The sequence below is a fragment of the Pinus tabuliformis genome, chromosome 7 (genome assembly GCF_031772625.1).
Source record: "Pinus tabuliformis cultivar Carrire ecotype Pingquan chromosome 7, CPIR1, whole genome shotgun sequence".
In the NCBI taxonomy this organism is placed as follows: Eukaryota; Viridiplantae; Streptophyta; class Pinopsida; order Pinales; family Pinaceae; genus Pinus; species Pinus tabuliformis.
The window spans coordinates 1,116,604,367-1,116,676,455 of NC_142293.1; the positions used below are offsets into that span (position 1 = coordinate 1,116,604,367).

Below are 72,089 nucleotides of genomic sequence, written 5' to 3' on the forward strand. Positions count from 1 at the left end.
TCTTGTAGTTTGCTCTCTTGTTTGTGCAGGATCTGTGTGTAGCTGGACCGGCAAAGAGAGCAAGGAGCTGGGAACAAGAGACAAAGAGAGAGGATAAGGATCGACTAAGCGAAAGACACCAGGTTGGTTAATCTTTCTTCATTCTCTCTGTACTTTCATAAAGGAAATCATCAAAACTTTACTTTCAGTTGTTGCTAAAGACTGTCACCTTTAGAGTAGGGATAGGGTCATCCGCATTGGATACTTTTCCCCACAACACCAAGGCATCTGATGCCTCATATCCATTTACTTCACCTTTCTTGTTACCTATCTCATGATTGTATTGCCATTGTCCATTTACAACAATGGACCCAACCAACTTAGACGACTGTCATACTCTTACCTTTATCTACCCTTACACATGCACTAGCTTGATCTGAGTCCTTCATTACCTGTGGGGTTCCACACATCTCTCCTAGAGCTCCACTAACTTTCTTCTTTCCCAACCAATTCCCAAGGTTCTCAAACATAAAAGGAAAGAATCAAAAGCAACCAAGAAGAAAACAATGAAAACCAATAACAATGCGACACCGCAAACAAAGTTGTATGGCGGCCATACACTATACATAAACAAATTTTCAAATCAAGAACAAATAAAGAACAAATAATTGAAATCACAAGACTCTCAATAGACACCATGACTCAATCCCCATGGTTCCCAGCACTTCCAAAGGAAAGATCAACCTGACCCTTCTTCATAATTTCATGGCAGTCTCTTTTCCATGCAATCCTCTAGATCATATTGCCATAAACACATAACTATCATTGCATAAATAAACATAACAATACACCAATTACCTTATCTTGTTGTGTCAAGCACATTTCTTGCAACTCAATACATCCACGTCATTGCTCATGGGACTCCAATCCCTTGATGAATCTAGCCATAACTAGAACTAGTTGTTATACCTATCAAATACATATTTATGAATATAACACATATCCTCATAATGTTAGACAAATTCAAGGTTAATAAGACTTCATGCATTCAAAGTGCTCATTCATTTGGAATTGCGGTTTCTAAACATATCCAAAGGAATTTTCACCCAATTTCTTTCTTTTACCTTTTCCTTGTTGCAATTGAGTCTTGCTATGCACTGTCACATCACCCAACTCGTAGTTATAGAAACGCATCAACTATTACCTTGTCAAGATAATACTAAGCTTGTTTCCCTACAACTCCTCACACATGTCAATCTCATGTTCCAAAGATTGAGACATCATGTATATTAATTTGAAATCAACCTTTACCAAGTCTAACAACGATGGCATACTCAACAATCAACTCACATTCATCAATCATAATACATAATGCTACAACTATCACCTAAATACACTCAAGTACATATCAATTGTTGCAACACATACGTATTAGTACAACCATCTTAAAGCAAGATCATTTCGGCAAGAAATCTTATAGACACATATTCATATCATTCAAGTAATCAAACATTCAGACAATAAATAGATGACATGATATACACCAAACACTCAAACAACAAATAAACAACATAGTCAATAATTCAAACAACAAATAGATGAAATAAGAAAACTCATACCTTAATGTATCTCATGGGAGGCTACCTTCTCTACACAATCAATCTAGATTAGCAAGATATAACTTCACAACATATCAACTCAAACATAAATAAGGTCATGATATCCATAAGTCACTAACTAACATGTTCACGTCGTAAAATCATAATCAAGTATCATTCATACATAATAATCACATCTACACATTAAGTCTAGATTAGTATGACATAATATCACAACATATTAACTCATATTTGGATGTCATAACCCTAACCATCAAGTTACTGGCATATAAAAAAACAACATATAACCTAATCATCAAGCTAACTATCATATACCAAAAACAAAATAACTTATAACATACTCATCAACACCATATAACATAATCATCAAGTTATCTAACATAAAACAACAATAACAATGCATACAACCATAAGCTACTATCATTCATGACTATTTGACACATGTGCATATGACTACACTAATCAACTGGCATCTATCATGTATGTAGCCATAACATCAATAGAATGAAAGGAATACACATAACCATAATGCATATAATAATCCTTAACCTACATATGGCATGCCAAACATACAAACCTGTATGATGACATGCTCTTGCCTTGAGGTCCAATGTTGCAAATTCACTTTGATGGTTTGCATATCCTACTTTATCTCAACCAACTCATTAGCATCACAACATACCAATAACATAATGATGAGCTAATTACATACAATTACCTCACAATGCATTCCTGACCCACCATACATGAATAACCATAATCGTGAAAATGCATGCATAACAACATATAGACATTGACATGCATAAAAATTGCATATACAACCATACAATCCTAAAGACACATCCCACAAAAACACCATCAACCTTCACAATGTGACATCACTACTACCATGATCAACACCATGCAAATGCAACAAGCACATGGACACATATGCAATTGACATCAACACATGGCCAAAACACTACCCATATAGTCTAAGGGGTGAACCATGCTCTGATATCACTCTATAACACCCTCTTCCCACATATACCTAAGTAATCAGCCAACTGTGGTAACATTCTGATGAGAGGCTATTATGATGGGATTCAAACTCCTAGGTGACCTTAAGGAACTGGAATCAAAGGAAACCCACCATATAGACCTTCCACATCAGCAACAGAACTCCCAAGAGCCGTCCCAACCACTCAGGTAACCAACCCTTGGGTCCCACTGAGATTTTAGACCATTTAACCCCCGCAGGCTCCCTTAAAAAGGGCATGCATGCATCTAAGAGGCTCTGGATGCTCCCATGGAATGGGTATGCTAGCATCCAGGGACTTTTCTATCGAGTGTTGTGCTTGTGGCCTCGGGACTTGAGCCACTTTTTCAGGTCCAGAGCTAAGGTCACTGCCCAGAAATAAAAGACACCTTCACAACAGAAATATAAGAATGGAATGATGATACAAATGTAATTACTTGAAAACAAGCTTGACTAGACCCCTACTAACCATGACCTGAATTTCGTCAAGCATGTCATAAGTATGTAATCTATAGCTTCAAACAATAGATCTGAGCATAGGAGTCTCATACTTACCTGAGAATCACTAAAGAGCATTTTTCCCTTACATAATTAGTTAATTATCATCTATTAGGTCATAGATACATTGTTCATTCATTTAAAAATCAAAACATGAGGAGAGCCATACATGATCACTGTCATAATACATGCTTATAACCAACATAATAATGACAGAAATATCAAGGATACATTAGCCATAGAATCCACATATAAACCAATACATTTACACATAAGGTGAAAATGAAAGAAACTCTTATTAATGAATGCTAAAGGCAACCTGGTATGGGACTACCACGTTCCACCCAACCATAGATTGGCTAAGCCAAATCTCTCTTCATCCAATCACCCTCGTGCCATATTCCAAGCATTAATGTGGGGCTCAAAACAAAACCACCTCACCCTCATTAATAGAAACCAATATTTATCGTAATCGAACCCAGATCACTAGGCCAAATAATAAACATGTAATAATAGGTTTTACCATGATCTCCCCCATATCACTAGTCAAAACAAGCATGGATGCTAGTGGATTTCTCTACCTATACTGTGAGGAATTTTCCTGTCACCTAGTCTGTTAGGCTTTACCACAATCCACACCAGATCACTAGGCCCTAAACCGAGACCTACTTTCCAGGATTTATCACATAACCCATCCCGAGATTACTAGGCCTGATGGAGAGCACCCACCTCTATGCTTTACGGTATATCCTTCCATTCAGTGGTTGAGGATTCCTAGGCCCACCGAGGCCTACAATACCTGGCTTTACATCAACCCATAGTCCAGTTCAGAGGTCACTAGGCTAGTGGCTTTGCCGCAATCCATAGTCTAGTTCAAGGATCACTAATCCATGTGTTCTTTTTTTTGGAGATTTGCCTCACTTAGCTTCAAATCCATCTAGGAATTTAGCTCAACGAAAACATGAGAACCCCATCACACCATGGCTATCCATAAAGGGAAAGGCTAGGCTAAAAACTCTATCACAACTAGAAAAAACCATGCCATAACAGCAAAGAACCACATGAAATACCATCCATGCCAAATCTAACGAGGAGATAACACATGCAAATTGATACCTTCAAAGAATCTTGTTGCAACTGCTTGATCATTCTCTTCCTTTCTTGCTCTTTCTTTCCTCTTGCCTTATTTTCCTTTCTTGATCCAATGCCAAAGTGCTCGAAGAAACTCTAAGTGTCCAAGAGTGAGTGAGAGAGAGAGAATGATGCAGGAGCATCTAACTCCTCATAAATGGAAGAGGAACCTGAAGCTGAGCGAGGAGGACGTGGACAGTGAAACTGAACAAAGGGAATATCTGCTCTTAAATTGATTTAAAATGAGAGATTTAAGTAAGTTGTTGAGTGATTTCAGAAGCGATTTTGTGGATCTTAACTGATTAACGCCTTGTAAATACTTTATAAGCAAGTATGTATGCGTGAGATGGGAGGAGGAAAATACAATGTAATCGGTGTGGATTTATTGGCTAAGGCTGCAACGCCTTATATCAGTGATCTTTTGTATATAATGAACACTATAAATTATGTCGATTTGCTGTCTATTGAATTATGACTTTTTACAGTTTGAATGTATGGTTGAAATCATGTGTTGTGAGCTTGATCGGTCATCGATCACTTAGAAGATTGATGGCGATCAAAATATTCGTTTAGACGTTATATGTGATTGTCTGTTGATGCCGGAATTTATATGAACTGTGTGATAAATCTGTTACAGAGTGTGGCACAAAGAACCATTCCACATCATAACACCTTTAAATGGGAGCAGCAAAGGCTTGCATTGCATCGGCATTGTGGCAAATGGATCCAGCGATGGATTGGGTTAATTGCCACAGTAGAAAGTTCTAAAGAGCGAGATTTCAGATGGAGCTTGTGCCAAGAATGGTATGGACGAAAACTGTGATCGAACTGAAGATCAGGTTTATTGTACATGATGACAGTGACAGCAGAGAAGCGGAGTAAGCGACATCGCATTGGAACCGGAGAGACTCCTATATATTCAACAGAAACGGATGCGATCAATTATAAATCAGATCGGAGGGTTTTCATATTGGCATAAGATCGGAGCAATGGGGTTTTGCCTTGAATTGAAGTTGTGTGGAGTGTGATCGCCGAGGTTTATAAGGGCAGTAGCATTATTTTAAAAACCATATATTGATGTGTATGGGTGGGTTTTCAAACCTTAATGCCTATATTAATGATTGCAATGGTGATTCAGAATCCCATTAAAGAATGGGCAATTTTATAAAGATCCACGTTACATAGTGACAAGTTTAAAACGCTTTCATCGAGACTTGTGGGCCCATAACCCACAGGTCAAGGATTGAAACCTTTACGTGAATTGGGATTTTGGGCTTGCCCCAAGATTTCTTTTCATCAAGTGGTATCAGAGCAGGGAAAGTTTCCTGCGAGGAGAAGGATTCCAGAGAGAGAAGAAGAAGCAGGAGGTACAGTTGTGCTAAAGCTGGCGAGTTTGTGGTCTTACCGTCATGCAGATGGCGGCAGCGGAAGGTGAGAATATTTGCAGCAACATAGAGCAAGGTGTGCTCAGTTGGTTCCAGAGAAGAGAACCAAAAGGATGCCAAAAGACCGAGTGCGGAGGGCTTGGTGAGGTATCGTGTAACAGAGGAGACTGTTACTGCAGAGGTTGGTTGCAGCTCACAGAAGATCATGAAGGCAGTTCCACTGAAGAAATACAGTGGGTAGAATTGCTAAGGACCAGGAGAAGTATATGACCAGGAAGTCATAAATTTTTCTACCTCGGAAGTCTGATGCAGGAGCATCTAACTCCTCGTAAATTGAAGAGGAATCCGAAGCTGAGCGAGGAGGACGTGGACAGCGAAACTGAACAAAGGGAAGATCTGCTCTTAAATTGATTTAAAATGAGAGATTTAAGTAAGTTGTTGAGTGATTTCAGGAGCGATTTTGTGGATCTTAACTGATTCACGCCTTGTAAATACTTTATAAGCAAGTATGTATGCATGAGATGGGAGGAGGAAAATATAATGTAATCGGTGTGGATTTATTGGCTAAGGCTGCAACACCTTAGATCAGTGGTCTTTTGTATATAATCAACACTATAAATTATGTCGATTTGCTATCTATTGAATTATGAGTTTTTACAGTTTGAATGTATGGTTGAAATCCTGTGTTGTGAGCTTGAGTGGTCATCGATCACTTAGAAGATTGATGGCGATCAAAATATTCATTTAAACGTTATATGTGATTGTCTGTTGATGACGGAATTTATATGAATTGTGTGATAAATCTGTTACAGAGTGTGGCGCAGAGAACCATTCCACATCGTAACACCTTTAAATGGGAGCAGCAAAGGCTTGCATTGCATCGGCGTTGTGGCAAATGGATCTAGCGATGGATTGGGTTAATTGCCACAGTAGAAAGTTCTAAAGAGCGAGATTTCAGATGGAGCTTGTGCCGAGAATGGTATGGACGAAAACTGTGATCGAACTGAAGATCAGGTTTGTTGTACGTGACGACAGTGACTGCAGAGAAGCGGAGTAAGCGACATCGCATCGGAACCGGAGAGAATCCTATATATTCAACAGAAATGGATGCGATCAGTTATAAATCAGATCGGAGGGTTTTCATATTGGCATAAGATCGGAGCAATGGGGTTTTGCCTTGAATTGAAGTTGTGTGGAGTGTGATCGCCGAGGTTTATAAGGGTAGTAGCATTATTTTAAAAACCATATATTGATGTGTATGGGTGGGTTTTCAAACCTTAACGCCTATATTAATGATTGCAATGGTGATTTAGAATCCCATTAAAGAATGGGCAATTTTATAAAGATCCACGTTACATAGTGAGAATTTTAAAACGCTTCCGTCGAGACTTGTGGGCCCATAACCCACAGGTCAAGGATCGAAACCTTTACGTGAATTGGGATTTTGGGCTTGCCCCAAGATTTCTTTTCATCAGAGAGTAATTAGGGCTCCAAAACTGAACTGAAAAAGCTCTATGAAATCATCCTCAAAAGCGTTTTTATAAATTAGGCCTCTATTTTCTTCATCTTCCATTAATTTCCTTCATTTTCCTCCTCACGTGCAACATGTGACCTTTCACCTTCCCTTTCTCCTCATTTCCATTATTTTCATAAATAAATTCTAATTAATGCCAGTTTGCCTTTCCAAAGCCTTAGCCGTTTTCTTTTCTAATTTCCTTAACCATAATAACCAAAATGAACACCCACACTAGAATTCCTTGCCCAACATTCATCATGGAATACATGTCCCATGACCGTTGTCTTATATATTTTTACATGGATTTTTAACCAAGGTTGTTACAAAATCAAAAATGTGTCAAACTGGAGTTGTTTTACTAGGAAGAGATAGGTTATAAAAGGACAACATAATCACTTCCCCACAAACGTTGGGTGATATGTAACTAGCCTATGGTTGTAATGAATAAGTTTATCTATTTTACCTTGCAATCAAACTTTGGGTAACCTAGAAAAGAAAAAGAAAAAAAAAAAAAAAATCAGTAAGGTAAACATGCTCTCTACTCGTTAGATTAAATTATACAACTTTGATACACCAACCATTCCACAACAAAGTAGGAAGCCCTGATTCATGAGTATGTTCTCAAACCTTCTAAATTTTGAAATAATATATATATTTTTTAGAGCTAAGCTTATCTCGTCAAATTCTAGATTTCTCAAATAAACATAGATTACAATTATACATATAGCATTACCCTGGAAATGAGCATTATATCATTTGATTCATTGAGGTATTTACACAAAGGTATGGTTAAACAATTATGTGGGAATCTAAAAACTTAAAATTACATTCATGTTACAGAGATTCGAGGCGTTGGCTTCTCCTCAAGGAATAAAAGGAAATTAAAAAAACTTGACTGAAAGAAAAAATATATAAATATCAACTTGAAACTAGAGGATGCACAACAACCCATTTAGTACAAAACAAAAATTACTGGTATCTTTAGCTCATTGAACTTGGCTACATATGTTACACTAGAAGTCTTAAAAAATAAACATAAGTAATATCCTGATAGTTCTAGTAAGGGACTGGAAGTCCCATTTTGAGTGTTCTCATTAACAACTATACACATCAATTTCCATAATAAATGAAACATAGGCCAAGGGATGAATACAAAGTGTCAAACAATAGCACAGAAATTTCCCAAAAGCACTAACTCAATCTAAAAAGAGAACTGGGATGCCATGTCTGACTGTAACTCAAATCAACTAAGGGAATGGTGATTACCACTAACCTGGAAGATAATGATGGTCATCAGGGTCATTGAAAAAAAAATATTTCTCCAAAAATCTTTGTGGGAATTTGATCCAAAGAGAGAGATAGGCGTACTTGTCACAATATAACCAAGGGAGAAGAAAACTTTAGTATAGAGTAAAATTCTTGGATACCAGGAGCAATTATTAAAGTAGCACCATGGCATAGTTACCTATTATAAAGGAAGACAAGAACCAATTCCTACAAAATATATGAAGGAAACTTATTAGTATGAGATGAAATAAATCAATAACTAGAGAATCATAATGATGTACCAGTGAAATAGAAGTGTAGAGGAAATATGAATAATACATTATTACCCTCGTGTGGGGGAGTTTAAACCTTTCGGTATCATTCTATGTACCTATACCACAACCAAGAAACCAAGCTAAACGCAAAGGGTTTTCTTATCTCGCTTTATACTAAGCTATTCCCTAGACTCAACAAACATTTCTAAAAGGGAAAGAAAAAAAATAACTACTAATAGTAATTCATGGGGCCATACATACATGTGATGGTAATTTCCTAAGGAAAACATTGGATGCAGGGGAGTCCTTACCTATAGCCTAGAGTTCATATCCACAAACTCGAGAAGCTGGAAATAAAAAAAAAAAAAAAAAACCATAACAAATAGAAAAAAAAAGGATCCATTAAACATGTAGTGAATAGAGTAGAGGTACAAATGAGTAGAGAATACCTTTAGCATCTGGATGGAGGATAATATCCCCATAGTGTCCAATGCATGATAAACCATGATATAACGTGGTGTCTAGTCCAAAAAAGCAGAAAAAGGATGTAGTTTGAGTACTACCTATAACAAATCAACCTGAGAAAAGTTCTTAGGTGGGTGAAGAAGTGTAAATACATAGTTCATAACCTCGAATTAATTTTCTAGGCCAGATAATCTCAACATTATACCTAGAATGAGTGATAAAATTTCTGGTGGATGATCCGTGCCAAATCAAGGTTGGCAAAGGTGGAAGGGAGACAATTTTCTTATGTTACATGCGTAAGGAACGCAAAGGCCTCACAAGTTCCATGGTGTCACCCCACATAACTATTCAGCCAAAAATAACACTAGAACAAAAACTAAATGGATAAAAACTCTCGAGAGGTTAGGGTTTGGGTTACCCAAAACAATCATAGCCATGGGATCATTTCCGATCACTATCCACCGTTCGATAGAACCACAAGGCTATTCACATGGCCATCTTGTGAAGAGGGGATGAGTAGCAAGTCTATGGACTCTAGTTGTAACTTAATTAAAGAATAGAGCAACCGAATTAACACGAGGTTGTGTCATAAGTTATAATCATTGATTTCAAATTAAATTTCTCGTAAGGAGACATCCCATCAGGTACGGATAGGTGCTATAACTTAGTGAAATATAATGACCACCCTAACTATTTCAGTGACCCCAACCATGGGATATAGTTAACTAGAGCATTCAGTAAATGACTATGTGAACCCTTATCTGGAGCATAGTGAATGGAGATCCATAACATAATATGAGTTGATGATGAGCATTATTATCATATACTTGACCTTGTAATATTAAACGATTATAACATAAATTACCACAGGAAATGTTGTTTCCATTTACTTGCATGGGTCAATTTCCATAAGAAACATGGGAGAGTAATCCAACAAGTGAGTAAATGTTCGAGCTTTGGAAAGTGGGTACCAGATGTAGTTAAAGTTGAGCTAGAGCCTTTAGGATTCGGAAACACTATAGGAAGTGAATGGGACATATTTGTCTATATATATATATATATATATATATATATATATATATATATATATATATATATATATATATATATATATATATATATATATATATATATATATTACATATGATTCATAGTGCCTATGAAGAATCTGTGGCCTAATTAAAATGTGCAAGTGAATAAATATAACACCCATACTAGTCATTTATAAAGGGAAAAAAATATGTAACAGAAGAGAGCGGGGTTTACAACAGAATCATTTTTCCAAATAAACATATGAGAAGTATTGGGATCTTGTTGCCACTTTTGAATGAGTGTCCACACCTCTTCTTCATTCTTACATTCATTCCTTACTTTGGTTATCTAATCAGGTCAGATAATAGAAATGCCACAGACCATTGCTTTCACATCCTCATCACTCTATGAGAGTGAATGTGTGACAACATTTTTCTCCCATTTTCTATAGGTGATTTCAAAGTCATAACCCAACATCTTTGTGACCCATATTTTCCACTCTTTTGAAGATAATTTTTTCTCCAAAATTTATTTAAGACTATCATGATATGTTTTTACCTTGAAGTGTCTTCCCATTAGGTAAGGATGCCATTGCTTTATTGCATGTAATATTGCCAACATTTCCTTCTCATAAATAAGTTTTTGTAAATTATTTCCCTTGTTTGGATGACTATCAAAAGAAATTTCTCTTCCTTCTTGTATCAAAACAACACCAATTCCATTTCTTGAGGCATCACATTCCACAATAAAGGTTTTTGTAAAGTATGGTGTACCTAAAACCGGAGTGGTGCACATTGCCTCTTTAAGATGTTCGAAGGCCTTAGTTGCTTATAGAGTCCAATAAAATGCATTTTTCTTAAGTAATGTTTTTAGAGGTGCTGCTATTCTCCCATAATTATTAACAAACTTGGGATAATACCATGTCAACGTGATAAATCCTCAAAGATGATTTATGTTTGTGGGGATTTTCCATTCCTTGATGGCTTTAATTTTTTTAATGTCTACCTTAACACCCTTTTTTTCGTACAATTTTTTCTCCTCCAATAGTTTGAGCACCTTGTCAACATGTTGAACATGATCCTTTCAAGACTTGTTGTAGATTAGTATATCATCAAAAAATACTAACACAAATTTTCTAAGGAATGGTTTGAAAATGGAATTCATCAAACCTTGAAATGTGTAAGGTGCATTAGTAAGTCCAAAAAGAATGACCAAAAATTCATAATGACCTTCATGAGTTTTGAATTTTTTTTTCGGAATGCCTTCATTCTTCATTCTAATTTTATGATATCCTGAACAAAGATCCAACTTGGTGAAGTAAATTGCTCCTTGTAACTAATCCAACAATTCATCAATGATTGGAATGGGAAATTTATCTTTAACAGTAATCTTCTTGATCTCCCTATATTCTCAACATATATGCCATGATCCATGCTTATTGTTTACCAATAAACTGGAGCAGAGAAAAAACTTTCTCTAGGTTGAATTATATTAACCTCTATCACTTCTGCAACCATACTTTCAATCACTCTTTTGGGCATAGGGATATATGTAATGCATGATGTTTGGAGGAACACTTCTTAGAATCAAGTGAATAGCATGATCATGATCAGGGATAGGTGGGAGGCCTCTGGGAGTCTCAAATACCTTAGAATGATTGTCCAACGCTCTTTGGAGATATGGAAAAATGGATGGGTTCGATGTCTGAACATCTAGTGAGAATAATTGTGAAATTACGCCTCATTGTTCTTTCTTCAAAATACTTGTCATGTCTTTCCTTCTGATACCCCTCAATTCAATTTATTTTCCTTCCCAGAAAAGTTTCAAGAAAAATTCTTTAAAATTAAAAGTTATCATCCCCAAAGATTGTAACCATTGGACTCCTAATACAACATCAACAACACCCATTGGAATGGAAAGCATTGGACTATTCAATACATATTCCCCCATGGTTAGATTGATATTATGGCACGTTCCTGAGCAATTTATAGTTCCTTCAATTGCAACCATCACTTGATACTCTTGTGCTAGATATAGAAAGAAATTCAATTCCTTGACTATCTTACAATGAATAAAATTATGGGTATTACCTAAATCAATCAACACTATTACCCTTTTCTTGTTGACATACCCTTCTATCTTGAGCGTTTGAGGAGTGGTAATTTCTACCAATGCATTGCAAGATATGGTTGAATTCATTTCTTCTTTATTTGGGGTTGGTTCCTGGTGTATATCCTCTTCTTTTGATGTTTGTTGTTCGTTTTATTCCTCCTCTTCACAATCTATGTAAAAGAATTTCTTCTCAGTACACTTTGACCTTTAGTTTATTTTCTATCACAATACAACATAGCACATTTTCTAATTTTTCCTCCAATTGCTGTGGTTTTAACCTTGTATATTGCGGTAGTCTAGGAGCAACGACACTTCCATCTTATATTTGTGAGTGGTAGACTTTCTTATTGCCATGATTTTTCTTTCAAATTTTCTTTCCACCCTAAATACCTTCTCCATTGAATTAGGTTCCCAAAGGTGAACCTCATGTTCGATGTTATCCTTTAAAGTCCCTATGAACACATCAATCACATGCTCCTCTATAATATTAATTACCTTGATATTCAATCTTTGTTCTTCCTTAATGTGCTCCGCAATTGAACCCTTTTGTTTGAGATTTATCAGTTGGATAAAGAAGGTATTGTGCTTTATATATTCATAATGTGCTATCAATTCATCCTTAAAAATTGACTAATTTAAAAGTTCCTTACACGAAAAAAGTCATAGATACCACAAAAAATGATTGGGTTATAAGTGTAAAGATGTAATGCATATTGTTTGTGTGTGTTGCACATCATGTAGGTCAAACAATTTCTCCATCTATAGTATCCATGTTATTGAATCCTTGTCATAAAAATTCTTCATATTGATATTTGGAATGGCGTTGGTCTTCAAACCAAAGTTAAAGTCTCTGAAATCAGGATTCACATTCCTTTTTTTTCTTATCATGAGTTTCATGGAATACCTTGTTGCCATTAGGAAGCATTTCTTGTAGAAACTTTGTCAAACCTTCCTTCAAACCTTGTATGTATACTTTTAAACCTTCCATTTCAATTTTTATTTTTTATTCTAAACCATCCATATAAAATTCATTATTTCTTCCAATTCATTTTGGTTACTGTTTTTGAGAGTGAAATCTGTTGCACTTGGTCTCATAATTTTGATATATCATGTTGCATTTCCTCCTCTTCTTCATGTGTCATAGTAGACTTTTCTAGTTTCCTGCTAGAAGTATCCATTATTTTTTTTTTCAAGGCATATTGGAACCAAATAATGATACTATGATTTATTATTTCCTTTGAATCACTTCATACTGATTTTTCAAACAAAAGTTATGCAAATTTAAAAATTACATACATTTTTCTTTCTTTTTGGAGCTTGATCTTGAAACTGTCATATATCTGCAATTTCGGCATCCCAAGGTCTGAAATTTCGTCTTGTGGTATCCCTTTGTGTCCTCTTTTCAATACCACTAGTTAGACCTAGATTGGATTCTTCAAGATAAAGTCAGGCCAATTCTCCCAAGATAACTTTATTATGGACTAGTTCAGTAGAGAAAAATTGTATCGAATTTCACGTATCATTGTTTCAACCTTCATCGCTGAAAATGGTACCCAAGACACTAAAGTCCATTAAATTTCATCTAGTTTCACTAAATTCAATTTGGATGCTCGAACCAAAATTTATGACAATTTCTCCAAGACACTTGTTTGAGACAAAATTCTGGAGCATACAAAAACACTAAATTACATGAATTATATCCCCTATAATATAGTGAGCTAAGATCTAAAATGTTTACATGATATTCACAAAGAGTTAGGATCCACATGGTTAAAATTTGAGCTTCTAACTTATCACAGAGAAAAAATTGTAAAGAAAATTCCAAGATGACATATTTGAGGTAATGAAACCCTAGGGTCCAAAGCTTTGATACCAAATGTTATGTCACTAGATCACAAGAACATAATAAAAGATAAATCGATGACTTGAAAATAAGTTCGCTTGAGGGGAAGACTTTCTTTTACACTACATAAATGAACAATTCATAGATGATTCGAATGAAAATACCTCCTTGGTATATACATGAGTCTAAAGGGTCACAATATAATCAGGGCCTGCATAAAAATAATAATGTAAGGGGACAACAATAACAACAGTGGGCTTCTATGCGGCACAACAATAACAATATGGGGGCTACATGGGCACAATAATAATAATATACGGGCTACACTAGTTTCATAGGGACCTAACATATGCACACTCGTGACACATATTTTGTCAAGACTTTAGAGTTATACTAGTGAAACATCTCCTAAACACTCCAACATTTTTTTTATTATCTCTCTTAAATTCTAGAATAATGATGGATTATATGACCTTAAATGAATATAATGGGCCCTGCCATGTGTTCCTTATTACTGTACTATAATTTTATTTTTCATATTTTCATGTTAACAATAAAATTGTGCCCATGTTCTATTTAAGTAGATGACTAGCTATTTTTATATACTAGCTATTCTTATATACCTTCTTTGTGGAATATAAACTTGCCTAATACAAAGGTAAAAAGAGGGTCAATGCCTATTAACCTAGTGAAATAATCAATAAAGAAGTATGTAACGTGTAGGTTATTCCTCCTCTGATAAGTACCTCTAAAAAATAACATAACCAAAGGGTTGGCATAATAATTTGGAGTTTCATTACTTTAGCATTCACGTTATTATTATTTTTTGTGTATTTTTTCATTGTTGGGCACTCGAAGTTTCTCAAAAACTTGTAGGGGTCATGAGTTGGCATGTGCTTGGAATTACCTATGAATCTGGATAAGACATCGTTAACATTGGCCATGTGTCTTCCGCTCCATGATAGACTAGTAGGGTAACTGGAAACTAGCCATCACCATGATGAGCATTATATTCAAGTTTTTATGTAGTGTATGATTAATTTGCTGATTTTTTTTATGTCTTTTCCAAAAGGTCTTTGTGCCAACCCAATTGCTTTCATAGTAGCCCTTTGAGTGCCTTCACAATTGTTTCAGACAAATTTCCTCTACCTAAAGTATCTTTATGTGTTATTTTTCTATTTACTGCAATAACAATGGCACCAACAATGGTTTTTAATGAGTTCCTTCTTTGTTATGGAAATTTTGATGATTTTTCCATAGTTACCATTCAATATATTTCTTACTTCCCGTTCTTCATTAATTCTCTAAGTGGTAATGGGTTGTTGTGAGTGAAACTTGACTGGGCAAGTATTCTTGCTCTAATTCATTTTTCTGTAGATACTTTATTTTATATATTTATATATATATTCTACTATAAATTCTTGTCTAAATTTTTTTATATGATTATGGGTGTAGGGATTTTCGTTGGACCATGAGTCGACTGAGAGCTTCCTTGCTAGAGCACAAGTTGTCTCAAGGTTTTCATTGTAGGCACTAGTATGCCCACATTCCAACGAGATTAATCATTCCAAATACGAGGCAAGGTGGTGAAATTAAGAACACTCCTGCTCGACATCATTTTAGGTCGTGTTGCTATAGATATTGTGAATGTCTTAAAAACTGAGTGGTTTTTTATTGTTTATCTCATGTAATTTATTGTTTTATTTTATGTAATATTCTTTTTAATTGATGGGTGAGGGTTTTCCCCTATGAAAACCCAAATGTACGATATCATAATTTGTGGCTATGTAATATTTTTGAACTATTTGTGAAATATTTCCATGTATTCCAGAGTTACGAATAGGGGTAATCTTTTTCTTGTGTTTTTATCTTTACAAGAATTATTATTAATTGTATTTGCAGTGTTCTTACTTATAATGTTTAATCTATATCCTTGTCGTTTATCACTTTTTTATAAATAGTTGCTTAGGTTAGTCTTTTTTTTAGTTTTTTTTTTTTTTAAGTTAGGGTTTCGAGTCTGAGACCCCGATTTATATTTCCAATTTTGGTTTAACTATTATTATGTTATTCACAATTAAGGCATTCATTACCCAAAAAAAAGAGTTACATATATATCTCTTATACTTTTCCTTTCCCGATATAGCTTTTCATGTATTACCATGTATTTAGGATTAGGGTGTATATCTCTACCACTTCATTAATATTGAATTTTGGGTGTTAGTATTTTAGTACACAATTATTTCATTTTCCAACTATATTTTTATCTTTTTTTAACATGTTCTATAAGACTTATGACCTACTTTACAGAATAAGTGCTTTTAACCCTATGAACTTAAAATATTGTACAATCAATGAGTATAATCTGTTGTATATTACTAGGCTAAGGTTTTTAAATCCGAAAGTCGTATTCTTGGCCTCCTTATTGAATATTATTGGCGTATAAATTAATTTGTGTCCTTCCTTTAAATAGCTATTGATGTAGCTCAAAACTTGTATAACTGGTATATTCTTATAGTACAATATAAATTTGTGTCTGTGCTATTTTTTTTTAAATTTTGATAGTTATTTACTATAAAGGAGTTAATTTTGAAATATAATTAGGGAGTTGTATTATCAATCATGTGTATATAGAATAGTTTCTAATTCTATCTTATTGACAAACTGTAGAGGCTTTGCTACCAATTTCACAGTTCTTTTTTAAATAAAATGAGTTCTATATTTCATATATGTATTTTTTATAAGTAATATTGCTCTTCGTTTTTTAATCTATCAAATAATAATTATACAATAGTGGATTTGTTGTATAACTATCTTCTTCTTCTTTTTTCAATAATCATAATATTTCTTAAATAAACTAACAATATCGAGCAATTGATAATAGTATTATTCCACATTTTACTAACAAAAGAATTTAAGGTTTAAGTCAACTATGACCAGGCTTAAACCAGCTACATAAATTTTAACTATAGTAGAAGAACCTAAACATATAGTATGTTAAACCGAAGGGGAATGCTACTAGATAAGACACATAAACAATTATCTAGCAATTGTGCCAATATACTTCAATTTTGACACTCTAGTGTTTGTTTCTATGTCATTATCATGAAAACATATTGTTGATACTACTTTCCCAATATTGTATTTCTGTTACCAATAAATCACACTCCTCTAGCGCTCATCACAGCGTTTATTTTGGATAGTGTTTTAGAAAGTTTTTTCCACAACCTCACACTTTTTCTTAGCATTCATAATAAGTTGCCTTCAAATACAATGCTAATTGGTACTTGGCTCCCCCACACAACCTCATAATATACCCAAAAAAACTACCACCCCCCATCATAAAGTCCTAGGACTTAACTTCCACTATCCAACCACCAGGAGAGTTGGTTAACTCACCATATATTTTATGCTTTTTATCCCAACTTGAATTTCCTCCGAGAAGTGGTGTAATTAAACTTGATAATTGTCCAATTCTATTTTTCCAATAGTCACCCAATCTTTCTACTCATAATGTCATAATCAATTTATTTTCGACATGGATTATCCAGCTACATATTAATTTTATTAATTAAAAAAAAAATTGTCTCAATAATTAAATCTTTTTTCTGTTCAAAAAGTATTTCACAATAAATAAGTCCTAAAGAATAAAATATTGTAACGTTTTGGGTTATTACAACATGTACACCAAACTGTTTGTGGTTGATGCATTTTCTACATATGAAGTTGAGTGCATGTACCTCTAGGCTTGTGTTAATTAAATTGAAAAACATGCACAAATTATCTTCACTCTCTACTTTTTTCTTATCAAGAAACATGGAGGAATTATAGTCACCCAATCAACTAACTGCATTGACCCAAGATCATCAAATTGACATACCACCTCCAAGTTTTTAGTTTTAAGTTTTAATGTCAGACATTCTAGGAAGTTTCTCTCTCATTATGCGTTACTTCTCTAAGTCCTTTAACATACTAGTTTCAGAGGTTTTGGCATTTTTTGTTTCCATTTTGGAAAATCCACCCTTCAGAATAATCTGTATATGTTAGGCCTTAATATTGGCCAACTTCGTTAATCCTGGTTTCCATTATGACATGCTTTTAAGACTTTCTTAGGTTTTTTTTATGACGGAATTATCTAATGTTGATGAGTAAACTTTTTATGTTTTTTGGTCAACACCCTCAAATCTCATAGGGTTGATGGGATAATTGGACTAGGCTAGTTTAATTCCAAAATTTATGATATAATTGTTTACAAAATCTCTTTATAATGAGACAAAAGAAAACTATTTAAAGCAATTTTGTTCAAGAAATTTCAAGAGAATTAATTACAATAGCAAGATAAATAGGAAAAAAAAGGTATATAAATGACGATGCATACTACTCTGTAAGCAAACCAAAATCTACGTGAAATAGATTAATTTATAGGCATATTTCTAAAAATTCATACCCTCTAATCCATAAGACTATACAGGTATGTTTATAAAACATGATATGAATTTAATAATACTTTTCTACTATTAATATCAAAGAAATATTTCTAAAAAATTAAAAAAAAAATAATTCATTGAAGAAAATATGATAGAAATATCAACTATCAAAATATTGTTTTTATTGATAAAATTAGAGTACATTGTGTTGTTTTACATGATTTCTATGGAAATTGGGATAAAAAAATCACTTGAAATGTCTAAGTTGTAACAAAGTTCATATAATAGATATCCAGAATAGCAAATAATAAAGTAAGATGAAGTGTTGGGTAGCATGGGCTCTTTTGATAAGATTGGACAACAATGTTTTTTGCAAAAATATATACTAATTAGCATTAATAAAAAAGAAATTTCAGACCTTCTAATAGCAGTAATTGATTCAAGAAATAAATAACAACCTTTTAAAAATAACTAGAAATCAATTGAGATCACTTTACTCCTTATCACTCTTAAAATGATTTCTACTGTCACCAAAACAGGTAAGCTCTAGTACTCTATAAATAATCAATCAAAGGAAAAATAAGAACTTTTAGAACCTATGTATACCTCTCCTCACCAACATTTTCCACCCACCCTTCCTTGCCTTCTATTTAACTTTATACCTCCCTTAGGTAGTTGGAGGGGAAAAGTATCTATTAACTAATTGGGTGTTATGATAAATGTCTTTTCTTTTTATATGGAGAAGGAATTTAGGAGGGATCATTTTCTAAATAATTTAATTTTATAAATTAGGTGGGGTTACCGACTATGTCCATAAAGTATTCATATTAACCTTGTAACTCCATAATAAAACATATAAAATATGACATCATCGATAACACCACCATCATGATAAACATGTGCATAAAGTGACCCATCATCCATAATATGTATAATCAAGCATATAATATCACCTTGTTCCCCAAATGAAATATGCCATCATGAAAATAATATATCATGATCAAAATAAAGTGTTGCCTCACAAATATACCGATGTAAAAAGGCTAAAACAACTCCCAGTAAAAGAAAGTAAAAACCATAATATCATTAAAAAGCAAGTCAACACCAAATCTCTGCTTGGACTAGCCACATAGGAGGGTCTCTTTTCCTCCTTCATTTTTTATCCTTGTATATCGAAATGCATATTGATAAAGTAAATTCCCCTCCTCACTTGTCCTTTAGTTATAGGGATGTCAAAGTGAGTATGAGAGAAGGTGGCCCCAGAACAAGAGTGTACAGGCGTAGAAAATGCATGAATTTTTCTCAATGGAAACTGTGTAGGGGAGTCAAGGGGAATATAAGAATTAAATGTTGTAGCATGGGATATATTATAGGGCATATAAGGAGTACAAATGACAAGATGCACAAAGTGATGAGAAAAAGTGGCCCAATGAGCAAATCCAGAGGTAGGACTGATAGGTTTGTCCTCCCATTCATCATTCAAGATGAGTTTCTATTGGGAAGCCTGAGGTTGAGGAAATTCCATTATACTTGGGAGAGGTTGAGGCATGTTCTAATATTCATGTGGTCTAGGAGGAGTTCCTCCAAGGTACAAGTGACTAATTTGAGTTAATTGGTTAAATTCCTCAATGTTTTCATCAAAATGAATAGAAAATCTAATTTTTTTATTTATATTATATCTCCATGACATGTTAGTCCTTTTATTCTACCCCTTTCTATTTCCTCTTGAACCTATGCTAAAAAATCTTGTCTTGTGCTATAATCAAAACAATTTTATCATGTAGCCATCAATCTCTTGATTATAAAATAGCAAAACAAAAGGCTAGTTATATTCATGTTTCATATAATACTAGAGCCTTATTATACGCACATAAGGGAAATATGTAATAAAAAGGGAAAGGATATTGTGGATGCATGCACCCAAAATTGGTGTAATAAAACTTATGTGCTGGTACAATACCATAATAGTAGGAATGAAATATTTCTATGTTGATATGAGTTTTTTATCAAAATCATGGAATTGTAAGGAAGGGAAGTATGTAAACAATCAATTTGGGGATGCTTCCCCTTATGGTTATGCCATAACAGAAGTATGACTAGTGCATATATGAAACGCAATATGTATCATATGTTTTTTAGAAAAGGTCGTGAAAATATATAATATTTCTATAGTTGAGTAAAAGCTAAGTCAATATTCCAAGGTGCCTTTTTTTTTACTTTTTTTCTTATTGACAACAATAGCCATATACATTCCTCAACAGGGATGAAAATTTGACAGGATGTCATTCCCGAGTGAATGTGTGGTCGTTCATGTTAGGCATGTGGCCTCAGGCGGGCAGGCTAGCCTCCCTGCCCTCCCATAACACCTTGAGTATGAGAGAGAGTAAATTACAATGTGTGAGGTTTCATGTCACCTTGGATCTTGAGGGTGGTGCCGAGCGCCTGAACATTATGGAGGGTGGCAGGGGTGTTTGTTGGGAATTCTGCGTATGCGCGAGTATTGGTGTATGTGGTGTGGGAATTATGGGAAGAATTTGGATTTGCAGAGGTTCCCTTGTCTAGGCGAGGGGATGACATCACCATCAGCATTTCCTTCCCTGCTTTTGGGTGTGCATTGTTGTTCATTTCTGAATTGGGCTTCGTCACTATGAGAATGCAAGGAGAGAAGGGTAGGTTGTCTGTTTGGGCATGTATTTTACTGTTTCTATTTCATCTTACGTGGTTTCAGTCTCGATCAAGTAGGAACTAGTTTTTTATAGAATGGGTAAGTAGTTGTGGTCCTCTTTGGTCCATTTACAAGCCTCTGTGTTGCTGGGTGGAGCCATTGGAGCGACAATCTTGGGCTCTGGTTCGTGGGTCTCATGGGTGGCCGCTTTAGGGGAGGTGCATATTTCTGGCTTTTGGTGGGTGGTTATTTTTTGTACTATGTGTTCGTGGCAGCGTGGGGTGTGGGAGTTTAGCTGGGGATGGGGGTGTCTATTTTTGTGCGAGAAATTTGGGCAGTATTGGGTGGATGGTCCGTTTTTCATTCGAGTGGTGTCGGGAAGCCAACCATGCACCTAGGTGCAACCCAATTCTGGCATTTCTAGCATGGACATGTCCAGGTCTAGGCTTGACATGGTGAGTGGTAGCGGTGGCAGGTGGTCAGAGCAGTGGTGGATCGAGTCGCGTGACATCGGGGGGCAGAAGAGGTGGGCGATCGGGGTGCTCTGGGCTTGTAGGGTCTCCTCATTGGGGTGGTAGGTATGGGGCCTTGGCATTTGGTCAGGGTGGCCACATTTCTCGTGTCCACCTACGAGGGGGCTCATCTCATCATGGTGTTTATGGGTGTCATGTGTTGGCACGTCATGGTGGTCATCTTCAACGACAATCTTGTTATGTTGAGTAATGTCAGGACTTGATTCAATCAATTCTAGAGCATTTGGATACTTCGGAGCAGGTTCGACAGGAGGAGCACACTGAATTGATAACAACTTTGAACAAAATGCATTACTTCTAGTGCCATATCTGGGAGCGTGTTGTAGTGGTTTGGCGAGGCCAAACATTTTTATTAGAGAAGGTTGAGAATTTGGAGACCTGGATGGCCCATTTCGAGAAGCATGTCCAATGCTACTTTCATCCTTCGCCGCCTATTGCAACAACGTCGGACAACCCAGCCTCCATCACTTTTGATGACTAGCATGGATACAAGCGTTTTATATGTTATGCTTGTTTACCGGTGCCTATGGCCTTTTAAGTTGTGGACTGTGTGTCTTCTTGGTTTTCTCTTTCGCTGTCATTTTCTTTTAGCGGTAGTCAACAAACCTGGTCGAGGTGAGACTAGCGGTAGTCAACAAACCTGGTCGAGGTGAGACTACCTGCATTTTTCTTCTAATGTACCTCTTTTTGTAACCATCAATAAAACATTGACTTACAAAAAAACAATAGCCACAGACATCAATTTGAATAATTATTTATGTAAGAGGTTCAGTATAATTAACGAAAATATGTATGAGGGAAACTATGTTCAATAATTATAAAAATGATTGGACCGAGGGACATTCTTACAATGTGGAAAGTCGCACGTGTTAAGTATGACATGGAAATGAACTTGTTGTGAACCAATGCATATATATTCGCTTTACTAAGATATAATAAAGGATATATATATTTTTCATATTAATTAATTAGTCATAAGAGAATCAAGGTAAGTTGGCTCAAGATATGCATGACTAATAAACAATTTACCCTCGGAATGAAAAAGGAAACATTCATTTACATGTGGAACTCAGAATTAATATAACATATATTGAAATCATAAGTGTGTATGAGCAGGTGTGGACCTGAGAGTTTGAATGGGTGGTAGGTTGCAAATCAAAACTATGTGGCGTTACCATTCTTTCAAAACCCCATGACAAATTTTGGTCAGTGTGAAATCAATAGAGAGAAGTAGTTTATGTTGCTTTAATCTGTCGTAATATGGATTGAGACTACTAACTAGCCATTGGAGGGAACTAAACATCACCCCTAGTACTTTAACAATGGATAATAAATTAACAACCATTGAGTGGGGTCTATTTTGTTTCATTCCCTTTAACCTAGTTGGAGTTTTTATAGCAATAAAGAAAAACATTTAGACATGTGTGATAATGGTGACCAAAACATTCCATATTATACCTAATATGTCTTCCCAAGTGATTGGATATCCAAGGGCAGATTGGTTGGAGGTAAAGAAAACATGTTATATATACATGTGTGAGGAAAAGGGTGGTAGAAGTTTCATATCATAGTTTATGCAAAGAAAGATGACAGGTCCAAACCATTAGGTATCAATCCTTCATCAAAAATATGTCAAGAGGGCCACCATATTTTCCATTTATACAATCAAGAGAAAAACCCCTTGTATTTTCATGAAATATTTCTGATATAATAGGGTAAGGCGATAATATGATTAGCAAGTGTGAGAGAACAATCATTTGGAAGCCCTAGGTAAGGCGTTATTACATTGGAAAACACACGACTCTATAAAACAATTTTTTATGTTTTTATTACCTAACTCGGGCTCTCTGCTGAGCATTGGTGGTGTATATTGAAACAAGACCCATTGTATAGACATGTTGTCCTCAATAGGATGTGAATAAAAGTTTCAAGGGAGAGGAGAAAAGTGTAGTGGAAAGTAAATGTTCACCTAGTCGCATGGATGGCTCATGCTGGTGGCATGAATGTCCTTTTCACATATTTTCGAGGCATTCCAATGATTGAGAGGCAAACAACTTTAAAAAATGACACGTGGCACATGTAAGTAGATTATTTTCCAAAGAGGAATGGGAAAGAGAAAAACCAAATTATTTGCATGCAGGCATATTAACAACCTAGGGAAAAAATGGAAAAGGAAAACATGAAAAGATTAAATCCATGTATCATAATTCACAGATTAAAAGCAAATATAATATTTTTCCATCCGTTTCAAGTGAATTCATGTCATACCTATGATAATGAGATCTGTCTACTCCAATATGTTAGTAACTATCTCCTCGGTAATTTGGGCATGAGAAGAGAACTTGAGAGAGCTCCTAAATTCTGTTTTAGAGAGCTTAACTCTTTTTCAAAGAGTAGTCCGGCATCGTAACTACCTTCCTCTAGTTTCCTTATGTAATGTGCTCCTCGAGCTGCAAACATGTCATGTCCTGATAACTCCAACGATGGCCATATCTCATTTCGTATGATCCTCGTGCAAATTGGCTAACACATAATCTCATTTCGTATGATCCTCTCTAACAATTGTCTAACACATAATCTCAAATCAACGATGTATTAAAATTGTCTTGTATTTCTTTCAAAACAACAAGAAGGTCGACGGCATTCAATTAATCACATATACATCGAATAGTGGAGGATACACAATATTTTACCATGTTAATAAGAATTCCCCTGTGCTTGTGTTAAGGGCACTAAAGGAGTCTCATCATATTTAGTACCTGTGTATTGATTTATGTTCATCTCCTGTGCATGCCATGGGTGGAATAACCGGTGACGACAGAGCACAAATATTTTTGTTTTAGCTAGAGAAAGCTCTTACAATTGTACCCAATGCTTTGGCCATGCCCTTGTCAGATTACGGCCTATGCATGACGTGTATGATGGGGAGGGGGCCACCCCTCTTAACCATATTAATATTAAACTTACGCGCCCATGCCCCTCTCAACATATGAATGTTTACTGACACTGAATCTACCTTGCACATCCTTTGTCACTTAGAGAAAGGTGTGTCGTCAACATATTTTATATAAAGAGAAGAATATTTAATAACTTGAATAAAGGAGATGGGGGTGATTATACATTTGACCGTGTAAAAAGTACTTCCGGCAAATTCGACTCTGTAATGGGAGAAAAACTATCTCTTTCTTTTATGTCTATGAGTAGATTATACTGTGCAATAAACTATTGTAAACATTAATGCTGTGAGTATATCAAAACATTCCAACCATATATGCATTGTAGACAAATCATAGGTATGATAATGTAAAACTTCATATAATCACATGTTAATGCTAGAATTTAAATTGAGCTATGATGTCGATACTTCTTATTTCTCCAGGTGACCCCACATACTTTAGCTTAAAAAATGAACTTTTTTTTATAAGTATCTTTATAAGTATTGTTTTAAGTATTTTTAGGAGAAGGGATAATTTAAATAAGAAAATTCATTTCTTTTATAAGAATTGTTTTTAAGTATTTTTAAGAAGAAGGATCATGGTAATGGTGATATGGATTGCACTTTTTTTTTAATAAGTGGTTCAACATTTAAGATGGTCTAAAATTTTGATCAAAAGGATTTCCAAAAGTAGAATAGTACTTATAACTTATATTAACTATGTACCTGTTTGAATTTATTTTAATAGAACAGGAATTTTAATAACAAAAAGAATGACAATAGAGAAGTAACAAATAAGATTAAAAATAATATGTGTGTGTGTCAACTCTCACTAGCACAACTCGTTGAGGACGGGCTTCGTTAATAAGGCGACTAGGGATAAAACCTTGTGGGCAGTGGTTGTGCCCTATCCTAGGGGGAGGATATGTGCTAAGAAATACAGTCAAGTTAGGGCTAGTGTGGCCAAGGCTAGCTACGATCTTCGGGTGACTTTGACGGATTAGATGCCCCTGGGTTGCGGCTCCTCAAGGCATTGATCAAGCTTAGAGGATCACAAACAACTTGAATATATATATATATATATATATATATATACACGCACACACACGAAGAATGGAAAAAGAGAGTTTTTATTCAAATGATGATGAAGGAAAAAAGAGGGAAAAAAAGAGAAAATCCCAGAAGAATAAAAGGATTATTAGATAATAAGATGGATTATGTGTTTTTGTGAGTACCTCGTTAAAGTTGAAAAAAATTATTGACAAAAGTGACAAATGATGAGATTGAATGGCTAAGCTTCTAACCATTTTCATAATTATTGTTGTTAGAATGCTTATAAAGTTATAAAACTTTCTTAATGATTCAAGATGAGAAATATTGAAAAAGCATAGTAAAAAATAAAAAATAATAAACTTCCCATAATAACTAAACTTTTATCCATCTTCTTAATCAAAATTATTAAAATACTTATAAAATTATAAAACTTTCTAATAATAAAAAATAAATATAAAAAATTAAAAAAAAATATTGTAATATTATTAAAACATCAATTTATTATTAATTTTTTCATTATCACTATTGATATTTTATATCAAATTATTCTCATTTATGAATCTAAATATTAATTTTTTCATTACCACTATTCATATTTTATATGAAATTATTCTCATTTATTAATCTTATATACATAAAAGTATATGGTATAAAAATTAATTTAATATGAATTAGGGAAGAAAGACTGTATAAAGCAATTATGCTTGACACCATTCGTGACCTATTTTTATCTGCCCATTGTATTAATGACCTTTCTGTTTTTCATCAACACATTGTATTAATGATCAGCTACATTATATTATTTATCTGCCCATTGTATTAATGACCTTTCTGTTTTTCATCAACACATTGTATTAATGGTCAGCTACATTATATTATTCATGTATATGTACAACATGCTATATTTTTATATAAATATTTAATTGATGTGTTTTTTATAATTTTATTTTAATTATTAGTAATTATTAGATTGAGTGTAAAAAATTATTTTTTTATAGAATATGTACGAGTATTCAAGTAATATTTATTTTTAAATTAATTAATTAAAGAAAATGTTAAATTAACATATATTATATTGGGTAGAAGGTATTGATAAACCATGGTATCTCGTTATTAATCTATATTATTGTAACCAAAACAATTTACAAGTTAAAAATGTACATGGTAAAGTCGTATGGATTTCCATAGTTAAAAATATAGTTACATATTCTTTAAAACATATATACCTTTAACTTGTATATTAATTCTTTTTATAATTAATAATAATAATAGTTTAAAATAAAGTTATAATTTAGTTAATTTTTAGGATTTCTTTTAATCTAGGTAATGTGAAATAGATAAGTGTTTTGATACTTCTCATAAATTGATTCTTTACCAACTATTTGATATATATAGTTGCACAACTAAATCCATTATAGTAAGTACAACACTAAAATAAATATCCATTATACTAAGTACACAACTAAGATGAATATAAATTATAATAAGTACACAAATAAAATGAATAGAGACTACTTTTGTTTTTTATTTTATTATTATGGCGATTTTCCATAAAAATTTAATATATGTTCCATGAACTATATATATATGTTAGTTGAAAAAAATAATGTTAATGTAGTTTCCATCAAAGTTTATATATATATATATAAAACAATGACTTATGTGAAAATATAAAATATTTATCTAATTTTCATTGCGAAGTTTTACAGATTTTTTTTAAATATTTTATTTTGATTTTTTTATTTTGAAAGTAAAATTCATACTTCAAATATATTTTATGAAACTTTTGATGTTATAGACATCATTTAAACCCTTCTTTTAAGATAGAAGAAGAATTTTATAGAGGAAGAAGGTTCTATTGTATTTGAGGTTAAGAAGTTTGTAAAAAAAAAAGTAACCACACTACAAAATATCAAATATAGATTTTAAAAAATTGAAAGAGTTATTTTCAATTTTCACATTTATAAGTTTTTCAATATAGCAATCAAGTAAAGCATCTCTAAACTATAGATTTAAAGCCTTATTATATCTATTTTTAAAAGTTGGTATAAAGACAATCTTTCTAAATGTAAAATCATTATAATTAGAATTATATGGGATTATTTTGACAAAAAAAATAATATATAGCCAAAAAGTGACCAGGAAAAAAGTGACAGAACTCTTTGCAGGAAAGTGACGATAATAAAATCAATCTCGCGTTGTTCTGTTATCTTAAAAAAAATCTTTGAATATAGTGTTTGCTGGTAACTAACCTATGAAAAATAGAAATATACGAAATAGATTAAAATAGCTTTGACAAAAAAAGGCTTTTCGATTGGAAGATTGCTGTGATAAGGTAATTGTATGGCGAGGTTAAGAACAACGAAAACTATTTAAAAGAATGTAATATAATATAAAACTTAAACCAGATTATTTTATATGATATTATTTTTAAGATTTATATTGAAAGATTAAAAGATTGTCCCCGTATCCAAAACAATTGTGTCCAACTGATTTTTTTTTAGTTAATATGGTCATCATCTGTCCTTAGACTGCAGCTAATGGAACATCGCACAAAAAGATTGAAATACGGGATTATGTAATTTGAACATTACTAAAAGATTTATATGGGGGATTATACATGTGACGATTATGTACACACACCAAATCGCGTTGGGAATTTGGCTGAGCAATTTGGCGTATATGATAGTTTTGAGAGAATAAAGGTGAAGACGAGAAAATAGATAATGATGAAGGGTTGCTGGTAATCAACTGATGAAACCCTAGCTGAACAGCAAAAGCTCAATAATGATATTGCGGAGGCAATTATTATCGGGTGTAAAAAATGGTTACTAGTGATCAAGTGCGAATTAGAATGTGGATTAGGACTTGATTTGATTTATATAGAAAAACGGGAGTATATATTTTAATTTTTTTTTGAAATTTGAAAATTGAAATAGAAAGTTAAAAAAAAAATTGGAAAAGAAAAATGGTGAATTTTCCAAAGTCAGCTTTTTTTTTTAAAATGTTATAGAAATCTAATAGAAATCTAGTAAGGTTAACATAATGTATCAAATTTATTAATATTATAAAATATGAAAATATGAAAAAAATAAAATAAAATTAGATTTCAATGTTAAGAATAAAATTGAATATATCAAAAATAAGCTTAAAAAAATAAAATCAAAAATATCAAAAATTAAACTTCAAATAATTTCCATAATAACTTTATATTTCAAACATTAAACAAATCATATAAATATAAATAACATTAAATCCATCTATAAACATTAAAACCATCTACTTATCAAATTTAAATATGTTCAACAGTAACAGAATTAGAATCAATACACTTCACGTGGTAGAGAGGCATATATATACGAGAACAACGTCGTTTCATAGAATATTATTCCTCGTTCAAAATCCATCAAAGTAAACCATAAGGAAACTTGGAGCAGGATAATAATTAGCTTTTTTGGGATTCTTTAAAGATAAGTTGGTGATAAAAGAAAAAAATTTGTTAAATTTTGAATTTTACTTATTTAAAATGATTGAGTTTTTGTGTGTATAAATAAATTATTCCACCTCTGGATCTTTGGTGAAATGTGTGGGAGTGACCATGTGAACCACGAAGTCGTAGCCATGTTTGACAGAGCCGAAGTTACCTGATTTATTAATGTCAATTTTGAAGAGCGTAAGCCTTTCTCTCGGTGTCGGAAGTGACGCAATATGGCCACTTCTGCAGGTGAAGATCCAGGTTCAAAGAGCGTAACAAGTACTTTTTTTTCACTGCGCACCTTCGCCAAGGACGACTGTTCCGGGGTATGTTTGATATTTGTGGCTCGCAGGACAACTGTTTCTCGGCGACTGGTTAGGGAGGTCTGTGGCGTATTTGTGTATCTGTTCTGAGTTGCCATGGGATTTTATAGTCTTCCTATTTCGTTTATGGCAGACGGTGTTGGGTGCTAGTGGTTGGTTTCTGTTGTTATTATGTGGTCTGGAATTGGGATTTTGTGTGGTGGCTATTGTACTTCATTTGTATGCAACACTTGAGGGATTTCTATTTATGGTTTTTGTGGTCTTTCCGTGATTATCTATTATAGTATGCTTGTATACCCTCCAGACATATTTGTTCCTTTACTTTACATTATTCATATCATCTTGCTTCTTATCAAGGCTGTATACATATCATTAGGACACACTCTTCATTGTCTTTTTAGCGTACAGATGCCAGACTGTTTAGAGGTTTGCGGTTACATCAAAACCCGCATGTATTGGTAAACATTCCAAACCAGTGACTAGGATCCCTAACGTAAGGCCTCCGGGTGATTGCGCGACGGGAGCCGGGCGAAGGCGTGCACGAGGGTGCGCGGGCGGGCGCGGGCTGAACGGGCGTGCGGTCACATTGCGACAAAACTTACGACAAGGATGCGACGATAGTGTGACGAAAGACGAACACATGCAAAAACAACTAAGTATTAAACAACATTTATATGCGTTGGAGAGAAGGCTTGCAAGCCGACTTGCAAGATGGTTCATGAGCGTATATGAGTGGCTTTGAGCGTCGGCTAAGGGGGCTGCACACCCAATGTAAGCCACACATGATGCAAGTTAGCATGCGTATATATACATGAGCATGAGAGCTCATTAATCCAACGAACATTCGCTTGAAGACTCTCGCATAAAGACAAGGGTAAAAGGTGCGAAGTCCTAGAAGAATATGCGCATATCTCATGCGCATAAGGATTAAGGACTTTGGGAAGTTGTCTTATGTGAACGGTGGGCAAGTATGCCGCGGTTGAGGAGGTTCTAGTGGATGGTTTTATGCAGGATTTGGTAGGAAGGTTGAGTGACTCGGGTGAGCACTCCTTCTTATGCAAAGGTGCATGAAATGTTGTAAAAGGCAGGTGGCCTGTCTTTTGTAAAAATTGGTTAAGTGTGAGACTTGGTTCGGCCAAGACACACTTGTTGTAAAATCTGATATTCTTGATATAATAAAATTGTCGGGCAGACTTTCTGGGAGTTGCCCCTCCCTTTGTACTTGATTATTGTTGATGTTCTCGGTTTATTGTACATGGTTAATGATTGAGAATGATCTTCTTTAAAGTATAAAGGATAACTCTTTACTTGGTTGCAAGAAAACATAAGTTAAAGTAAGTTTATGTTGGAGTAGGCGTAGCCCATAAACGTTAGTATTGTTAAAAAGAAAGCGTTCGGTGGTGCCGCACCTCGCTACAAGCGGTTGGAAGATCACCGCAGGTGTAGGGGCGTGACAGTTGGTATCAGAGCTCGGTTGGAGCTGGTGAGCAAAGGTTGCTCGTGACAGTGACAAGGATACTTGCAGGTGAAGGAGACCGTTTCACACGAAGTGAGACAAGGGCCGGTTCAGGTTGCAGGTGAAGATGTCTATCTTGCAGAAATTGGGTTATACATCCTTCAAAGAATTCGGAGGGAGTCTACTTGAAGAGTCAGAAAGAATAACACAAGGATTTGTAGAATGTGGCAAAAGGTTGTTTGAAACAAGGGATGCTCTTCGTGCCTTGGTTAAGGAAGGGGTTCCTGATATGGGGGAAGCTCTTCGACTTGCAAAGGAAGGAGACTTGATTGAAGCAGAATTCAAGGAGCTCGAGATAAGACAGAAGGAATTGAGGCATCTCATAGCCTTGAAGAGGGAGGCTGAAGCTGAGAAAGAACTTCTTCAACCCGGTTGGGCAATGGAGCAAGGTGAAGTTGCAGATTGTGCCAACAAGGAAGAGGAAGCCGTGATAGAGGAAGATGCTGCAGACTTGAACATGATGGAGGATAAACTTGAGGCTGATCAAGTTGAACCAGGATCGTACAGTTTGTCAACATGTATGGATGAGGTCACTCACATGGAGGAGCCTCATGATGACGAAATAAGTGATGATACTTGTGTTTCATTTGGGCATTTGGGAGATGGACCATGTGCAGGAAAGGGCAAAGCCAGTTTGCCAATGCTAGGGAGGATCTCACCATGGATGACTATGATGGAACCTTGTATGGAGAAGCAAGGATTGTCAAACGTTGCAGGGCTTGTTGGGGCTACTTGTGACCTTGTGATGGAAGGTGCAAGAACCCGAGACAAGGGTGGAACTTGATGATCGTTGCGGAGGATTGGGTCATGCTTTAGCCACTTTGGCTAAGTGCCCGGCATGACTCATGGACAGATTGAGGAGGGCACACACTTGTGATGTTTTGGGTGGGCTTCTCATGGCCGAAACCAAGAGGTAGTCTTGGTGGACACTTTGGTGAAGGAGCTATGGTGAAGGGACTCATGACATGATGATGCAATGATGGGATGGTTGAGTGACCGAGTTCACTAAACCGAAGTTTGAAGACTTGGATGAGATGGCCAGATGTTGTGATGTGTCTACTTGGTTGGACTACATGGGCAGCTTAGTCATGGACATCAGGTTGGAGACTTGAAGACATGGAGCATGGCAGAGACCTATGCAAGGACATTGTGTGGAAGCACTTGTAGAGATGTCAAGGGACATCCTAACAAGGTGCTAGGGCAGGAATGTTATGCAGGAGGACTTGCTAGTGTGACATGGGAACTTGAGGATGGCACATTGCAGATGATGAAGAGGACTTCATGGACCTGAATGGGGCACATCAAGAGTTGATAAGATTGGAGACTTGAGGATGGCACATTGCAGATGATGAAGAGGACTTCATGGACCTGAATGGGGCACATCGAGAGTCGGTTTGATGAGATGGTCTCTTCACGTTGAGGAGGCACACGTATGGATGATGATGCAGGGATGGCTTGGCATCAAGCATCATGACATGTTGCAGATGAGGTGGATGGAGTTTCCATGGACCTGAGCATGGATTATGGAGATACATACTTTGGTATGGTGAGCTTGGTGGCAGTTGGTCACTAGGCCGAGACATGGTGGAGACAGTGGTTCTACATATGTTGCAGTGATGTTTGCCTTATGTGGAGGAGTCAACATCATGGATGATGGTATGTTGTCGAGGACGACAACGATTTCAGGTGGAGGAGAATGTAAGGCCTCCGGGTGATTGCGCGACGGGCGCCGGGCGAAGGCGTGCACAAGGGCACGCGGGCGGGCGCGCGGGCGCATGGCGGGCGCGGGCTGAACGGGCGTGCGGTCACATTGCGACAAAACTTACGACAAGGATGCGACGATAGTGTGACGAAAGACGAACACATGCAAAAACGACTAAGTATTAAACGACATTTATATGCGTTGGAGAGAAGGCTTGCAAGCCGACTTGCAAGATGGTTCATGAGCGTATATGAGTGGCTTTGAGCATCGGCTAAGGGGGCTGCACACCCAATGTAAGCCACACATGATGCAAGTTAGCATGCGTATATATACATGAGCATGAGAGCTCATTAATCCAACGAACATTCGCTTGAAGACTCTCGCATAAAGACAAGGGTAAAAGGTGCGAAGTCCTAGAAGAATATGCGCATATCTCATGCGCATAAGGATTAAGGACTTTGGGAAGTTGTCTTATGTGAACGGTGGGCAAGTGTGCCGCGGTTGAGGAGGTTCTAGTGGATGGTTTTATGCAGGATTTGGTAGGAAGGTTGAGTGGCTCGGGTGAGCACTCCTTCTTATGCAAAGGTGCATGAAATGTTGTAAAAGGCAGGTGGCCTGTCTTTTGTAAAAATTGGTTAAGTGTGAGACTTGGTTCGGCCAAGACACAGTTGTTGTAAAATATGATATTCTTGATATAATAAAATTGTCGGGCAGAATTTCTGGGAGTTTCCCCTCCCTTTGTACTTGATTATTGGTGATGTTCTCGGTTTGTTGTACATGGTTAATGATTGAGAATGATCTTCTTTAAAGTATAAAGGATAACTCTTTACTTGGTTGCAAGAAAACATAAGTTAAAGTAAGTTTATGTTGGAGTAGGCGTAGCCCATAAATGTTAGTATTGTTAAAAATAAAGCCTTCGGTGGTGCCGCACCTCGCTACAAGCAGTTGGAAGATCACCGCAGGTGTAGGGGCATGACACCCAGGGTGGAAATTACAGATTCTATAGAGGTGCAGTGATTTTTCTAACACCCCCGTCAAACGCAGCTCGGGGGTATCAAACCTAGGTCCAAGCTTTGATACCATGTGAAGGTTTTTTGTTACACCAAAACCCACACAAGTATTGGTAAACATTCCAAACCAGTAACTAGGATCCCCAGGGTGGAAATTATGGATTCTATGGAGGTGCGGTGATTTTTCCAACAGTCTAGACTGACCTTTTGCCTATTTCTTGCCCATTACAATACCAAGGGGCAGGTTTCCAATCAGTTTCTAATCACTTTGGTGTTGATGGTGCAACTCTTTCATTATTTCCCAACCATGCAAGGATTTTGGTATTCTTCTGTGTTATAGGTGGTGGTTTTGCTCGGGTTATTACTGCCTTTGCTGCTGTGAAGGTTATTAGCATGTTTTTTTATCCATTTTGGATCTAGTATTTTCTACGTCCTTCATGCTCTAGTTTCTCCGGTGTAAGGGGGTGCTCCAGTGATCAGATTTCCAAAAAATTTGACGACTTTTGAACTTTCTCTTAGCGGGCGATTGGGATCATTATTTCTGATATGACATGGGTCTATATTATCTCACATTAATCTGAGCTACCTACTAACGCACTGGGTCATGGGTGCATACCTGTTTATCCTTGCGATCGGGCACTATTTCTTTTTGGATTACGAGGTACATTTTTCCATATCAGGTCTTCGATTTTGCAGTGTTTGCCCTCGACTCACATGATCCAGGTTAATATATGTGCCGGCACTCACATTCTCCCTGTGGATTGTGGATCCCGAAAAATTCTCACAGGATTTCTGTTCATTTTGCGGGGCGCCTGACCTACCTTCTCTACCTCTTATTAATGCGGTGGATCACTGACGCAGGGGCACGAAGCTTGAAGATAAAATACTTTGAATTTTATTCAAAAAATACAAAAAAAAATACAAGCAAAGGAGTGAGATCCTTTAGCTGTCATTTTACAAAGAGTTTTAGATAGGATTTGAGCTAGAATTTAGGGATTTGAACTATCTTGTAATTAATTCAAGTAGTTCGGCTTAGTTGAGATTCTTGAGGAGAATATCATGGAAATTATATATTATCTAGGATTAGACAGACTTAATCCATTGATTTAGTATTTGATTGTTATATGTACAGGTATTTATGTATGTTTTGAATTAGTAGAAAGCGATTTTGACAGATTTTGGCTCGATTTTGGTTAAAGAGAATTGGAATGTAAAATTTGGAATTTCTCTGTATCTCTATGAATACTATGCATGAATGTTCGAATCCTAAAGGTTTTAATTTCCTTTAAAATATTTCTGAGTTTTGTTAATTTCTACTTTATTTTGTATAATCTTTTGTTGTCGCATCTAAATCTTCACTCACTCGATATTTAAATCATTTAAAGACAAACTAAACTTGGCAGAAGTGCCAAGACTGGCAAGGAAACTTGATAAATTCGTTAGAAACCCAAGAGAAGATCTGAATCATCCGATTGAGCAAATCGTATAGATCTAATGGTCCTCGCATGCCAATAAGCACAGACGTTAATCAAAATAGTAGAGCAGTATTAGTAGGTGTAAGCAGTATCTTGCGCGGTCAAAAGGTGGTAAGTGGTATTCTACAATTTTACACAATTACGCTTAGTGGGTGACACGCAACATGAGAAAACTACTTTTCTCAAGTGCCCTCAACCTGATATTGGTCGTGCAAGAATTCACACGAGATTTCGCGATAACCACTGAATCGGGGGGGATTAATCGGCAGTGGAGATCGACCAAGCTAGTTGGCGAGCAGGTGACGCGATAACCGTCAGTATGAGGAATGAGATTGACGACGAAGATTTAATGCACTGAATGTTTGTGGAGTGACGGACGCGATAAGGTTATGAACTGGGGTTTTAAATCCTTTTAGTTCAGTTGAAAAATTGAAGTTTTTCCATATATCAGGTAAATTAAACAATTCTGCTATTTTAGCAGAATCGCTAAAATTGGAGGTTGATGACTGATACTCCAAGGAAAACCCGAGAAGAAGTTCCACTTGAAATTGAAGTAATCATTTCTATTTTTGAATGGTTATCCTTAACACCCGCAACCAGCCCACCAATAGTGATCAGAGCAGATTATTGACATTGAGTAGGATCTCAAAGATCAGAAAAAGAAATCCAACATGGCTTTCAGAGTTGGAGGAAGAAGTGGTGGTGGTCAAAGAAGAGGAAGACCAGTTGCAAATGATGAAGTGTCGGAAGCTATGTAACAGATGCAAGCTAGATTAGAAGTAGTGGAAATGGGAAATCAAAGAGATGCAGGTGTTGTTGATGTCAGTGAGCCTAAAGTTGAAGTTTCAAAAGAAGAGGAACCTATAGAAATTACTCTTGAAATGAGATTCTTTAAATCAGTGTTGGTATCCACATCTAAACCCAGACTTGAGGTTTCAGTTTATACAGGAGGTTTAAACCATGAGGAGTTGATATACTGGATTAATGACATGGATAAATTCTTTGATTATGAAGAAATGGAAGAAGGAAAGAGAGTGAAATTTTCTCTCGTAAAATTGAATGGACAAGCAACACTTTGGTGGGATGGAGTGCACGGAGAAAAAATGAGACTTGGTAAGCAGCCAATTGAAAATTGGAATAGGATAGTGGCAAAGTTGAGAGGTAAGTTTTTTCCAAGTGATTATCAACTTTCATTATTTGGACAGATGCAAATTCTTAGGCAAAGGTCTTTGACTGAAAGAATACACAGAGGGATTTTACAAAGTGAGCATAAGAGTTGGACAAATTCAAGATACAGATGAGAAGGTTGAAAGATATATAAATGGTCTCAAAACGGAGGTCCAAGATGAGATAAGTGTGTTGTCTCCTAAAATACTAGAAGAGGCTTATCAGATGGTATTGAACGCTAAAGAAAAAATCACGAATAAGCAATCTGCTAGAAGTAGAGGTACTTTCCAAGGAAGAGGAAGTCAAGGTGGTAGAGGAAGATCTACAACACCTAGAGAATTGGACCTATCAGTAGCTCGAGTTAGCATACACCCACAGAAGGTGATCCAAGTGACAGAAGGAGTTTTTTAAGAGGAAGAGGACGTAGAAGCAGAGTAAGAGAAATCACATGTTACAGATGTAACAAGTTGGGACACAGAGCTTATGAGTGCCCAAAAAATGTAGAAACAAATCAAAGAAAAGTAATTGTTACTCAGACTAAAGAGGAAGCAGTAAAGGTGCCAAAAGAAGAAAATGTACTAGAGAAAGGGGAATCTGTTATGAAACCAGCTCAAGAAAAGATAGAAAAGATAGATCAACGCCTTAGAATTCAGCCTCTTTGAGGGGGCAACCTCCTTTACATTACATAAATGAACAATTCTTGGATGATACAAATGACAAAACCTCCTTTCTATATATAGGAGTCTAAGGAGTCACAATATAATCCATCCGACCTAACAATAATAATATAAGGCCACAAAAATAACAATAGAGGGATTCTATGGGGCACAGAAATAACAACATGGGGGTAATAGGGGCACAACAATATAAATAAGGGGTATAACTACAATAGTAATGGGGTAATCACTAGTATTATAGGGACCCAACATGCCCCTCTCCTTCAAAAAAGTGTTCTCCTCAACGCTTCAGTAGTTCTGGATACTTCTACATAAAATTCTCATCCTCCCATGTGGAATCTTCAACGGATAAGTTCTTCCACTTGATAAGATACTCTGAAATTGACCGATTTCGTAGCTGTCGAGTTCTTGTTTCTGTGACTGCTTCCGGTTCCAATATAATTTTTCCTTCCTCGTCACGTTCTGGCAATATTGTTTAAACTGGGAGCTTGTCACCTATAACCTTCTTTAAACATGAAACATGGAAAATTGGGTGCAATCGAGAAGCTGCAAGAAGCTCCAATTTGTATGCCATAGTACCAATCTTTTGCAACACCTTGTACAGACCATAATACTTTGGTGATAATTTATTATCCTTCTTAGCTTGCTTTATGGACATTCGCTTATATGGTTGTAGCCGTAGGAATACCCAATCACCTACATCAAAACTTCTTTCACTGCGATGTTGATCTGCCTTTTGTTTCATTCTATTTTGTGCCAACACAAGGTTATCCTTTAAGAGTTGGAGGACTTGTTGTTGATGTTCGATGTGATTTTCCACTGCCTGAACCTTAGAATTTTCTCTCAAATATGATGTGATGGATGGTGGTTGATACCCATAAAGTGCCATAAATGGGGTCATTTTTGTTGCTGTATGGAAGGAAGTGTTATACCACCATTCAACCAGAGGCAACCAATTGACCCATTGTGTCTATTTATCATATACAAAGCAACGAAGATATCCTTCCAAACATTTGTTTGCTATTTCAATTTGCCCATCAGATTGAGGATGATAAGATGAGCTATGAGCTAACTGAGTACCAAGACAAGAAAATAATTCTGTCCAAAAATTTCCAGTGAAAATGGGATCTCTGTCACTTACAAGAATCTTTGGGTTTCCATGTAGCTTTTGAATTGTTTCCATAAATGCAGTAGAAACTGCACTGGCTTTAAATGGATGTGATAATGCACAAAAGTGTGCATACTTGGTAAGTCTGTCAACTACCACCATGATGACACTCTTTCCCTCAGACTTGGGTAAACCTGTGATAAAATCCATTGAAACCTCCTCCCAACGTTGGCTTGAAATGGATAAAGGTTGCAATAGACTCGGTGTCTTAATTGTTTCAACTTTATTTTTTTTGCAAACCAAACATTCCGCCACAAACTTTTGAATATCTGATTTAAGGCCATCCCAAAAAAATTCCTTCTTAACCCTGTGGTAAGTTTTTAAAAATCCTCAGTGCCCTCCTAAGGGAGAAGTGTGCAATTCCATAAGAATCTTTTGTTTTAGCTCGGAATTCTTACAGAGTTATAAGCGATCTTTGTACCATAATGAATGATTTTGCCAGCTAAATGTATCAGACCTACTGGAATCTTGTTGTAGCTTTCGAATAAGTGCCCACACTTCTTCATCATTCTTCCATTCCTCCCTTGCTTCGTTTATCCAATCTGGTTGGACAATAGAAATGGCGCACAACAATGCTTCCACATCCTCATCCTTTCTTGGGAGTACATCTGCCACCACATTTTGATTCCCTTTTTTGTAGATGATTTCAAAGTCATAACCCAACATCTTTGTGACCCACTTTTGTTGCTCTTCAGAGTATAATCTTTGTTCTAAAAAGTATTTAAGGCTATCATGATCCATTTTTACCTTGAAGTGTCTTCCCATTAGGTAGGGTCGCCATTTCTTAAGTGCATGGAGTATTTCCAACATTTCCTTCTCATAAATAGCTTTGCTTAAAAACTTTCCTTTGATTGGACGACTTTCAAAAGCAATGGGTCTTTCATCTTGCATTAGAACAGCACCAATTCCATTTCCTGAAGCATCACATTCCGCAATAAAGGTTTTTGTGAAGTCCGGTGTAGCTAAGACTGGTGCTTGGCACATTGCCTCTTTAAGATGTTCAAAGGCCTTTGTTGCTTCCGGAGTCCATGAAAATGAATCTTTTTTCAATAATGTTGTTAGAGGTGCTGCTATTCTCCCATAATTCTTAACAAACTTGTGATAATAACCTGTCAACCCAAGAAATCCTCGCAGATGCTTTATGGATGTGGGGATTTTCCATTCCTTAATGGCTTTAATTTTGCTAGGGTCTACCTTAACTCCTTCATGAGATACAATATGACCCAAATATTCCACCTCCTAGACTCCAAAGAAACATTTGGATCTTTTTGCATATAATTGTTTCTCTTCCAATAGTTGTAGCACCCTGTCAATATGTTCAACATGATCCTTCCAAGACTTGTTGTAGATTAGTATATCATCAAAAAATACTAACGCAAATTTTCTAAGGAATGGTTTGAAAATTGAATTCATCAAACCTTGAAATGTTGAAGGTGCATTAGTAAGGCCAAAAGGCATGACCAAAAATTCATAATGACCCTCATGAGTTCTAAATGATGTTTTTGGAATGTCTTCAATCTTCATTATGATTTGATGATATCCCGAACGAAAATCCAACTTGGTGAAGTAAATTGATCCATGCAATTCATCCCGTAATTCATCAATGACAGGAATGGGGAACTTATCTTTAATAGTGAGCTTGTTGAGCTCCCTATAATCCGGACACATGTGCCATGATCCATCCTTCTTGTGCACCAATACTACTGGAGCAGAGAAAGAACTTTGACTTGGTTGAATTATACCAGCCTCTAGCATTTCTGCAACCATACGTTCAATTTCACTTTTTTGGGCATAGGGATATTTGTATGACCTGATGTTTGGAGGAAAACTTCCTGGAATCAGATGAATAGCATGATCATGATCACGCATAGGTGGGAGACCTTTAGGCATCTCAAATACCTTGGAATGCTTGTCTACGACTTTTCGGAGATCTAGAGAAATAGATGATTCCGATGTGGAAACATCTAGCGAACATAATTGTGCAATTACACCTATTTGCTCCTTTTTTAGAAGCTTTGTCATACCATTAGAGCTGATTATCTTTCTTGGTTTCCCTGCAATACCCCTTAATTCAACTTCCTTTCCTTCCATAGAAAATTTGATGAAAAGTTCTTGAAAATTAAAAGCTATTGTACCCAAGGATTGTAGCCATTGGACTTCTAGTACAACATCAACACCTCCCATTGGAATGGAAAGCATTGGGCTAGTCAATACATATTCTCCCATGGATAGATTGATATTATGGCACCTTCCAGAGCAATTTATTGTTCCTCCATTTGAGATCATCACTTGACACTCTCATGCTGGATATAGGAAGCAATGCAATTTTTTTGCTACCCTACAATGAATAAAATTGTGGGTGCTTCCTGAATCAATCAACACTATTACCTTTTTCTTCTTGATTTGTCCTTCTATCTTGACGGTTTGAGGAGTGGTAATTCCCGCCAATGCATTACAATATATGGTCGGATTTATTTTTTCTTCATCTAGGCTTTGTTCCTGGAGTATATCTTCTTCGTTTGACCTTTCTTGCTCCTTTTCTTCTTCCTCTTCACAATCTATGTAGAATAATTTCTTCTCAGCACACTTATGACCTTTAGTGTATTTGCTATCACAATTGTAACAAAGCCCTTTTGCTCTTTTTTCTTCCAATTGTTGTGGTGTCAACCTTATAGGTTGTGGAAGACTAGGGGAAACAACACTTCCGTCTTTATAGTTGTGAGTGGTATGCTTCCTGGTTGCCATAATTTTACTTTCCATTTTTCTTGCTAACCTGAATGCCTTCTCTAATGAATCAGGTTCCCAAAGGCGAACATCATGTTGGATATTATCCTTTAAAGACCCTATGAACACATCAATCCTATGCTCCTCTGGAATATCTTTTACCCTTATGTTCAATTTTTGGAACTCCTCAATGTGCTCCATTACTGAACCCTTTTGTTTGAGACTTATCAATTGGCTAAAAAAAGTGTTGCTTTTTGTATCTTCATAATGTGCTATCAATTCTTCCGTAAAAATTACCCAAGTGATAAATTTTTTACGAGAGCAAAGCCATTGATACCATACAAACTGATTTGGTTCCAAATATACAGTTTCCATACGTACCTTTTGTGTGTTTTGCACATTATTGAGATCGAAGAACTGCTCCATCTGTAATATCCATGTGGCGGGATCCTTGCCATCAAACTTCCTCATATCGATTTTTGGAATATGGTGGGTCTTAGATCCAACATTAGATTCTATGGAATCATGATTAACATTACTTTTGTTCACATCATGAGTTTCCTTTACAACCTTTTCACCATTAGTAAGTATTTCTTGTATAAAATTTGTCAAATCTGTCTTCAAATCTGCCATGTCTGTCTTCAAATCTGTCTTCAAATCTACCATGTCTCTCTTCAAATCTGTCTTCGAATCATCCATCTTAGCTTCCATGCCCTTAAACTTAGATTCCACACCATTTATCTTAGATTCCAAGTCATTTATCTTAGATTCCACGGCATTTATCTTAGCTTCTGTTAGCTTTTGTTAGCGTGACATTTGTTGCACTTGTTCTTGTAATTTTGATATATCATGTATCATTTCTTCCTCTTCTTCATGAGTCATGCTAGAGCTTTCAGGTTCCTTACTGGGTGTTTGCATTTTCTTTCCTCGGGGCATCAGTTACCGATAATAAGGCTTTACTATGCCCTTTGAATTCCGTTAAACCAAGCTTACACAAAAGTTAAAAAAAAAAACTACACACCTTTTTTCACTTTATAGAAGCCTGATATTGAATCTGATGTATCTCTGTAATTGCAGATTATCCAGTTCTGAAATTGTGATCTATAGTAGCCTTCTGTGTCCTCTTTCTAATGCCACAAGTTTGACCCAAATTGGATTCTCCAAGGAAGCGTTATATGAAATTTCCCACAGTGACTCGCTTTTAGACTAGTCCAGTAGAGCGAACTTGTACGACATGCCACAAGTCACTATTTCCACCTTTGGATCTGAAACACACATACAAGAAACTAAAGTTTGTCCTCTTTCTTTACCTTCTTATGAAATTTCAATCCAATCCGCAGAGAAAAAGTTATGACGATTTTTCCCAGGTCACATGTTTTAAATGTAATTCAGGAGTCTGCAAAAATACCAAATTCCTTAGATCAGATCTCCACAAATATCGCGTTAAAAGATCTGAAATTCAGAACCAAGGTTCAGCGCGATTTCTTCTCAAACGGGTTTTTTTTGCGACTTCTGAAACGTCCCAGAAAAAAAGTTATAGCGAAAATTCCACGATGACCTGTTTGGAGCAGTGAAACCCTAGAATCCAAAGCTCTAATACCAAATGTTATGAAACCAACTCAAGAAAAGATAGAAAAGATAGATCAACGACTTAGAATTCAACCTTTTCGAGGGGGCAACCTCCTTTACATTACATAAATGAACAATTCTTGGATGATACAAATGACAAAACCTCCTTTCTATATATAGGAGTCTAAGGAGTCACAATATAATCCAGCTGACCTAACAATAATAATATAAGGCCACAAAAATAACAATAGAGGGATTATATGGGGCACAGAAATAACAACATGGGGGTAATAGGGGCACAACAATATAAATAAGGGGTATAACTACAATAGTAATGGGGTAATCACTAGTATTATAAGGACCCAACAGAATCTTTGGTAGTTAAAAATGTTTTGTTAACGCCAGCAAAGGAAGTTGTTGAACCAGTGTAGAGAAGGACTTTGTTCAGGACTGTGTGCAAGATTCAAGAAAAATGTTGTGAAATGGTAATTGATAGTGGAAACACCAATAATTTGGTCTCTACAAAAGTGGTGGAAAAGTTGAAATTAAAGACAAAGAAACATCCAACACCTTACAAGGTGTCATGGCTTCAAAAGGACATCAGTTGTTAGTGAAAGAATAATGTGAAGTGGAGTTGCAATTGGGCAAATACAAAGAAATTTTTTTGTGTGATGTGATGCCTATGGATGTATGTCACATATTGCTAGGAAGACCTTGGCAGTATGGCAAAGGAGCTATGCATAATGGGAAAAAGAACACATACAAATTTGGTAAAGATGGTATTAATCATACATTGCTACCTATGGAAGAAGACGATGCACCAAGAAAATCTAATCCAAAGACTCTATTGCTAAGTGGAAAAGAATACTTGCAGCAGATTGAAGAGAATGAGGTAAATTTTGCATTGATTTGCAAACCCAAGGTATTAATTACTTCCACTAAAATTTCTGATTTGCCAATTGAAGTCCAAGAGATGCTGGAAAATTATTGTGATATCATTGTAGATGATTTGCCTAATCAGCTACGACCCATTAGAAAAATCAATGATCATATAGATTTCATTGCAGGGGAAAATCTGCCAAATAAAGCAGCTTACAGGATGACTCTGACAGAAAATGAAGAAATCAGAAAACACATTCAGGAATTGTTAGATAAAGGACCGGTTAGAGAGAGTTTGAGTCCTTATGCAGTGCCAACAATGTTGAGTCCAAATAAATATGGAGGCTAGAGAATGTGCACTGATTCAAGAGCAATCAACAAAATAACAATTAGGTACAGATTTCTTTTACCTGGAATTTAAGATTTGATGGATTGTTTAAGTGGAGCAAGATATTTTACAAAGCTGGATTTAAAAAGTGGGTATCATCAAATAAGGATTAAAGAAAGAGATGAATGGAAAACTTCTTTTAAAACAAATGAAGGACTGTATGAATGGATGGTAATGCCTTTTGGGTTATCAAATGCTCCTAGTACATTTATGAGACTTATGAATGAAGTGTTGAAAGAATCTATTGGTAAATTTGTAATAGTATATCTGGATGATATATTTGTTTATAGTAGACCTAAAGAGGAATATATGAGACATTTGAATTATGTCTTACAGAAGTTGCGACAAGAAAAGTTACTGTTAAATTTAAAGAAATGTTCATTCATGAAGGAAGGGTTGGTATATTTGGGCTATGTTGTTTCTGTTGATGGATTAAAGATGGATCGAGAAAAGATAAAGGTGATCATAGCGTGGCTTTCACTGAAAAGTGTTTTTGAGGTAAGAATTTTTCATGGTCTTGCTAATTTTTATAGAAAATTCATAAGGAATTTTAGTAATATCAATGCTTCTATTATTGACACTATAAAGAAGGATAAATAGTGGAGTGTTGATGCAAAAAAGAAATTCCAACTGTTGAAAAGAAAGATCACAGAAAAGCCTATTTTAATTTTTCCTGATTTTAATAAACCTTTTCAAGTGAAATGTGATGCTAGTGTAGAAGCTATTGGCACTATTTTAAGTCAGGAGGAAAAACCTGTAGCTTATTTCAGTGAAAAATTAAATGAATCGAAGAAGAAATATTCTTCTTATGATAAGGAATTTTATGCAGTTCTGCGGTCATTGAAAAAGTGGAGACATTACTTGATGTCTAAGGAGTTTATATTGTATTCATACAATCATGCATTAAAGTACGTTATGCAACAACCAAAGCTTAGTCAGAAACATGAAAAATGGGTAGAATATCTTCAAAGTTTTAATTTTGTATTAAAACATATAAATGGTCAATTAAACAAGGTAGCAAATGCCTTCAGTAGAGAAATAATTTTAGTTCAATAAAGTCAAATTCAAGTGTTGGGTTTTGATTTTCTTAAAGAATTATATGAGAAAGATTTAGATTTTAAGGAGGAATTTGAAGCTTGTTAAAATCTTGTTTTGTTAGACATAAGTAAGTGGCTAGATTTTTTCTTGAAAGAAGGATTGTTGTTTAGAAGAAATTAGTTGTGCATACCAAATTGCTCTATGAGGGAAAATTTAATCAAGGAGAAACATAGTGGTGGACTTGGAGGACATTTCGGTGCAGACAAGACTTAGGAGTAGTTGAATCGGTTTTATTTCTGGCCAAAGATGAGATCTGAAGTGGAGAAGTGTGTAAAAAATTGTAAAGTTTGTCAATATGAAAAGGGAAGGAGCCAAAACATAGGTCTGTATGTTCCATTACCTATTCCATATAGAGCTTGGGATATGGTATGTATGGATTTGGTTTTGGGTTTACCAGAAACTCAAAGAGGAAATGATTCAATTTATGTTGTGGTTGACAGATTTTCTAAAATTGCACACTTTATTCCTGTAAGAACCATAATCCTATTATTAGAGCCTTTATTTCGTTATACACTAACATATCTATTTTCCTGTTAATTTATAAATAATAAAAGGAGCTTGCTGACCTTTTCACATATCTTTAAACATTTAACATCTAATCATTTTATCATAAGCAACATAAATGAAGGTGAGCATTCCATTGATATCAACTTAACAAGAGTAGTCCATGGAAAAATACCTGTTCCAGCGGTTGATGACGATACCTTTGTCTGATAGCTCCAGCTGAACGCTCCTTCTGGCCGACCCAACTGGATTTACCTCCCAGCCAACTAGGAAATAAATTCCTAGCCCAGGAAACCTCCACAGGTTCCCTAGCCCTCCGTGCCCAAGTCCAACCAGATATAGTGTGTCCTCAAGAAGAATGTGCAAAACTAGATAATGATACTTTCCTCCTCTCAAACCCAAGAAACCTCCACAGGTTTCCAAGGTCTCCCAAAATCATAACAAGGCCAAACAATCACAACCAACCCCCACAATCCTAAGCAAGACTCCACCCCCCTTCTTCCTTCCCCCTTCCCTTTTATACCCTCTTTCCTCAACCACCTCTCATTACTGTCATTAACTCTCACCCATCCTTGGTTGACTTCTCTTCCAAGCTAGAGTACATTTGGAATTGTGATATGAATTTAAAATTGAGAATCTAATGGGGAAGGATCATGTCTTCACCCAAGTAAATCTGAAAAGTACATTTGGGAATGTGAAGTGTAATTACATGGGGAGGACTATGTCTTCTCCCAATTAAATGTGAGGGTACATTGGGGAATGTGAAATGAATAAATATATATTGATGATAAGATGGAGAGGACTTTGTCTTCTCCTTAGTAAATGTGAGGGTACATTGGGGAATGTGAAATGAATAAATATATTTTGAATTAATGGAAGGAGACCATATCCTACACAATATTCAAATTGAGAAGGTAAGTGGGGAATTTGAATAATGGAAATCATAAATTTATTTTAGACCAATATTTCTCAATATTTTCAGATAATGTAAATATTAACACAATTTGTAGGATAAGATTTAAGTGGGGCATTACATACACCCCTCCTTCAGAAAACTTCGTCCCGAAGTTAGAATGAAAAGATACAAGGAGTTTGAAAGCATAGCAAACCAGAAAGAGTTATAGCATTAAATTTGATAAGTCAGACAATGACATTACTTCCCATCAAGAGTTTCCAACTGATCTATATCCTCCTATCCACCTTGACCTACTTCCGTTCCCACCCTATCCATCCTCTGCTGCTCTATCAGTGGCAACGGCCATACTAACCACTGATAAAACCGACATGGTGGAAGCGTCAAATACCTCGACCGAACTTTCCCCAGCAGGCATCTGGCAATCGTCATCACACGTCTGGGGGGAGCGTTCAGCTGTCCTCCCCACGATTTCAGGTTTCGGAGGATACACGATGGGAAACACCTCCACCCCTCCTTCATAGCACGGACCACACTACAGAGCTGGTTGGACTTGTCATCGAATAATCGAGTCAGGTCGTCTTGCCACCTGTCATTTGCATTTTACTCATGTCATAAGAGTGCATATCAAGTAGATAACAAATGTAATAGAACAATGTACATTGTACCTTTCCTCATTGGTCATCTCGACCTTCCCCAATGGAATAGTATATCTTGGTTATCATATGGTTCTTTCCAACCTGTAGTTTAGTTCTCATCCATGCATATATACAACCACAAAATAGATCTAGGTACATGATCTTAAACATCATGTTTATTAAGCCCAGTGTCCACGTGTCAATTTTTGTTGTTCATACTGGAAATAAATCTTACATTAGATAAATCATAATTTCACTAAGTCATTGATTAGATAAATCTTATCTATATAAGCCTATACGATGCAACAATAACTTTGACAAGTCATGCACTAGATAAATTGTAACCAAGTAAGTCATACATTTCGTCATACATCCAACATGTCCATCATCAATATCCGATCCATCAATCGATTTTCACGTGTCCAACCAAATGTATATAATGTTCATAAATAACATGGAGCTGCAAAATAGAACCTTAACATAGGTGGCTATCTATGTTAAAATGGGCATCATAAATGCTCATGTGACATCCTTGTGGAACCCCTCAATAACAATTAGAGTTGAAACAGATTCAACTGTCCATCATGGAAAATAGAATTTGAACCCGTATATGCTATAAGGTTGTACCAAAACCAAGATAATAGCAAGCAACAAATTAGTGCACTATCAATTCCACTAGGAGGTGTTAGTATAAGTTTTATGCATATAATTTCTTTAAAACCTTAGTGAATAGATAAGTCCCAATCTTCCAAACCCATTTAATTAATCTTGAAAATAAAATAAAAACTCCAAACTTCAGAACTGTTTCCAACATGATTTTCATACTTTATTTTTTGTAAATTGAGAGGAATGTCCTGTAAATTTCAAAAGGTTCAAATTTATTATATATTTAATTATTGTTTACTAGTACTAAAACAATCTTGTGATATATATTGTAGCTCACAATATGACCAGACAATTGAAAAATAATTAAATGAACAGAATAATTTCCTTTTCCCTGTTGCTATTAGTATTTCCTCTAAATGGCACCGCATTTCTAAAGATGCCTACTCCTTTCATAAGTGGCCAGTGACCACAAAGTTGCGAAGAAAGTTGAGGGTCTTTTATCCAAAACCAGCAACACATTACTTTTCACGATATTTTTATTCAACACTAGAATAAGGGTAAATGTGTATCCTAATATTTTCACTAGAAAATTCTACCCCACTAGACCATCTTTGTAAGGCCTCCATCTGTTATGCACCATGCAATAATTGTTGGCATTAGCTTGCTATTCAACTTCCTAAATCTTTCCAAGATAACCCTTGCATACTTGGTTCGAGATATAAAGATACTTTCATTTGTTTGTTCGACTTTAATACCAAAAAAAAATATCTCAATAAGCCCATTTTTGTTATTACAAATTCTTTCTCGACTGCTAATCTAGATTCTTCTATGGATAGATTATTTCCTGTAAAAATAAAATCATCTACATACAAGCAAATAATTATAATTTCACCTTCATTGCTAACTTTGATAATTTCATATTCATTGCTAACTTTTATGTAAACTGTTTGGCTTCTTGCTACTTTTACTAAAACCATTGCTCAATAGTTACGGGTCAATGCAGTTATACCAAGCATTTGGCAACTGCTTGAACCCACACAATGCTTTTCTTAACTTATACGTCATTGGGAAAAGTTGATTTTACATCCATTTGATGGACTTATCATTTGTATTGAGCTACTATTGCCATGACAACTATAACAGTTTCCATTCTTTGTACAAGAGCAAAGGTTGGATTATATTCTCTTCCATATTGTCGTTTGCACCCTTGACTACAAGTTGTGCTTTGTGCCTTTCAATTATGCATTATACATCATTCCTGGGTTTATAAACTCACCTCACACTAATAACTCCTTTTTCTGCTAGAAGATTTACTATCTCTCACGTCTCATTTTTTTCTCAATTGTTTGGATTTCTTCATCCATGTCATCACACCATTTTCTTTCTTTTACTACATTCTCAAAATAAATAGAATCAGATTAAAAAAAAAATATAGCAAAATTCACAAAGTCATTATCATCACCTTCACACTTGGATATCTCATATATTTCTTACAAGTAGAAAAGAGTCTTCATCTTGATGCACCAGATACCATTTTCCCATCAAGCTATGGTACACTACTAGCCATCTCAAAACTGCAAAATAAACACCAAAAAGCCTCCCAATCTTCTTCTCCATTCATACCTTTTACTTCTCTTTTGCATATAACGATGAATAATCTTCTTCTCTATTCATACCTTTTACTTCTCTTTTACATATATAGATAAAACAGCTCTGCAAGTTTAGAAACTAACTTCCACGATTCTAATTTAATTGTCAATAAAGTTTCAGGATCCATAGTTTGAGTAAATGAAAAATGTTACGCTGGTAATAATAAAAAGAAAGAATATATTCATAAACCCAGCACTTCAATTATCATCGAAATTTAGAAAAAAAGAACTAGGAGAAATAAAACACAACCATCTAAAATTTCCTAAGTAATGGATCAGTATATAAATCATGGTTGAGGCCACCATAAGTTGTTAGATTCGAAGGCTGATATCGATACTCGAATTGGTCGTTGAGACATGCGAGGCCCAGGGAATCTCAATCGCCAGACTATCAATTTCCCATTCCAGTTATATATCGATATATTCATTTTCCGATCCATTACCATTACCAACCCACTGCTATTAACTGCTACTGAGTCCAATAATGGAATGCTGCATTTTGCCAAACGGTTCTTTTTTTTTTTTTTTTTTTTTTTACATCACACCATACTTCTGCTTCATTCAACTTCCATATGCGAACAGAGTCATGGCCCTTGTGCTCCACTAGCACCACTTGCCCATTGTAATCCCCTAAATTTTCAGGACTAATCCTTTTGCATCTCTGTGGCAACGGGATTTCTGTCCACAGCCCGTCGGCAATATTGAAGGCTACCATGAGATTAGGGATGGGATTCGGGGAATTGGGAGGCAGAGACACCCAGTAAAACTTGCCATTACAGAAGATACCCTTTCCAGTAGGCAAAACTATACCTATATTAATGCTGTTAGAGCCAAAGTTTGAAACTTGGTGTTCAATTTTTTTATTTTTTTCTCAGATGAAAAAAAGCGATATATTCCTTATTTGTAAGTTACATATTCTTCATGGCCATGCATCTCAAACAGTAGCAGTACAGAGAGATTTAACCGAGCAAAACTGCGATCATGCATCATAAATTGTCCCTATAGACAGTCCAGGAATCAAAATCGAAATCTATTCTATACTAATCGTTGATTGCACGATATATCTTAATATTTCAGTATAGCATGTCTAGCATGCTGATAGACAATATGTAGCACATCTGTATTGTTGTCACTACCTGTAAAACAAGGTAAAAAAACAGAGAAGATCAATTTGCTATAAAAAAAAAAGGAGGAGAATGTCCGGTTTAGAAGTTATCCGGGTAATGGCAGAATCCCGGCCTCCAACCAAGTCTCGTACATCTTTATCTCTATGTGGAGACCATCCAGTTTTTCCATGATGCCTTTTTTTGGAGAGACCGTCAGCCTCTGTATTGAAGTCCTTGCTGATATGCTGTATGGAGGAGCGTTGTAATGAACTCCAGATTGTAGTGATCTGTTGTAACCAACCTTGTAGGGAGGATTTGCAGATAATAGCCTTGCCTCTGACATAGTCTATGACGACTTTTGAGTCACCATAGATATGAACAGATGAAATATCCAAAATGCCATGGCCTAGGCCTTTGTGTTGGTGTTCAATATGTCTCTTTGAAAACTTAAAATTCTGATTTGTTACTGTACCTTTTCCCATGTGCTTTCCAGATGTGGATATGCGGTTTTATTTACTATTTGAATCTATTCTGAACTACAATTCACTATACAATAGTTGCGTCCATCAACATGGTGTGAGTTAATTAAATTCTAGTTTCAGTTGATTAATAATTGTAGACAACAAATTACAGTTTCAGTTGATTAATAATTGTCTCCAATTATTCACCATACTTCCATAATTATATTCACCATTATTTATATAAAATTGGACTGATTTGCTTGTGAATCAATAGGGTGATGAATAAGTCAATTTGCGGACATGACAACCCCTTCCACGCCTCCAAAACTCGATATATGATAAGTCTTTGGAGAAATACAGATGCTAATTTCTCAGGCATTCAGACTTCGAGAAAATATGTTGCCTCTTTATCATCGCTACGGTCATGTCATTCACCTATTCTACAATCAGAGTTGGCCTCGGTATCGCTAAAGTAGTAGGTTCATCTTAAGCTTCCACTCATTCATCTCTCCTTAGCAGATCATTCATCATGGAAACTTGAGTCCAGGCGTTGGATTCTGAATCATAAATACACATCACAATTCTTCTCCTGCTACTAGAATATCTGCCCAGCAGGAGAGTGCAACGCCTTGTGGAACAATCGAAAGCCAATCCATTGAAAACGAAAGCCGGTATTGGAGGACGAGGCAGCTGTACCCAATTCCTGGTACTTGGGAATGCCTATGGAAAGATCCAACATATCCCCTTTTCTATGACAACAGAAGATGCCCTTGCAAGTATTCACAATGACGTGATTGAGCAAAGGAACTTTGTACATGTCTGAACTGCGTTCTTCTATAACCCAAGAATCCACGTCATCTTTTGGATTCCAATGGATCTGAAATAAAAAAAACCCAGGGGTGGAGTACAGCGACCAAATTGGAACCAGTCCTTCGAAGGCATCACGGGAAGACAGTAGATGTTTCCACTGTTTGCACACAGTCCTCATTTTGCCAAGAACCCTAATGGGCAGCCTCGCTAAAATCATATGCAACAACTCTTTTGGGATCCTTTGCCATATTTCAGCTTCCATTGCTACAATATTTCTCTTCCACATAAAAAGAAATATATATATATATATATATATATATATATATATATATATATATATATATATATATATATATATATATATATATAGATATATATATATATATGCTAGTTGATAGAAGTAGAAAAGATAAATAGTCTTAAAATGCAATGTGCTAGTCGGGTTAGGATTTAAGATCTGCTGACAGGTCCATGGTTTACCAGTGCCATATAAAATTCATCACCTTCTGTGCCCATAATTCATATTTTAATAACATTGTGTTATGTTCTCCCTTCTTGCCACAACCACTAATATTATGTAGTCTTTGGTCTTAGACACCTGTGGTGTATGAGCGTTGTCCCAGTAAGGATGATGATCAACAATGTTTGATTTCCTATGCACATATCTTTCTCATAACAAACTAGTCGGTTCATTACAGAGGGTATAGAGAACTCTCGATCATTGCACCACCGAGGCATGGTAGAGACAGAGTACTGAAATCAACAGTGGAAGGACAAACCCATCCCAGTTCAGAGCAAAGGAGACCAACTCAGATTAGTCCAAAACTTTTTGAATGCTGACCTGGACATGCCATCGCTTTGTTCTATTCTTTTGTTGTAATCTTTAGGGTTGCATTGCTGTGTTTTTTTTGAATTTTATGTGAAATGTTGCATAGTATACAAGCGATCTTGTCCCATAGGCTGGTTGGCCTTGCAGAAGGTTTAATAAAATCTTATCTATCAATCTATCTTTGCAGTTTTGTCAAACATCCAATCTTTTTATCTTTTCCATCATTTTCCCTCTCATTCCACTATATTCCTTTATTTCTGCACTCTTTGTTTGTTTTCGTGTATTTATATAGAAGGAATTCATGATACTGAAGTTATAGACAGGTTTGGAAATTACCATTAATCCATGGGGAAGAATATACTCCTTGTAAACTGAGATGGAAGGTTTTTGGGTCTAAGTAGATTTAGTTGTTGTCTCCATATATATATTGATGCTGGAAGCATATGAAGACTGAGTTAACATAAGCCTATATAAAATATATGTTACCCATGTTTCACTCAAACACAGGGAGGGCTAAATATAATGTGGTTGCCTAAGAACCAAATTCCTTTAGGAAACAGCTGCTATCAACATGGTTCATGCAAATGTAATGTAAAGCAACAATGAGGTCGTCATTGAGGTTTTTGCTGTAAAAGACTGAATGACATAAGAACAAAAATAATCCTACATGAGGGCTTGGTATTCTACTATACATAAATATAAAGTCAGTAACGTCAGATGGAAGCAACAACTCACACCCTTTCAGAATCATGAAAAATGGTGATCAAACACATGTGCCTATCTAGTTGCTATGGTTTAGATCAAATTAAATGTTTGTAGATATATCTATCATAATGAATGCATACCAAGCGGTAAGAGGTATAATCTTGGGAGGATCTTCTTAATTTAAACCTAAAGACAACTTTGTCCCACTTTTACTTGACTAGGCAGAAATCGTCTCCCACCTTAAGATACAACACGTTTAGCTTGATAATGCAAACTGGAGGGATTCCAAAGTTGTCCAATTTCTTGCCTGAACCACATTGCTTCTTATAACAATAATCAGCGTTGCATTGAGTTATTGTTCACCTTCAATTAAAGAGTAACAGATTGACAGTTAATTATGTTATCTATAACGTTGAAAGTTTTTCTTTGTTGGACTCTTCTATATGTAACTGCACAAATGTATATGATGTCTTGAAAAGCTTTTTTTTTTTTTTTCGAATTTTGAACTTGCCTGTGAATAGGAGGATTTTGGTTGGGTAGCTGAAGCAACAGAGGAAAGCATCTTTATTTAATAAGTAGTGCATATCTTGAATAGTCATATTTGCAAGCTTCTAACGTCATCTTTTGTCTTCATTTGTGTTAACCTTGCTACAGATGTAGTACTTGTAAGATCATTCCCTTTCTATTCCATGTTCTTTAAAATTAATGATATTCTGAAATTCTACAGAACTTCTCATTCTTTCTTCATAAGTAGCTCGGATAATGAATAAAAATGAAGTTATCTCCATCTGGTAGAATTTTTTTTTTGGTCATAATACTTGAAATCATCAACTATTACTACTAGGAAACAGATTTCATCTGCAGACAATTTGCATGACTGATGTCCAACAACATTCATTGATTTAGGTCCTTTGCACTAACTAATTTATCTGGCCCTACGCCAAACGAGCTTGGAAATCTTCATGAATTGATTTTATTTGTGCTTGTCCCTCCTAATAATTCATGGTTACACATTATTACGTGGCTAACTTTTGTACTCGTTGTGAGGAGTATCTTTGGAATAGTGCTCCTTTAATCTTTGGCATGTTAAAGTAAATCCATATGGTTAGTTTGAGCATGTCTGTAACAGCCTCACTATGCCTCCTTCCACACTGTTCAACCCCTCGTTTTTTTTTTTTTTTTTTTTCTTTTCTTTTCTTGACTCCATCAATCCACCATCCCATTTAATTTTAAAGCATATCTTATCTTTCACATTCTTTTCTAGGGAATGCCCCCTTGAACAAGAGGAGAGCCAGACTAAAGTGAGAGGAAGAGTTGTTGCAGTGACAATGAGCAACCTTCCTACTTGCTTATAGGGTTGCATTATTTTTTTTTTTTTTTTTGTTGGACTTTAAATATATTTAAGCGTGGATCTGGAAAGTCACACATAGAACTAACAATATCTTTGTTTGCAGGCAAATTTGGGACAAACCTCATGCAATGACATGTAATGGAAAGTTTGATGTCCATCCATGTATGCAAGCAACATGGGTTTTAGTTTTGCATCTTTGGTGCACATTATAGTTGGAAGAAGTGCCAGTCCATTTGATCATAGATCTCTCCAATTGTTGCAAGAAGACTGGGGAGAGCAACTTATCTCTGGCTTTCTGTTTATTTGTCTCTCATTCATTCAAGTGTTGAAGAGTAAAATAACAGCAAACTCAATTTTGCCAAAAAGATCCATGAACTAAATAACGTCCCTGGAAAAGTACCTTTCCACAATCAATCTGCACCTTGTAGTTGTAGCAGACAGCATTCATACCATTTCAGACACTAATTACACATTAAATTGATCTCAACAGTGATGGATGTCAGTGGGAATAATTAATAGTCCTGTCTCTGCAGCACCACTTTAACCAGTAAACTAACAGTGACTAAGTCCAAGTCCTGACTAATTCTTTTCAAGTATGATTTGTTGCAAGAACCTGGTAACTTAAGGTAATTGCATATGTCTTTCACCATTTCATTTTCAAGTTATTAACTGCAATTTGTAACAAAGGCATTCGCGAATCACGATAAATTGAACTAAAATAACTACAGCAATTTTTTCTTCGAAGTAGATTATTTAACATGAACCATGTCTGATCAAATATATTAAATTGGCATTCTTGGAAATAATTCAATAAGTAATTCAATATTGCATTCACAAATCTCAGGAGAAGTTCAGGTCGTGGGCATAGTCGGCTTAGGCGGAGTCGGCAAGACAACTTTGGCCATAGAGTTTTTCAATAGAAAGAAATCACAGTATAATAAATCTTACTTTTTATCAGATGTAAGAGAAAATGCAAGAATCTCATTACATTCCTTGCAGAGTAAACTTCTGAAGGGTTTGTTTGGTGTTGATCGGCAAATAGACAACATTCATCAAGGTACAGAGATGGTTAGACAATTTCTCTCATCTTCTAAAATATTTTTAATTTTAGATGACATAGATCATGTGAACCAGGTAGATGCCCTTTTACCGGATATAAATGTCTTAGATAAGGATAGCTTAATTTTGATTACATCTCGGGATGAAGGTGTCCTAAAGAGGTCAGGGGTGAAAGAGTCATCCATGTATAGGTTAACAGGCCTTCCTTACCAACATTCGCAAGAGCTCTTTTGCTTATATGCCTTCTGTCAGCCCTATCCACACCCGGGATTTGAGGATCTGGTAAATAAGTTTCTAATGGCATGTGATGGATTGCCCCTATCGTTAGTAGTGTTTGGGTCACTTCTCTCTGGAAATAACGACAAATCTTATTGGGAGGCCATACTTCGCCGATTAGAACTTCCCAATGAGATAAAGATTAAATTAAAAATTAGTTATGATGAACTTAGCAATGAGGAACGACAGATATTTTTAGATATAGCCTGTTTTTTCATAGGAAAAAACAAAAATAGTGCCATAACAGTATGGAACGGGTCAAGGTGGGAAGGCTCGTTGGGGTTTAAAAATTTACAGCTCAAATGCCTTGCAAAAGTAGACGATGAAGATGTTATACATATGCATGATCACCTCCGTGATTTGGGAAGAGAGATTGCAGAGACTGAATTCCCGCGCCGTCTTTGGCGTCCCACCGGGAACATTAATGATTGGCTGCACCAGCAATCATCTGTTATAATGGAAGCACGCGGAATCAGAATGCTTCCTCAAGGGGATAGTATCGAACGATTGGAGACGAGGTCACAAATGTTGTCATGTTACCAATGGTGGAGTCAGCAGTTGTTGGGGAACTTCTTGATGGAGCTTTGCATTAGTCTGTCCAATTGTTTTCTTGGTTTTGATGCCATGAATTTGAAACTTGTTGAGGCTGAAGGGCATCTGCTGGATCGTATTTTGCGGGTGCGCTCGCCAAATCTCATATGGCTTTCCTGGCGTGATTGTCCCTACAAGTGCATACCTTCGTGGATTACAACTAAGAATTTAAGGGTGTGGGTTTAGTGGGCTTTGGGTCCATATTTTGAACTAAAGCTCTGATACCATGTGTAAGAACCATAATCCTATTATTAGAGCCTTTATTTCGTTATACACTAACATATCTATTTTCCTGTTAATTTATAAATAATAAAAGGAGCTTCCTGACCTTTTCACATATCTTTAAACATTTAACATCTAATCAATTTATCATAAGCAACATAAATGAAGGTGAGCATTCCATTGATATCAACTTAACAAGAGTAGTCCATGGAAAAATACCTATTCCGGCGGTTGATGACGATACCTTTGTCTGATAGCTCCAGCTGAACGCTCCTTCTGGCCGACCCAACCGGATTTACCTCCCATCCAACTAGGAAATAAATTCCTAGCCCAGGAAACCTCCACAGGTTCCCTAGCCCTCCGTGCCCAAGTCCAACCAGATATAGTGTGTCCTCAAGAAGAATGTGCAAAACTAGATAATGATACTTTCCTCCTCTCAAACCCAAGAAACCTCCACAGGTTTCCAAGGTCTCCCAAAATCATAAGAAGGCCAAACAATCACAACCAACCCCCACAATCCTAAGCAAGACTCCCCCCCCCTTCTTCCTTCCCCCTTCCCTTTTATACCCTCTTTCCTCAACCACCTCTCATTAATGTCATTAACTCTCACCCATCCTTGGTTGACTTCTCTTCCAAGCTAGAGTACATTTGGAATTGTGATATGAATTTAAAATTGAGAATTTAATGGGGAAGGATCATGTCTTCACCCAAGTAAATCTGAAAAGTACATTTGGGAATGTGAAGTGTAATTACATGGGGAGGACTATGTCTTCTCCCAATTAAATGTGAGGGTACATTGGGGAATGTGAAATGAATAAATATATATTGATGATAAGATGGAGAGGACTTTGTCTTCTCCTTAGTAAATGTGAGGGTACATTGGGGAATGTGAAATGAATAAATATATTTTGAATTAATGGAAGGAGACCATATCCTACACAATATTCAAATTGAGAAGGTAAGTGGGGAATTTGAATAATGGAAATCATAAATTTATTTTAGACCAATATTTCTCAATATTTTCAGATAATGTAAATATTAACACAATTTGTAGGATAAGATTTAAGTGGGGCATTACAATTCCATGTTATAAAACCAGTGATGCTACTCATGTTACTAATCTGTTTTTTAAGGAGTAAGGTTGCATGGGTTACCTAAGAGCATTATTTCAGATAGAGATACCAGATTTGTTGGTCATTTTTGGAGGACCTTGTGGAAGAAACTTGGTATTAAACTAAGTTTTAGTTTAGATTATCATCCTGAGACTGATGGATAGAGTGAATTTGTAAATAGAAGCTTGGGTAATCTTTTGAGAAGTCTTGCAGGTGAACATCCAAAACAATGGGATCAAATTTTGGCATAGGCTGAATATGCTTATAATGATTCTCCTAATAGGAGTACATGGCAGAGTCCATTCCATATAGTTTATGGAATTCACCGACGTCATTGAGTGTTTAACGAGCCTGACAAAGGAAAAACTCGGCTTCTTTTCTTGTTTCGAGAGTCTGAAAAGAATGCGGAAAAGGAGGCTCCAGGGGGGTCCTTTTTCGTACAGTTGTGTCTCTCGAGCCCGAAAAAGTATAAAACTGTGCTCGAAAGAACCGCCCGGTCATTACAACCGAGGAGTACTTTTCATAAATAGTGTCGCCGACCGGAAAAAGTAAAAAAGTGGTCGAAGACACGTCGTTTTAGAGCCAATATCGAGTGCGAAACGACAAGCACCCGGCGATCTTTTTGGTTTAACGGTCGGAAAAAGAGCTTAAAAACGACCGCCTTTCGTTCCCTTTAACGAGCTGAAAGGGAGCTCGGCCATCTTCTCTTGTTTAACGTCGGAGAAGAGCTTAGAGACGACACTTTGGGAATCACATGAATCGTGGACTGTCATGACCAAGCTGCGATACCTGTACCTGCACAAGGGCACTACCCGCATAAATCCATTCGATATACGTAAAAAACATATTGAAACATGCTTGAAAACAGAACCAAGGCTAGTTTTATGGCAAAAAATGGTAAAAACCCAAAAAATATGGTAATTTAGGAGTTTTTACTATAAATAGGGGGGGGTAATAAGTCATTTTTACCATTTTACTATTTGGAGTGCGAAGAACGTGGAGAAGCCAAAAAGTTGACGGAGCGATTTCTAGCCCATCCGGAGACCATTTTCAGATCTGCTTCTTCCAGGTAGGTTCCCATTCCTTTGCCCTGCATTCTGGTTCATTTTAGGAGTTTTTTAACGGTCGAATAGGCCCAATTGGGCATTTTTTATTTGCATGGGTGCGCCCTCGGTCAGCGCGGAAATTGCCCACGGGGTCGCGCTGATCGAAAAATAGGCAATGTAACCAACTTCGGGTCAGCACGGAAAAGGCGTGTTCTTCCGCGCTGACCTCGCATTTTTAACAAAGAGCTGCCATTGTCAGCGCGGCTGTTTCTAAAACAGTCGCGCTGGCGCGGAAAAATTTTGTTTTTTTGAAAATGAACGTGAATTTTTACCTGGAAGCACTTCTGATCGGTTTTATTGTTCATGCAGGACATCATGGCTTTTCAATGGCAAGAGAGAGTTCACGATGTGGAGGATGTGGCTGCTTGGGGAGACGTAAATTGTTGCAACGCCATGCGGGCGTGTGGATTCATGAAATTCTTCCTAACGCCGCGTCTAAGGGCCCAACATGATTTGCTGGAGCTGCTGATCAGGGCATGGAACCCGGTGGACCAAAAATTCACCATCCGCGGTCACGACATCGAGTTCGATCATATGGACATCTTCTTCTTGACTGGGCTGTCGCGCCGAGGTGGGAGGCCCATCTTAGAGGGGCAGCAACCTAGCGGTGGTACCCTGGATGACTTAATGGCTGAGGTTTGCCCAGGGGCAGTAAAGACGCGGAGTGGGAAGTGCTCGATCCCCACAGTGAGAGACATAGTGTTGCGCACCATCCTGTTCATGGTGACCCGGGCAGCGGGCAGCATGGCGAACCATGAGGCGTCCAAGACTCATCTCCTACTAGCCCTCGAGTGTCTCGAGCCTACCGTGTTCGACTGGTGCACTGCAGTGTGCAACAATATGAAAAGGCAGTTGAGCAACTGCCGTCGCGGAGAGACGAAGCAGTTCGGGTATGGATCGATCCTGGTCCCGCTTATTCTGGAGCGAGTACCAGCCATGCGGCTGCAGTCTATGGCTGTGGATGCCCCCAGAGATCCTCGAGAGACGAGGGCCACTCGATGGGCTCGGATTATGCCACGTGGGGGTGGCGGCCGACCACATAGCTGGGGGGTATATTTCAGAGACTGGTTGGACCAACAGGAGATCTTCGTACAGGATTGGCCATATGCAGGGATGGATTTCCGCAATGATCCTGACTTGGTGCTGCCTCCGGGTGAACAGTGGGATGATGCAGGTATGACACTTTTTGTCTTTTTGAGTTTTGTATATTTTTTTTTATTATGTACATGTCCTAATAAATGTCTTGTCACGCAGATGTAGGGCCTACTAGACCGATTGGCCTGGCTGTCACGGCACGGAGAGAGGGCCCAGGAGCCGGAGCTTTGGCCTTAGCCCCTCCAGAGGCCAACACGCCAGAGGTTGTGGCTCGCAACCTTGAGGGGTTGCTGGAGGGGGTACCGGATTTCCAGGGGGTTGAGGAGGTCCCTGTGGAGCATCAGATCCACACAGTGGGTGTGGAACCCAGAGTGCACCGCCTTCTGAGGCGGGTGGCACGAGCGGCCGTGTACTACAGAGAGCACCACCCAGCCGATTAGTCACCTAGGTTTTATTTCCACTGTTTATTTTGAGACATTATGACTCGGATGTACTGAGATTTTGGGACACGTACTTCTATTTTTGAGCGCCTCAGTGCGCCACACGATATATATATATATACATACCGGTTTTTGGATGAGTCGTTGTTACATATGATGATGTGTTATCTGTATTATGCGTTTGTTTTAGTACAATTTGTGATCTTATGTATGGATTCGCATGACACTCGACTCATGGATTTTATATGTTTAATGCAAGCTTAAAAACACACGTGCAAACTATGCTTGGAATGGCTTATTTACATATGCTTATGGTCTTACTATGCTGTTCTTTCCTTCTTTGTATGATGTTTATCTGTTTCGCAAATGTCTGTCTAATACATGATTTGCCAATGCATCAGTCAACGTATTTAATCGTCTTGGAATATGCTGATAAGTAATGAAATCAAAACTCCGTTCTAACAATCTCACACGTAGGTATAACCTTAATATGCGCTGGTCTCTGACGGAATATTGCCTGTTTAGTTGATGGACCACCAACTGGGAGTCCAGGTTTACCACTAGCTCTCGGATGCCGAGGTCAACTGCTTCGGCAAGCAATTCTATTACAGCACTGTACTCGGCAACATTGTTAGTGGTACGACCTAGGCACACACCCTGTAGGTTTATCAACTCCCCGTGAGGATCGTAGATCACCCACGCTGCCGAAGACAAATTACAAGTACTACGGCAGGCACCATCAGCGAAACCAACATAAGGAGTACGAGACATCTGCGCAGGAAAGAGAAAGCATAATAAGGGGCAAAAACACGCCTTCACACCAAAGCAAAAGAAACTCATGCAATAAAAACTCAAAACACACGTATATACAAAGTGACTGTGAGCAGTTATGCATAGTACTTCTTCAGATAGAGCCCATTTCGGGGTTTGTCAAGAGGATTCCCTTCATAATCAATCAACTCATATGCGCCCTTTTGTAAAACACGTTTCACGATGTAGGGGCCTAACCACATGGATTCGAGTTTTCCTGCCCCCAGCTTATCCTTAGCTTGATCGTAGAGCAGTACTAAATCTCCCTCAACAAAGGAACGAGGATGAATATTCTGATCGAAGTGAGCCTTGACTCTCTTCTTCTGCGCTTCAATAGCCAGAGAGGCCAAACGACGAGTCTCGTCTAACCGTTCTAGGTAAAGAAGTCGTTCCTCCACCGAAGTGGTGTTGGGAAGCAACTCGACAGCTAATTTTAATGAAGGAATTTCACATTCGACGGGAAGGGTAGCCTCCAGTCCATAGACTAGTTGAAACGGGGTGAAACCGGTGGCATCCTTCACAGAAGTCCGGTAGGCCCACAAGGCTGGGAAAAGCATTAGATGCCAGTTTGACTTGTGCGTATTGACGGTGCGTTGAAGCATGGTGATCAAAACTTTGTTCACAGCTTCAACTTGACCGTTAGATTGAGGATAGTAGGGTGACGAACTATCTTGACGCAAGCCTAACTGGTTTGTTAACTCTGTCATCATATGATTTCGGAAATGCTTTCCATGATCTGTAACGATAGCCTGAGGGACTCCGAAGCGAGTGATGATATGATTGAATAGAAACTGCGCCGCTGTGTGACCGTCTTCGTTTAATGTAGGCATTGCTTCGGCCCACTTGGTGAAATAATCCACGGCAACGATAATGTACCCATGCCCCCCGGCCGAACGAGGGTTACAGGACGTATAATCGATGCCCCATTTGGCAAATGGACCTACGGTTACAACAGGGTGCAGTGGTGCAACAGGTGCACGCATCTTCCGGTGGTAAACCTGGCATTCATGGCATGCGCGTACAGCAAGGATACAATCCTTGAATATAGAAGGCCAGAAATAACCAGCGCGGAGGATCTTTTGAGCGGTAGCGTATCCGGACATGTGGCCACCACAAGCGCCGGAGTGGCAGTCATTCATGACTCGCTCAGCTTCCTCGAGAGTTAAGCATCGGCGAAGAAGGGAATCGACGCCGAGGCGGTACAGGGTGTCGCCCAAAATGCGATACGGTTGAGCCTGATGACGTATCCGTCGTCGGGCTTCCTTTGATGTATTGGGACGAAACGAAGACGTTTGTAAATATACAATGATGTCCCCGTACCATGGGTCGAGAGTGCTGATGAGAAAGAGTGTTTCATCCGGAATTTGCTCCTCTAAATGAGATGGTGCAGATTGAGATGGTAAGGAACAGAGCAGTTCAGCAAAGACCAGTGATTTCTTGGACTTGGCGGCAGTAAATTCCAAGTCGAACTCTTGGAGGATTACGATCCACTTCGAGTATTTGCCCCCCAGCAACTGACGTGATAAAATATAGGTCATGGGGTTGCAGTCAGAGATCACGGTCGTTGTGCGCAACAGAATGTAATGACGGAAACGTTGGACGGCACATACAGCAGCCAATGCCAACTTTTCGACATATGCATAGCGAGTCTCCGTATCAAGGAGGTTGCGACTAAGATAGTATACAACGTGCTTTGAGCCATCGTCATCATCTTGCACTAAAACCATGCCGATGGTGGTATCGGCGGCGGCCAGATAAAGGGTGTAGTCACGGTGGTAATTTGGAGGTCTTAGGAGCGGAGCTGAGACCAGAAGGTCTTTAAGATGCTCAAAAGATTGCTGAGCGATAGCGTCCCAATGAAAGGGCGTGTCTCGCTTTAGTAATCGCGTGAAACCCTTGGCCACCTCGGCATAATTTGGGATGAATCGTCTGAGAAAATTGGCTTTTCCCTGCAAGCTTTGTAATTGCTGTAGAGTGGCAGGGGGAGGAAGATTCACAATGGCCTCGACTTTAAGGGGATCCAAACGGATGCCTTCTCGGGAGACGATAAACCCGAGTAGTCGGCCAGATTCCACGCAGAAGACACACTTATGCGGATTGAGTCGAATACGGTAGTGTCGACAGCGAAGGAAGATTTCGCGTAAATGAGATGGATGGTCTTGACGTTTAGCTGAATGAGCGGGTAGATCATCCAGGTAAGGTTGTACGATGTTTCGGATATCATGAAAAGCATACGACATCGCACGCTGGAAAGTGGCACCGGCATTTTTAAGACCGAAAGGTAGCTTCTTGTAAGCGAAGGTGCCCCAAGGACAAATGAAAGCGGTCTTGTGCTGGTCTGCGGGGGCTATGTTGATCTGGTTGTAACCAGAAAAGCCGTCCATGAACGAATAAATTTCGCTTCCTGCGCAATCATCGATAAGCTGATCAATAAAGGGCGTAGGAAAGTTATCTTTTGGACAGGCGCGATTGATATCGCGATAGTCAACACAAACCCGAATAGTGCCCTGTTTTTTATTGACAGGAACTATATTAGATACCCATTCCGTGAGGGGAATGGCATAAATGAAACCAGCTCGAAAAAGCTTTTCAACTTCGGCCTTGATGGCTGCAGCCTTTCGAGGGTGCACCGGGCGTAAACGCTGACGAACAGGCTTAGCCCCAGGATAGGTAGGGATTTCGTGCTCCACGATACTGGGGTCAATGCCGGGCATTTCTTCGTAAGACCATGCGAAAACATCACGAAATTCACGAAATAGATCTGTGTAGATTTGAATTTCCTCGGGAGTACATGTGACTCCAATATGAATATTTTCGACAACTCCTGTTTTGACAGAGATGTCGATAGCCAAAGTTTGTGTAATGTTACCCATGTTCCCTTCCGAGGACACTTGATATAACTGGATAGGTGTTTGGAGAGGGATATGTGGGAGACATGAAGCAAACTTTCCGAGACACGTGGCCATTTCCGAATAAGGAGGGAGGAACGAAGAGCGATGGTGGTGATCAAACCAAGGGAGCTCTTCGGGAGACATAGTCTCGATAATAGCCTCGTCGGATGGGAATGATTCTTTCAGGGGGTCCGAGGTGGCCTTCTCTCCCAACCAGGGGAAGGTTTGAGGTGAATCGGGAACGCTGCTTGGAAAAGCAGGTCCGGAGGTTGAAGCTGATGCAGCAACTATTTCGATGTAGTTGAGCTCGGCTGGGCTCAACGGCATCATCTCGCCCCATGAGTCTTCTTGATTCACGGGAGGGAGAACCCATGGATCAGAATGCGTCCTGATCATGTTAACGGAGGCGAGATTTGGAGGTGGTAGGGGAAAGACTCCCATCAAGGAGGGATCTTTAAATAATCCGGCACCCACACTCTCGAGCGATTTGAAGGTATGCTCCACGAATGGTACATTCCCTTCAGAAGAGGAAGCAAAAAAGGACAGCTGGTCCACCGTGACGATTTTTCCTTGATGGGGAAAGCGAACGACACGGAATAAAGAGGAAGCCACGGCCTGCATGGCATAAGTCCAGCTTCGTCCTAGAAGGAGGTTGTAAGTGAGATTAGCGTCAACGACTTCAACCTCGACTTCTACAGTTTTCCCTTCTAAAGAGATAGGTAAACGCGGGAGGATACCAAGTGGACGAGATTCTCTTCCATCGAACGCCTCTAGGGTGGTGGGAGACTGGCTCAGAGCAGGCGAACCAAGAGCCTTCCAACAAGCAACCGACATGATGCAGGTTGAGGCTCCTTCATCAATGACAGTACGGTGAATCGTCTTGCCTTTGATGAGAACTTGTATAAGGAAGGCCACCTGATGAGGTAATCTCTGCGTGAAACCTTCGAGGTCGAAAGAAATGAGATCCGAATCTGCCGGGTCGATGCCACCAATTGCTGATAGCAGGGACTTCCTCTGGGAGGGGCAGCTCTGGAGGACTTCTAACGCGGACATAGCAGACGGAGCCTGAGCTAAGTCCTCGACAATGCTATAATGCTGTGCGGCACGAGCATTGGGGTTATAAGATGACTTCCTGAGTACACCTTTGGGAGGGGGTCGGGGGATCGTCTCGGTGCTGGGCCGTTCAATGTGAAGAGGGCCAGAACTAGACGCGGGAGCGCTGGAGGGGACCTCCGGCTCCTTCCCGGCTGAAGATGGATACTCTTTCGTTCGAGTCGTGACGTGGACGGGGATGGTTCCTGCCATGAATACTTGAGAACCGAACGAGGAAGAGGATTGAGAAGGGTCTGCCACCTGATGCGTCTGCTGGGATGGGAAAGGCTCTTTAAGCACGGCGGGGGACCCTGAAGCACCTTTTAAAAGCCGACTAACCTCGGACCGCCTAGGGCAGTCCTTGGTGTAGTGATCCTCCTCGCAAATGAGGCAGGGATACTTAGGCTTCCGCTTGGCTCCGTCCTCGGTGGGAGGTTTAGGAGAATTTTGCTTAGGTTGTCCGGATTTTTCTTTGGCCTTTCCTTTCTTTTTGCCTTTCGAGGATTTGTCTGCCGCGGTGGACTGAACGGCATTTACCTCGGAGGTATTCCCAGGAATAGATGGGCTCTGAGAAGCATTCTCGTTAGAGGCGTTTTGTTTCTGCTTCCCAGAGTTTGCGGTTGATTTCTTACTTGGTGAATTCACGGAGCCAATAACTCCATCCACAGACGGTTTCGGTGGAGCTTTGGTTTGTCCGTGCCTCGGGGCATCTGGCAAATAGTCATACAAAGTACCTGACTGAGAATATACTAAGTCAAGGTATTGAGCTCGCGCAATCGCTTGCTCTTCAGTTACACACGCCCCCATTGCAATATCTTTGGCAATTTTAGGAACAAAGGACGTGGTAAACCAGTCGGTCAGGAGTTGATCGGGAATCCAAAATTTAATCAAACGACGGCGCCTTCTCCATTCATGTATATGATCAGAGATGTGCGTTGCCGTATCCTGTTTTAGAGACGTGAGCAAATGGGTCCCAGTCTCGTACCGAATGGGTAACTGAAAATGAGTAAGAAAGGCCATAGCCAACGAGTTAAAGTCTGAAAACATACCGCGATGAAGTTCGATGTACCATTTTGTGGCTGAACCAGTGAGGGTCCTCTGGAAGAGGCGCAGTCGGATAGAATCATCAAGCCATGAGTTAGATGAACACCAAAGGTGATAGGTCATTACGTGGGCTTGAGGATCCTCTCCGGCTTTGCCGTCGAACTTTGGACAGTCACCTGGTATTTTGGTCGGAACCGGTGGCCACCATGAGTTATGCAAAATAGGATCATTTGTTAACTTGGACACATCGGGTAGTTCCAACGTAGCCAAAAATGGTAGCTGCGGGTTGAAGGACATCTGTGGCTGAGGGTTCGAGGCGATATTAGGGTTCCACCCAGATTGGGGTTGCCCCCACGAACTTTGTCCAGACGGACCTGGCCCGAAAGGACCGGCCGCATAGGAATTTTGTCCCGATGGACCTGGTCCGAAAGGACCTGGCACATAGGGAGTTTGTCCGTAGGAGTTTTGTCCGTGTGCGGACGACTGTCCCTGTGTTTGCCCCCCAGCTCCCCATGAATTAGCAGCTTGCCCGCCAGGTTGACCATATTGATAATTTTGATAGGGAGTGACCTGTGGTCGCTGATAATTTTGGTAAGGAGTATACTGATTTTGCCCCTGGGGTTGCTGGTAGCCATGTGACTGCTGGGTCGCATACGGAGCTTGGTAGGCAGGCTGCGTTTGATATGGAGGTTGATAACCTGTTTGAGTCTGAGGCCCAGAGTATTGTCCTTGAACCGGTTGAGGTTGGACTACACGTCCCGAAGGTTGACTTGGTCGGATTCGAGATGGACCTGGTTGGCCAGCAGGATAGCCTTGCTGAACACCAGGTTGTCCATGTGCCACCAAGGGCTGTCTTCGCGGAACGGGTGGTCGAATTGGTTGGATAGCTGGTTGACGCTGAGGCTGGCCAGCTTGTCCAGGTTGACGGTGAGGGTAGGCCCCGGGTTGATTTGGCTGTATAGACGGTTGGCCCGTTTGTCCCCCACCGTAACCGGGTTGGGAAGAGGGTTGGGCTTGCTGTACGGCAGGCTGCCCTCTTTGGTATATAGGCTGGGCAGAGGGTTGCCCCCCTTGCCCAGAAGGGTTTGCGTTTCGAGGGGTAGGTGGGCCCTGTTGAATATAGGGTTGTCCACCCTGGCCATAAGGATACCCTTGCTGGATGGCTGGTTGATTGGAGGGATTGTAAACTGAGCCAGTTGGTCCAGAGGGGTACCCTGGCTGGAAACCAAGCTGGTCTTGAAAAGACGGTTGCTCTGGCTGCCCAGTAGGTTGATTCTGATATGGGTATGGCGGACCTCCCATGTCCATAGGTTGTTCCTGGTAAGGTTGACCTTGTGGGTGCCCAGATTGTCCTGGGTCAGGCAGGCCATATAATGGTTGCCCTTGAGGGGGCTGCACGTAGAATGACGGGTCCTGATTGGGTGGTCCTATGGGCTGCCGAGGAGGGTCTCGGTCTCCAAAGTACTTAGTAGTGTGGTCATACCTGACATTCAAAGATTCCTCGTTCTCTTCGAAGGGGTGACGAGGGAGACCTGAGATTTCCTCAAGGAACTCACCATTTGCATCGAAGAAGAAAACAGGACCATCGTAATCTGGGTCTGTTATAGGTTCCCCATAAGCATCATACGGTCCTGATCCTGGAATGCCTCCAACAAAAGAACCAGCTTGAGGAACTTCAGACGAGGGAATCGGCACAGCACTGACGACCGGAGTCGAACGTGCTACACAAACAGTAGGTTGAGCGGGAACTGAGGTGACGATCGGGTTGAGTTCTGAGGTGAGGGGTGGGAAAAGAGGCTGTGAAACAAAAGGGCCAATCGAGGCCGCGAGAGAAGGATCCCATATGGTGGTAGAAGTTGTTCTAGCATCATACCTATCCCTTAGCGATTGATATCGTGGAGGGAGGGGAGATGAAGACGGGATCGGGGTCTCAATGTCTGTGACCGCGGGTGTCTCGATGTCTGTGACTGCGGGTGTCTCACCCGTGCTGGAAGCTGCCCCCTCCATTGGAGATGACATACCTAAAGGGGTACGGGGGGTTTGGGGGGTATCCCAATCTTCTTCCCAGACGGGATTCCAATCCTCCAAGTAATCTGGGTTGCCTGGGGACCGTACGTTAATAGGCTGGATACTCGGAACAATGGGAAGAGTACCGCCTTCAACTGGTACCTCGGGAGCAACAGAGGATTGAGAACCTTGGTCACTTATACCGGGAGTTGATGGGTCAGCCAGGATGACCAGACCCCTTAGAACTCTTAAAGGAAACTATCGATAAAAGCCTACTCAAAACTATCGCACACAAGACCTAAAAAAGGAGATGTTATCGTGGTCAAATTAATTTTTAAGACGCAAAGACCAAACTTGACCTTTTCATATTTCAGGAGTCGAGAAAAGGACAAAGATGACTCCAGTCTCCTTCGAATGTTTAATGAGCACGAAGTGACAAGACGCTCACAGGCACCTTTTCGTTTAGGGAGTCTGAAAAGGATCAAAAGTGACTGCTCTGGAACTCTAGGTAGAGGGTGTGCCAAACTCTTCGCAAAACCACAGAATACTTTTTAGGGTACGGGTGGTCAATCTTCGTGAATGCTGTGTTCACTGCATTGCGAATTGTAGGGCGGCCGACTCGGCTTCCTATGGATAAAGGATAAAAGCCTAGTGGGGTCTCCCTATATACTCGACGGTACGTGGGAGCGCAGTCCGTATTAGACCACTATCGAGTCACAGAAGGAGGAATCACCCAACCCAATGTGAAACAACAGTGACTATGTTTTAAGACGCCGGAACACGTCTCTAACCTAGACCTCTAAATATTTGCGTTTAGTTCCAATGCGTTTTTAGATTCATTTGGTTCATTTTATAGTTGATCTTGAGATTAAGTTTCGATTTCAAGCTCTATCGTATGTTCGCTCACAATTACTTAGATGCAATCTATATGCAAAAGAATTTTGTTTCGTTCGATGAATTCTAGCTACGAGAGGGCAAAGAATTTTTTAAACAAAACGACAACAAACAAACAAGTAGCTAAATGCAACTAAAGCGAGGAAAGGAAACTTTTCTTTTGAAAATGGAAATCAATGAAATGTTTTTTTCCTTCTCGAATTTTAAAACAAGCTACTAATTCGTTTCCTTTTATTGACATAACACACCTAAAGGAATTTGGAGGAACTTGAACACCAAGTAAACTACTTAATGAGAGCACACGAAGTTCCCAAAACACTCAACCAAAGTCTCGAAATCAAAGGGAAACAAGGTAATGCACGAGCTATGTGATCTAAGCTCTGCAAAACAAGCAAGGATTGCAAGCAAGGAGGAAGCGCAAAAGATCACTTGGAAGCACAAACCAATACACTCTAACAATCACTGAAAAAATGCGAAGAGCGAGTCTAGAATGAGCTGGTCAATCAAGCAAACAGGGATCCTTGCGGGAGGCTTGACACACACACGGCCGCTAGATGTCCTAGGGTTCAGAGCGTGAAATCAAATAGAGAAAAGCAAACATCCGATGGACCAGAGTTGCAACCAGTCAATTAGAGACTCAAACACAATCCAGTAATCGCGAAAGTCAGGACGAAAACGTGAACCAAGCAGCTAGAAGGGAAGTTGTTTGCAAACTTAAAACCAAGCAAAACGAAACCCTATGGAGTTGAGCTTCGTAATCAAACAGTTCAAAGTTCAGAGAGTGAAAAACAAGTCATCAGACAAGTGGGGAGAAGCAGGGAAAGTCACAGCAAGAGGTTCAGGAGGTCAAATTGGACAAAAAAAAGTTTTTCAGGCTCAGCGCGGGTAGCCTTCAGCAACTTTGCGCTGACAGGGGGAGGCCTTCAGCAACTTTGCGACGTCAGCGCGGAAAGTCAGGGAAAAAGCGCGCTGCCCTAGGACAAACGAGGTCAGCGCGGATATAAGACACACAGACGCGATGACCGAAATCGCAAAGAAGAGGGGGCGCGATGTCAGCGCGGAAGAACACGAATAAAGCGCGCTGCCCTTGAAAACGAGGTCAGCGCGACTGTTAGACGTACAGGCGCGATGAAGAGAAAACCAAAAGAACAGGGCCGCGATGTCAGCGCGACTGTTCCGAAATAAAACGCGCTGGGAGTAAAAAACAAGGAAAGCCAAAACAAAAACTTCCCAAACCAAAGGCAGGAGCTTTTTAATAATAAAGACGCTTTCCAGAAACACCCAGAAAGTTCATAAGCCACAAAAGACAATCCCAAAAACCCACAAAGAGATCAATCAAAGCCAAACACAAAAGTGGACTCAAAAGACAAAAAGGCTGATCCCCAGCGGAGTCGCCAAATTGTTGAGAAGGTAAATCCCCTCTACGGATAGAGGCGATCCCTACTAGCCCAACAGGGGTCTAGCAACAATCACACAATGCTGCCACGCATGTTCCTAGTTACAATTAGACAAGAAGTAAAGAGCACCTACTTGGATTCCTGCGCTGTCGTTTGTCGAGGGGATGTTTCCCTTGCTCCTTCGCTTCAGCTGGTCATAGTCTTCCGCGATCCCCGCGAACGGACACCTGCACACACGAAGGGAAAGCAAACGCAAGCGTGAAATCTAGTAAAAGTAACTATATGCCAGTCAGAAAAGACATAATTCACATTTATCCATTGCATAAACAAACGAGAATGGAACAATAATAGCAGTCATCTATTATTAATCAGAATAGAGAAGAGTACAACCAAATGTTCTGACGTCGATAAACTTCTCAGGAGGGATCAGTCAGCATGTATCTCAAGCATTCACCTTTGAGGATGGTTCTCCCAAGACAAACTAGTCTCTCTCTCTCACACAAATGTCACAAACAAACTTCCAAAGCAATCAATCACTTCCACTCCTAACACACCACACCTATAGCAGCAATCTGAGCACTACAAGCTCTTGTATAATCCAAGCTAAGTCTAGCTATTTTCTAACCAGCTGCTCATGGTAATGGTGGAAGTTTATATAGGAGAAGGAGTCTCCTAAAAAGGTGGAAGGATGAGCTTATCTTCAAGGGGAGTAGTTGCAAAAGGTCGAACAGACATGCCATAGAAGGGAGTCGACATTCACAAAGCTAACAACCAAGCCTGGAGAGATCTGGAAGGCTGGTTGTTTGAACAAATTCGCCCAAACTGGATCAGCGCGGATTATATGGAGACTGCCGCGCTGTCAGCACATGACAACAACTGAACAAGCCATGTCAGCGCGGAAGGACACGTGAAAGCCGCGCTGTGCGTCATCGCGGAAAAGTGATGTTCTTCCGCGATGGCAGCGCACGAAATAGACTGTGGGGCGCTGGTCATCGCGGTTATTTTAGGAACAGACGCGCTGATGCACAAAACTTTGGAAAAATGGGTTTTTAGCCAGTTCAGGGAGCAAACATTTAGTGATTGTGACTTCTTGGACACAGCAGGGTGACTGACAGGAAGGCAGTGATAAATTACTGTGTAACAGGGTACATTGGGGAATGTGAAATGAATAAATATATATTGATGATAAGATGGAGAGGACTTTGTCTTCTCCTTAGTAAATGTGAGGGTACATTGGGGAATGTGAAATGAATAAATATATTTTGAATTAATGGAAGGAGACCATATCCTACACAATATTCAAATTGAGAAGGTAAGTGGGGAATTTGAATAATGGAAATCATAAATTTATTTTAGACCAATATTTCTCAATATTTTCAGATAATGTAAATATTAACACAATTTGTAGGATAAGATTTAAGTGGGGCATTACAATTCCATGTTATAAAACCAGTGATGCTACTCATGTTACTAATCTGTTTTTTAAGGAGTAAGGTTGCATGGGTTACCTAAGAGCATTATTTCAGATAGAGATACCAGATTTGTTGGTCATTTTTGGAGG

General features: G+C 38.1%; 2 protein-coding genes across 2 annotated transcripts; both read left to right on the forward strand.

Annotated features, from left to right (window-relative positions):
• Positions 1-31,130: 31,130 nt before the first annotated feature.
• On the forward strand, positions 31,131-56,604 carry LOC149251435 (disease resistance protein RUN1-like). Its single transcript, XM_089453882.1, has 2 exons — positions 31,131-31,452; positions 55,337-56,604. Exons 1-2 carry the CDS (start codon positions 31,131-31,133, stop codon positions 56,602-56,604), a joined length of 1,590 nt encoding a protein of 529 aa, XP_089310008.1.
• Positions 56,605-59,269: 2,665 nt separating this feature from the next.
• LOC149251436 (uncharacterized) lies at positions 59,270-60,595 on the forward strand. Its single transcript, XM_089453883.1, has 3 exons — positions 59,270-60,032; positions 60,113-60,345; positions 60,584-60,595. The coding sequence occupies exons 1-3, from the start codon at positions 59,270-59,272 to the stop codon at positions 60,593-60,595; spliced, it is 1,008 nt and encodes a 335-aa protein (XP_089310009.1).
• The last annotated feature ends 11,494 nt before the right edge of the window (positions 60,596-72,089 follow it).

Bases quoted from the DNA above. Each gene is read 5' to 3' on its own strand.
- LOC149251436 (XM_089453883.1), top strand. From the start codon at position 59,270: ATGAAATTCTTCCTAACGCCGCGTCTAAGGGCCCAACATGATTTGCTG. The intron at 60,033-60,112 runs GTATGACACTTT...CTTGTCACGCAG, and splicing joins TGAACAGTGGGATGATGCAG to ATGTAGGGCCTACTAGACCG.
- LOC149251435 (XM_089453882.1), top strand. From the start codon at position 31,131: ATGTCTATCTTGCAGAAATTGGGTTATACATCCTTCAAAGAATTCGGA. The intron at 31,453-55,336 runs GTGAAGTTGCAG...CACAAATCTCAG, and splicing joins CGGTTGGGCAATGGAGCAAG to GAGAAGTTCAGGTCGTGGGC.